The 61,828-nt window shown below is 45.1% G+C and overlaps 2 protein-coding genes and 1 pseudogene across 2 annotated transcripts; all 3 read left to right on the plus strand.

Annotated features, from left to right (window-relative positions):
- Positions 1 to 22,058: 22,058 nt before the first annotated feature.
- LOC123346717 (olfactory receptor 14A16-like) lies at positions 22,059 to 23,018 on the plus strand. The gene has a single exon (XM_044984191.1). It carries the CDS (start codon positions 22,059 to 22,061, stop codon positions 23,016 to 23,018), a length of 960 nt encoding a protein of 319 aa, XP_044840126.1.
- An 18,089-nt stretch (positions 23,019 to 41,107) lies between these two features.
- On the plus strand, positions 41,108 to 42,063 carry LOC123346718 (annotated as a pseudogene).
- Positions 42,064 to 53,023: 10,960 nt separating this feature from the next.
- LOC123346720 (olfactory receptor 14A16-like) lies at positions 53,024 to 53,980 on the plus strand. Its single transcript, XM_044984192.1, has one exon. It carries the CDS (start codon positions 53,024 to 53,026, stop codon positions 53,978 to 53,980), a length of 957 nt encoding a protein of 318 aa, XP_044840127.1.
- Positions 53,981 to 61,828: the final 7,848 nt, after the last annotated feature.

Below are 61,828 nucleotides of genomic sequence, written 5' to 3' on the forward strand. Positions count from 1 at the left end.
ATTCTTAACATTTTGCCTCTGGGCCTCTGCCTCTGAGCTGTTTAGGCCCCACGGAGTGAGTCCCTACAAGCCCTTAGAAAATAGACATGGACAGACAGCCTTCTACCGCGTCAGCCCTCTAGTATCACGGAAGCTCAAAGTCAGCTACCCACAGCTCATCTAAAGAGAGCAACAGGTTTCAGTCTAGTTCTGTCAATTCATTCTCAGAGTGAGGGATGAAAGGGCTCTTACACAGCTGTGTCTTTGGCTTCTAGATACTACAGCGGTAAGGAAGTGGAGATAGAAAAATAATGATCAAAGAATCCTGGTGCCGGAGGATCAAATGCATCACAAGCTGGGGAAAAATCCACAGTGACCAGCACAGTAAATGCACTTTTTCAATTGAATATAGTTGTGGATTAATATACAGAGCAAATGTAAGATCCTAAACATAAATTATTGTTTGAACCCTTTAAGGCTTTAGCTGTCAATTAAGTGAGAGGAGGAGCCAGTCAGAAGAAAAATCAGTGCAAAACTTTGCCTTTGCATCAGATACCCAAAATCAGAAAAACAATCAGGATTTGGAAACCAACCATGTGTTTGTTTTCAGAAAAATACTAGTGTTAAGTGAAAAGGTTATGTTGCAAAAAAAAAAAAAGGTTTTTCAGTTAAATTTTTTTTTCAAGTATAGCAGAAACTTTCTCTGGACATTTTTGTTTAGTTTTAAATCTCATTTTGAGACAAAAATGGGCAGAAAATCTCCAACCGCCCCTAATTGGAAATTGAGCTTTAAACAAAGTTGGGAAATATTATTCTTATATTTAATAATACAGCCATTTCAAACCTGTTTGTTCTATTGCAACCATGTTTATTTCTTTCTCAAAGAAATACTTATGGGAAGGTAAAAGAAAAACAGGATAGCAGCAAAGCCTGCAGATTGTGTTTTATACACACTGACACCTGTAAACTCAGAGTCAACGTTGCACCAGCCACTTGAAGCCTGTCTATCTCAACCCTGCCCAAGGACACAGAGGAAATGAAGAGAAACAGAATCAAGACCTCCTGCTCTAGCCCCATATCCTCTCTCTCACACTGCTGCCAGCTGAACACCAAAGCTGTAAACAGGTGCACAGAACATACACACAGTAAAACACAGCCCCTCCCTAACCGAGATCACGGTCCTAGTAGACAAGGCAGAGAAAGTGGGGAAGAGGAAACAGAGGCACAGAAAGGGGAAGCAACTTGCCCAAGGTTATAAAGAAGGTGAGTGACAGAGACAAGAACATATCTCAGGTCTCTTGATTGCCATTGACCTGCACAGCGCAGACATGAAGGTAGAGAAGGAAACGATAAACCATAGCAGTAACAGAGGGATGCTCCTAGCTCATCATTACACAGAGACAGGTATCGGGGGCCATGAATCAATCCGTAAGCAGGTAGCAGGACATCTCTTCACAGAACTCAGTGTGGAATCATCATAGATGAGCTGGTGTTTGGGTCACTGGGTATGTCCTTGTTGTGTTTCCCTGGTAAGAGGGGATCAGGCTGTGCTGCTGATTTAGAAGTTTAGTTTCCTGTCCAAGTTGTTAGCCTGCTGTTTGTCAGAAGAAGAAGTGATTGGAAGGGACCTGGGTCATTGGGTCCAATCCCCTACTCTGACTGGCAACCCAGTCATAAAATCCCCATCCTACACCTACACAGCTTCATGTTAACATCAGTTAGGTTGTTTGCCCTCAACTGTTCCTATAGGGAGGCTGTTCTAGATCGTCCCTCCTCTGATGGGGACAAACTTTCTTCTCATTTCCAAGGTAAATTTACTCATGGACAATGTATCCCCATTCCTTCTTCTCCCGACATTGTCCTTTAGCGTCAATAGATCTTCTCCCTCCCTGGTGTTTACCCCCTCGTATTTATAGAGAGTGATCATAACCCCTCTCAGGCAGCATTTTGCTATGTTAAATTAGCCAAACTCTTTTAGGATACATCCACTGAGCAAGCTAGGGCTGTGATTCACAGCTTGCAAGGATGTACTCATGTGCTAGCTTGGTGTCCATAAATAGCAGTGTACCTGCGGTAGCCATGCTTAGTATAAACCCACCTGAACCCTGGGGCTGTGTATTCAGCCAGTTTCACCTTCTGTCATGGCTACACAACTTTTCAGACTTGTGCTAGCCATCCCCGAGGTATTGTAAGTAGTGTATGTGATCTGGGAATCACTCCCCTAGCTCGTAGTTTAGATGTAGCCTTCTTCTTCTTTCCTAAACTAGCTCTCCATTGTCGCAATAGGATAACCATCATTCCTAAAAAAAACAGTAGTACTTGTGGCACCTTAAAGACTAACAAATTTATTTTAGCATGAGCTTTCGTGCAGCTCACGAAAGCTCATGCTAAAATAAATTTGTTAGTCTTTAAGGTGCCGCAAGTACTCCTGTTCTTTTTGCGGATACAGACTAACACGGCTGCTACTCTGAAACCCATCATTCCTAAGATTGTTGGGTTTGGGTTGTAACTTGTTCCATATTTAAACTGCATTTTACCAAGCCTCATATGTGACAATGCTCTTCACTAGTGCTGTGATTGTCAGAGGTGAGGAGTGGAGAGGACTCTAGGCTGACTACTGCCCTTCCACAGGCAGCCCATGATATACTGAGAAAGAAAATGTCCAACCAAACCACTGTGACCGAGTTCCTTCTCCTGGGATTCTCTGAGGTTTGGGAGCTGCAGAGTTTACACTCTGTAGTGTTTCTAGGGATTTACCTGGCAGCCCTGGTGGGAAATCTCCTTGTTATCATCCTTGTAGTGGTTGAACACCATCTTCACATCCCCATGTACTTCTTCCTGATGAATTTGTCCATACTAGACCTCGGCTCCATCTCTGTCACAGTCCCCAAGTCCATGGCCAACTCTCTATTGAACACCAGGTCGATTTCTTATTCTGGGTGCATTGCCCAAGCCTTTCTCTTCATTTTCTTTGCTGCGGTTAACTTTGCTTTTCTCACCATCATGGCATATGACTGATACATCGCCATCTGCCAACCACTGCACTATGAGACTATAATGAACAGGGGAGCTTGTGTCCAAATGGCAGCCAGTGCCTGGATCAGTGGAATTCCCGTTTCTACTATGCAGACTGGGAACATATTTACATTACCTTTTTGTGGCAGCAACAAGGTGGATCTGTTCTTCTGTGAAATCTCTCAGCTGATCAAGATCACTTGCAATGACTTGTACCTCAGTGAAGTTGTTACTTCTTTTCTCTTATTCTTAGGCTTAAGCTGCTTTACTTTTATAATTGTGTCATATGTTCAGATCTTCAAAACAGTGCTGAGACTCCCCTCTGAGCAGGGCTGGAATAAAGCCTTCTCCACTTGCCTCCCCCACCTCACTGTGGTCTCCTTGTTCTTTTGCACTGCCGCCATTGCCTACTTGAAACCCACCTCAAGCTCACATCAGGTCTGTATGTCATGGTGGCTGTTCTTTATTCTGTGATGCCTCCAGTGATGAATCCAGCCATCTACAGCATGAGGAACAAGGAGATCAAGGGTGCCTTGAGGAAACTGACTGAGGGGAAGTTATTCAAAAAGAATAAAATTTCCAGATTTTCCCCATGACCATGTTTTCATTCTGTGCTTCTTTACAGATATAATCAACTGATGACATTATTGTCTACATGCGAATGTGATGTTCAGGCTCTTTATGCAAAAATGTAGTGTTCACAGTAGTAATAATCCAGACTAAATTCACTGAAGAGAGTGGAGTTACTCTAATGTGAATTAGATAAGAATCTCTCTCTCTAAATTATGAAGGCATTTAATTCAATTCTGCATTTCCTTGTTAGAAGCATGAATTTAGCTGAACTTGACCTTCTGGACAGGCACGAGCTGTCAATGGGAAACTTTAACACTGTGTTAATTAAATTTTATGCCATTTTATTTCCTAGTTTTTCAACAGAAAGGAAGCTTTTTGGTCGGATTTAGTGGGCATTGTGGCAGTTGTAGGTGGCCATGGCTATGGATGATGAGTGAAGTAAAAGGCTCTTTTAAGATTCCTCACATTTTTCTGGAAAGGAGCTGTATTCTGTGCACTGCTTGGCCAATCTGGGTTCCCCTCACATTAACCCCTCACCCGCAAATCTCTCAATAAGTGCAGCACAAAGCTGGACACAGCCATCTTCAGCAATACAGGCTCAGAGAGATGTGAAATGGCCTGTTCATCTCAATGAGCTATTCTCTGCGGAGTTAGAAGCACCTCCAGGAGATGGTACAGCCTGAAACAATTGCCCGGAGAGGTGTGAACTGCTCCACTCATATCAGTCACTCAGGTGCCAGCAGGCTGTTCTGTGTGTTGTGGGTTCATGTTCCCCTTTGCCTCCTCTCAGCTTCACACCCTGAGTGGCGGCACTTCCCCAGACCCTGGCACACATTGGGAGGGGTGATCAGGGAGATGGTCTCAGTCCCCTGTCCTGCCAAAAACCAAGGAGAAAGACCCCAAGATCATAAAAGAGGGAGGGGTATCCGACACCCATAGATGCATTGAGAGCCCCCTGATATTGGCACACACAAGGGAGGTGAATGTGGGGCTGTCCGGCGCCTTGCTCCTTGTTCTAGGTCTGGATCCAGCAGGGAAGGATATAGACACACAGGTGCAGAGTGCACTGATGGAAACACAGTTCAGTGCTTTGCTCTCTTTATTGTTCCTACTGCAAAACTGAAGCTAACAGGAAAGTGAGGCTTTGCATTGGGGAAGGAGGAGAGCATAGAGCCCTCTGAAGATAGAAAGAGATAGGACATCACACCCCTCTATTTTCTCAGTCCCCCGTCACTCACCCTCATGTCCTTTCTTCCCAGTCTCCCACCCCTCCTCATCTTCTAACCCCCAACTCATCTCCTACCCACCCAGGGCCTCCCAGAGGATTCAGGTGGCCTGGGGCAGAGCAATTTCAGGGGCACCTTCCATGAACAAAAGTTGCAATACTATAGAATACTATATTCTCGTGGAGACCCCTATGAGGCCTGGTGCAAATTGCCCCTCTTGACTCCCCACTTCTCCCTCCCCCCCGGGCGGTCCTGGGAAAAATAAACATTTGAAAACCTTCTGCATCTCGGCACAAACCCAATTTTGAGAAAACTTCTTTTCAAGCTAGTGCTAAAAGTCACTATAGGTCATTAATAGGGTTGGACTAATATTTTCGATCAAAACTGTTTTTGCATTGAAAACTAGGGGGTTTTAATAAGCAGAAAAAATCACGGACAATGTCTGCTTTCCTTCAAACTTTGTTGTGGTTTTTTTAATTGAAAAGCTGAAATTAGTCTGCCAAAACCTGAACATGGTTTGGGGTTTCAGAAGTGTGTGGCCAAATATTAGCTGCTTACTGCGGTTGATTATTTAAAGAAACAATAAAAAAATTCTGCTTTAAAAAATCCAAAAAGCAGTGCCCCCAATTTTTTTACAGCGTTCCCCCCCTAGCGCGCGGTCGCTGCTCCACTTCTCCTGCCTCCCAGGCTTGCAGTGCCAATCAGCTGTTTGGTGCCGCAAGCGTGGGAAGAGAATTAGAGTGGGGATGGTGTGCTTGGAGAGGAGGCAGAGCAGAGATGAGCTGGGGTGGGGAGGTGCCACATGGCTCCCCAGGCCGAGGGGTGGGGAGCTAACACGGGGGTGTCTGAGGGAGGGGGAGAGGGGAGCTGCAAGACTGGGAGGGGAGGAGAATTAGAGCGGGGGCGGCGTGCTCAGGGAGGAGGCGGAGCTGAGGTGAGCTGGGATGGGGAGGTGCAACATGGCTCCCTGGGGGAGGAGCTGCCACAGGAGGAGCACCTCAGGGCGGGGTGGGGGGAATGTGCAAAGTGAAAGTTTTGCCTAGGGCGCGAAACTTTCTTGCACCGGCCCTGCATCCAGCCCAGTATCCTGTCTGCCGACAGTGGCCAATGCCAAGTGCCCCACAGGGAGTGAACCCAACAGGTAATGATCAAGTGATCTCTCTCCTGCCATCCATCTCCATCCTCTGACAAACGAAGGCTAAGAACACCATTCCTTACCCATCTTGGCTAATAGAACATAAGAACATAAGAACATAAGAAAGCACGTAGCGGGTCAGACCAAAGGTCCATCTAGCCCAGTATCTGTCTACAGACAGTGGCCAATGCCAGGTGCCCCATAGGGAGTGAATCTAACAGGTAATGATCAAGTGATCTCTCTCCTGCCATCCATCTCCATCCTCTGACGAACAGAGGCTAGGGACACCATTCCTTACCCATCCTGGCTAATAACCATTTATGGACTTAGCCACCATGAATTTATCCAGTTCTTTTTTAAACGCTGTTATAGTCCTAGGCTTCACAACCTCCTCAGGTAAGGAGTTCCACAAGTTGACTGTGCACTGCGTGAAAAAGAACTTTCTTTTATTTGTTTTAAACCTGCTACCTATTAATTTTATTTAATGTTCCCTAGTTCTTGTATTATGGGAATAAGTAAATAACTTTTCCTTATCCACTTTCTCCACATCACTCATGATTTTATATACCTCTATCATATCCCACCTTAGTCTCCTCTTTTCCAAGCTGAAGCGTCCTAGCTTCTTTAATCTTTCCTCATATGGGACCCTCTCCAAACCCCTCATAATTTTAGTTGCCCTTCTCTGAACCTTTTCTAGTGCCAGTATATCTTTTTTGAGGTGAGGAGTCCACATCTGTACACAGTGTTCGAGATGTGGACGTACCATGGATTTATATAAGGGCAATAATATATTCTCCACCTTATTCTCCATCCCCTTTTTAATGATTCCGAACATCCTGTTCGCTTTTTTGCTGCTGCACACTGCGTGGACATCTTCAGAGAACTATCCATGATTAGTCCAAGATCTTTTTCCTGATTCGTTGTAGCTAAATTAGCCCCCATCATATTGTATGTATAGTTGGGGTTATTTTTTCCAATGTGCATTACTTTACATTTATCCACATTAAATTCCATTTGCCATTTTGTTGCCCAATCACTTAGTTTTGTGAGATCTTTTTGAAGTTCTTCACAGTCTGCTTTGGTCTTAACAATATTGAGCAGTTTAGTATCATCCGCAAACTTTGCCACCTCACACCTCACTGTTTACCCCTTTCTCCAGATCATTTATGAATAAATTGAATAGGATTGGTCCTAGGACTGACCCTTGGGGAACACCACTAGTTACCCCACTCCATTCTGAGAATTTACCATTAATTCCTACCCTTTGTTCCCTGTCTTTTAACCAGTTATCAATCCATGAAAGGACCTTCTCTTTTATCCCATGACAGCTTAATTTACGTAAGAGCCTTTGGTGAGGGACCTTGTCAAAGGCTTTCTGGAAATCTAAGTATACTATGTCCGCTGGATCCCCCTTGTACACATGTTTGTTGACCCCTTCAAAGAACTCTAATAGATAGATAAGACACGATTTCCCTTTACAGAAATCATGTTGACTATTGCTCAACAATTTATGTTTTTCTATGGCCTGGTCTACACTACCCGTTTAAACCGAATTTAGCAGCATTAAACCTATTTAACCCTGCACCCGTCCACACAACGAGGCCCTTTATATCGATATAAAGGGCTCTTTAAACCGGTTTCTGTACTCTTCCCCGACGAGAGGAGTAGTGCTGAAATCGGTATTGCCATGTCGGATTAGAGTTAGTGTGGCCGCAAATCGATGGTATTGGCATCCGGGCACTATCCCACAATGCACCATTGTGACCGCTCTGGAAAGCAATCTGAACTCGGATGCACTGGCCAGGTAGACAGAAAAAGCCCCGCAAACTTTTGGATTTCATTTCCTGTTTGTCCAGTGTGGAGTGCTGATCAGCATGGGTGGCGATGCAGTCCCAAATCCAAAAAGAACTCCAGCATGGATCGTACGGGAGATACTGGATCTGATCGCTGTATGGGGAGACAAATCTGTTCTATCAGAGCTCCGTTACAGAAGACTAAATGACAAAGCATTTGAAAAAATCTCCAGGCTATGATAGACAGAGGCGAAAGCACAGTGCTGTGTGACAAGCATAATGGAAAGCCAAAGAATCAAATGGACGCTCATGGAAGGAGGGAGGGGGGACTGAGGACTCCAGCTATCCCACAGTCCCTGCAGTCTCCGAAAAGCATTTGCATTCTTGGCTGAGCTCCCAATGCCTGAAGGGTCAAAAACATTTTCCCGGTTGTTTCAGGGTATATGTCGTCAATTTACACCCTACTCCCCCCACCGAAAGAAAAGGGGAAAAAATGTTTCTCGCCTTTTTTCAATGTCACCCTATGTCTACTGCATGCTGCTGGTAGACGGGGTGCTGCAGCGCTGAACACCAGCATCCCCTTCCCAGTGGATAGCAGTCATATTGTACTGTCTGCTATTGTCATCATCAGCCCATGAGTGCTCCTGGCTGGCCTCGGTGAGGTTGGCTGGGGGTGCCTGGGTAAAAATGGGAATGACTCCCGGTCATTCCCGGCAGATGGTACAGAATGGCTGGTAACCGTCCTCATCATAGCAACTGAGAGGCTGAGCTCTATTAGCACCCACCCTTTCATGTCTAAAGAAAAGATTCTGTACTGCCTGGACTATCATAGCAGCTGGAGGCTGCCTCCCACTCATTTTATCTCACTAAAAAGTCAGTGTTTCCTATTCCTGCATTCTTTATTACTTCATCACACAAATGGGGGGACACTGCCTGGGTAGCCCAGGAGGGTTGGGGGAGGAGGGAAGCAATGGGTGGGGTTGTTGCAGGGATACCCCCTAGAATGGCATGCAGCTCATCATTTCTGCGGGATCTCTGGGGCTCTGACCCGGAGCGGCTGTGCTCTCTGGTTCTTTAGTACACTTGCCCCATATTCTAGGCAGGACTGACTCTATTTTTAGACAAAACATAAAGAAGGGAATGACCCGGGGAATCATTCCCATTCTTGTCCATGTGCCCCTGTCCGACCTCAGCGAGGCCAGCCAGGAGCATCCATGACAGCAGCAGATGTTACAGAACAACTGACAACTGTCATCTCATCGCCAATTTACAATGGCAGACGGTGCAATAGGGATGGTAACCGTCTGCTACTTTGCAAAGACAAACGAATGCTGCTGTGTAGCACTGCAATACCGCGTCTGTCAGCAGCATCCAGTACACATATGGTGACAGTGACAAAAGGCAAAACGGGCTCCATGGTTGCCATGCTATGGCATCTGCCAGGGCAATCCAGGGAAAAAGGGCGCAAAATGATTGTCTGCCGTTGCTTTCACAGAGGAAGGATTGAGTGACGACATTTACCCAGAATCACCTGTGACACTGTTTTTGCATTGGGATCTCAACCTAGAATTCCAATGGGTGGGGGAGAATGCGGGAACCATGGGATAGCTACGGGATAGCTACTCACAGTGCAACACTCCGGAAATCGACGCTAGCCTCGGTACATGGACGCACACTGCTGAATTAATGTGCTTAGTGTGGCCGTGTGCACTCAACTTTATACAATCTATTTTACAAAACCGGTTTATGTAAAATCGGAATAATCCCGTAGTGGAGGCATACCCTAAGTGTCTGACAATTTTATTCTCAACTATTGTTTCGACTAATTTTCCCAGTACTGACGTTAGACTTACCGGTCTGTAATTGCTGGGATCACCTCTAGAACCCTTTTTAAATATTGGCGTTACATTAGCTAACTTCCAGTCATTGGGTACCAAAGCCGATTTAAAGGACAGGTTACAAATCTTAGTTAAGAGTTCCGCAACTTCACATTTGAGTTCTTTCAGAACTTTTGGGTGAATGCCATCTGGTCCCGATGACTTGTTAATGTTGAGTTTATCAATTAATTCCAAAACCTCCTCTAGTGACACTTCAATCTGTGACAGTTCCTCAGATTTGTCACCTACAAAAGCCGGCTCAGGTTTGGGAATCTCCCTAACATCCTCAGCTGTGAAGACCGAAGCAAAGAATCCATTTAGTTTCTCCACAATGATAGCCATTAATGGACTTAACCTCCATGAACTTATCTGTTTCCTAGAGACTGGCTCCATGGGGTCTCTCACAAACTGGAGACAATTACTATGGGTTTGTCTTTAATATAGCTTATGTACATACTCCACGAACTGAGCATTTGAGCTTGTTACAGAATCTGGGCTGAGCCTATGTTGTGAAAAGTGAAATGCTCCAAATAGCACATGCATGTGAATGGACACAAGGTGCTAATATAAATTAATCCAGGGGGTCTCAAACTGGGGATCAGGAACCCTCAGGGGGTCACAAGGTTATTACAGGGGGGTCACGAGCTGTCAGCCTCCACCTCAAACCCTGCTTTGCCTCCAGCATTTATAATAGTGTTAAATATATAAAAAAGTGTTTTTAATTTATAAGGGGGGGCGGGGGTCACATTCAGAGGTTTGCTATGTGAAAGGGGTCACTAGTACAAAAGTTTGAGAACTACTGAATTAACCCCTCTAGAGCCTTGGGGAATGCAGGGGAGGGGGTAGGGTGTCACCCTTGGTAGGGTTGGGAAGGAGGTAGGTGGTGTAGGATATTGCTCTTCTCATGTGATTCCCCCCCTCCCCCTCATGGCTCTCTTATTTCTATCACTGCTAAACTAAAGTGCCTAATTTTAAATGAAGCTACCCTCCCCTGACATGAATCTCCCTATGGAACTGAAATTAAATGTAGACTATAATTTGGCATTTGAGAAGTGAAAGGAATGGTAGACCTAAGGAAAAAGATAACAGCTTGGCTCTTTGTGTTAAATAGCTGTCTGCAAGCCTGAATGAGCTTTAGGGTAGGGAAGGCTGCGCCTCTCCAAACAGCCTGGCCCTGCCCCCATCTGACCCCCACCCACTTCCTGCCCTCGACTGCCCCCCTCAGAATCCCCAACCCATTCTGACCCTTGTCCCCTGACTGCCCCCCCGAGACCCTCCAAACCCCCTGGACCTCACCCCCCACGAACTCCCCGATCCCTGTCCCCTGATTGCCCCGAACCCTATCCATTCCCCCACCGAGTATTGACAGATCTCCAGAATGCCCATGATCCAACCCCCATTCCCCGTCCCCTGATCGCCCCCCTGAACCTCTGCCCCCTCCCTGTCCCCTGAATGTCCCCGGGACTCCCTGCCCCTTATGCAACCCCTCCACCCCCAGCCCTAGCCCCGGCCCCATCACCATGCTGCTTACTCCTGCCTCCCACCTCTCCTGGACCCTCAGCATGCTGCGTCCAAGAGTAGCCCTGGACAGTGCTGCAGGGGCATGGCTCCAGCAGGACCTGAGCTCCCGCTGCTCGGACGCAGCTTGCAGCCTTGCCCCCTTATCATGTGTCTCTGAGTGTGAGGAGCTCAGAAACCGCTGGAGCCATGCCGCTTTTTCTCTGTCCAAGGCCGCTCCTGGACGAGGCACGCTGAGGCGCCAGGGGTTGGGGGAAGGCGGAGGTGGGGGGGAGTCTCCGACATTGTCATGGGGGCCCCTGTGGGGCCTGTGGCAAATTGCCTCACTTGTCCCCCCCTGAGTGTCCCTGTACCTACCCACCCTATTCATCCCCTTCCTCATTAACCCCCGCCCCTTGCTGATCCCCAAACCCCACTCCCGCAATTTCCACCAGCTCTTCCACACTCATCATCCTCCCCTCCCAGCAGGTAACTGCATTTCAAAATTTGTTTAGTCACCTTCTAAATATCCTGTGGTGCCCAGGTGACATTTCCCCACAATTTGAAACCCTCAGACAGAGGCAGGTGCTTCCTTATTCTTAGATTCAGATTTCAGCTCAGGGTTAGAACTGAACTCAAAGTGCCCAGATGGCATGCGGGTTTGTCAGCCACTACCGGACATTCCCGCTTCAAGGACTCACAGCCTGTGAGCCAGAGGTAATTTCAACCAGCTCATCCTCTCTCCGTGCACGTGCTCAGCACTTCGAAGGCTGACGGGCCTAACTGAGAGCAAAACCCTTTGGCTAATTACACTGTCACTTTATTTCCTTCAAAGAGCTGGTGAATGGCCCTTGGGCACTGGAAACACTCCCTGCTGTGAGGATCTGAGCCCTGGTTTGATCTCTGTCTGTGTACAAGAAATCAGCACCAAAACACACCTATGTTAAGAAAAGTTAGAAGTAACTCCTTTGGAGTCAATGGGGCTGATTTCCTCTCACTCACCCTGGTGTAATCATTGGACTCAGTGGGGCTGATTTCCCCTTCACTCATCCCAGGGTAAATCCATGGTATTACAATGGGGGTATGTCTGGTCTAAGGAAGAGGCGATTCAGATCCTTTGACTCCAGCCCCTGCTGAGGTGTGGCCCTTCTCTGTGTGGTCCTGAGCCCTTCTGTAGTAGTAGGATTTTATGTTTGTATTAATATAATTTAGAATGAAAGATAAAGAATAATAATGTAGCAGGTATTAAATGTATTAGTGTATGATTTGATCCTATCTTGCCAGCCACCCTTTTTGAATAATAGAAAGGAATGGCCTAAAGGGCCATTGGTAGAGAAACATGAGCCAGAATCTGTCTGGACTGATTTCAAGGTAATGACAGATCTTTGAAGGCCACTAATTTGTTGTAGGTTTAGCATTTTAAAATAAGTAGAAAAACACGATTGCTCTTTCTTTTGTGTTGCAATTTGATCATAGAATATTGTAGTAAGAAGAGGCCCTGAAATATAAATGTTGGTATCAAAGGCCCGGTATGAGGCCTGAGGTAATGGTCAAGACTTTGCTAACAGGAAGCATATTTAAGCTGTGAGGCAGGCCCTGCTCACAGAAGCTGGCACGAAAAGGGCTGATGTTGCATAAACATATATCCATATAGTGTATTGAAGTATAAACACAGTACCAGAACACTCTAATACTGGAACATTCCACAGACAACAAGGAACAGGCTGACCCATCCCAATGATGGGGGCAAAAGGGTAATATGATGGACAGAGTTGTTTTCTTCGAACCAACATGTACCAGGTGAGAGGCAGGACCTTACTATGTAGACTGGTTGTACCTTGCTACGTAGAGATGTTGAACCTCATATGTCAGGAGTGATGTGTAACTTGTTTGTACCTGTGTATAAGAATGCATCCCTGGGGCGGTGTCTTTGTCCAGCCTAGGGGGCAGTGGAAAGTCCCGCCACTGACTGAGCTGAGTCCATTGCCATGGAGCACATAAGTACTGGCTAGCTGCACCTTGGACTATGTTTGCCAGGGAGCTGGAGACTGTGTTTCTCTTCTACAATAAATCTGGCCAACGTGCTTTCGTACCTTACTAGAGTCTGTGGTCATTGGGGGTTCTCTCAGGGTCTGCTGTGTCAGCGATCTGCGCAGAGCTGGGACAGCACGCAGAGGGAACACATGCACGCAGCTGAGTGATATCAACATTGAAGAGAGCAGAGCACCACACCGGTAGCATCTGACAACAAATATCACAGCTGGAAGGGACCTCAGGAGGTCATCTAGTCCAACCTCTTGCTTAAGGCAAAACTAATCCCCAGACAGATTTTTACCCCAATTCCCTAAATGGCTATCCCTCCACCTGTTCCAAATTTTCTGTGTAAATTAATTCTGTTTTGTGTATGAATGAGGACTGTACATGTGAAGGCCATCACTGAACCAGATGTATGAGGGAGGAACCAGAGACAGATGCAAGGGCGCTAGGAGGCTGCAACACACTCCTACTGAAATGTCAGAGGAGCGCATATTGCCGACTCTAAAGTTGAGACAGGCACCTATCAATGGGGATGAAATATCTGTGATAAAGAATGAGAAGGATAATTTAAGAAAACAAGCACTCATCAAACAACAATTGATTACAGCATGACGGAGCAAAACTCATTGGTCCCAATGAAGGAAAATCACTATATAAACAGGGTGCCTTGCCATGAAACTTTGGGTTTGTCCTGCCAAGACTTTTCCGGAGCATTGTGTTGTAACCAATGGAAACTGGCTCCTCCCTACCCATGATCAACCTAACTGGCCACGAGTTGATCCGGACTGGTAACTAGAACACCCACTGGTGGGACAGTGTGCATGGTGTGTGCATGTGTGACTGAAAAGCATATGCTAACTGCTGTATTCTCAATAAATGTGGTATGTTGCCTTCTCCCCTAAAAAAGATCTTGTGTGCTTTGTACAAGCATAACTCTTCAATCCCAAATCCCCTTGGGGCACAGCCCTTCTCTATGAGGTGTTGGGAACTTCAAACCCAGAATCCCCTAGGGCATTGCCCTTCTCTATGGGGTGCTCTGCCCCCTTGTCCCCTACTGACCATAGCATCTCCTACCCCATTTTGCTATTCTTCTGCCCCCTCCCCCGCAAACCCCACATCTGGCAATGTTAAAAGAAAACCCCCTGATATCAGAGTGCCTGCGGTACCACATCAAGGATGGCCTGACGAAGCACCAGGAATGGGGTATGCTGGGGTTCTTTGGGAGGGGGTGTCCAGTGCCCTAGGTCTGACTGGGGTCAGCAACAGATGCTGCATTAACCAGAGCCTGGAACAATAGGGGTGGGATGGGGAGATTTGCCCCCACTGCTGCAGCTGCAACATAAGAACATAAGAATGGCTGTGCTGGCTCAGATCAAAGGTTCATCTAGCCCAATATCCTGTCTTCTGAGAGTGGCCAGGACCAGGTGCCCCAGAGGGAATGAACAGAACAGGTAATCATCAAGTGATCCATCCCCTGTCACACATTCCCAGCTTCGGGCAAACAGAGAGCCAACATTCCTGCCCATCTTGGCTAATAACCATTGATGGACCTATCTTCCATTAATTTATCAACTTCTTTTTTGAACCCTGTTATGGTCTCAGACTTCACAACATCCTCCAGCAAGGAGTTCCACAGGTTGACTGTGTACTGTATGAAGAAATACTTCCTTTTATTTGTTTTAAACCTGCTGCCGATTAATTTCATTTGGTGACCCCTATTTCTTGTTTTATGAGAAGTAGTAAACAACACTTCCTTATCTTCTTTCTCTACACCAGTCATGATTTTATAGACCACAATCATATTTCCTCTTAGTCATCTCTTTTGCAAGCTGAAAAGTCCCAGTCTTATTAATCTCTCCTAATATGGAAGCCGTTCCATACCTCTAATCATTTTTGTTGCCCTTTTTGGAACTTTTTCCAATATCAATATATCTTTTTTGAGATGAGGTGACCACATCTGCACACAGTATTCAAGATGTTGGTATACCATGCATTTATATAGAGGCAACATGATATTTTCTGTCCTATTATCTATCTCTTTCTTAATTATTCCCATCATTCTGTTCATTATTTTGACTGCCGTTGCACACTGAGTGTATGTTTTCAGAGAACTATCCACAATGACTCCAAGATCTCTCTTGAGTGATAACAGCTAATTTACACCATATCATTTTATATGTATAGTTGGAATTATGCTTTCCAACATGCATCGCTTTGTATTTATCAACATTAAATTTCATCTGCCATTTTGTCGCCCAGTCACTCAGTTTTGAGAGAACCTTTTGTAGCTCTTCGCAGTCTGCCTGGGTAATAACTATCTTTATTAATTATTTATCATCTGCAAATTTTGCCACCTCACTGTTTATCTCTTTTTCCAGTTCATTTATGAATATATGTTGAATAGGACAGGTTCCAGAACAGACTGCTGGGGGACACCACTATTTACCTTTCTCCATTCAGTTTTCTATCTTTTAACCAGTTTCCTATCTTTTACCCAGTTACCAACCGATGAGAGGTTTCAGAGTGGTAGCTGTGCTAGTCTGTATCAGCAAAAAGAATGAGGAGTACTTGTGGCACCTTAGCGACTAACAAATTTATTTGGGCATAAGCTTTTGTGGACTAAAACACACTTCCTTAATTGATTAGTCTCGTTATAGTTGGTATGGCAACACCCATTTTTTCATGTCCTCTGTCTGTATAAATCTTCCTATTGTATTTTCCACTGCATGCATCCAATGAAGTGGGTTTTAGCCCACGAAAGCTTATGACCAAATAAATTTGTTAGTCTCTAAGGTGCCACAAGTACTCCTCGTTCTTTTTTTTAATCAATGAGAGCACCTTGCCTCTTATCCCGTGACATTACTTTGCCTAAGAGCTTTTGGTGAGGGACCTTGTCAAAGACTTTCTAGAAAATCGAAGTATACTATATCCACTGGATCCCCTGGTCTACATGCTTGTTGATGCCCTCAAAGAATTCTAGTAGATTGGTGAAGCATGATTTCCCTTTACTAAAACCACCTTCACTCTTCCTCAATAAATTATGTTCATTTATATGTCTGACAATATTGTTCTTTATTATAGTTTCAACCAGTTTGCCCAGTACTGAAGTCAGGCTTACTGTCCTGTAATTGCTGGAATCACCTCTGGAGCCCTTTTAAAAATTGGCATCACATTAGCTATCCTCCAGTCATCTGGTACAGAAGCTGATTTAAATGATAGGTTTATAGACTACAGTTAGTAGTTCTTCAGTTTCACATTTGAGTTCCTTCAAAACTCTTGGGTGAATACCATCTGGTCCTGGTGACTTATTGCTGTTTAATTTATCAATTTGTTCCAAAACCTCCTGTAATGAAACCTCAATTTGGGACAGTTCCTCAGATCTGTCACCTAAAAAGAATGGCTCAGGTTTGGGAATCTCCTTCATATCCTCAGCTGGACTGATGCTGTCATAAATATAAGGGGAAAGGTGACAACCTTTATGTATGCAGTAACATAAAATCCCTCCTGGCCAGAGGTACAGAATCACGTATGTGTAAGGGCTTAATCAGTTCAATTAACCTAGTTGGCACCTGACCAGAAGGACCAATGGGGAAAGAAGATACTCTCAAATCTGAGGGGATGGATGGGGGGAGGAAAGGTTTTGTTTGTGCTCTCTTTGTTTGTTCTATCTTGGGACAGAGAGAGAGACCAAGCAGGTAAATCAGCTCCTAAAAAGATACCTGAAATTATATATATTATATAATATTTCAGAAATTGTAAGTAAAGGCAAGGAAATGCATTAGATTATCTTTTGTTTTAGCTTGTGAATTTTCCCTATGCTAAGAGGTAGTTTTATTGCTGTTTTTTGTAACTGTGCAGTTGAGTCCAGAGGGTAGTCCTCTGTGTTTTAAATCTATTATTACCCTGTAAAGTTACCTTCTATTGTGATTCTTTTACATTTTACTTTATAATAAAGTTATTCTTTTAAGAACCTGATTGATTTTTAGTGTCTGAAAAACCAAAAGGTTTGGTCTGTGCTCAATTTGTTAACCTATTGGTTAGTATATTATTCTCAAGCCTCCCCAGGAAAGGGGGAGAAGGGGCTTGTCATAACAGATACTTAAGGGTTAATGCCTCTTTTACCTGTAAAGAGTTAAGAAGTTCACCTAGCCTAGCTGACACCTGACCAGAGGAACCAGTGGGGGGACAGGATGTTTCAAAAGGAAGGAGGGAAGTTCCCTTTGTCTTGGTCAGTTTCAGTTTTGGCCAGAGTGAAAAAAGATCAAGGAATCAGCCTCTTAACAGAGTAGTGAATATTAAGGAAATAAATAAATAGGTTTATGTTTATTTTCTTTTTGTAACTTGTCTTGGCATTAGGGGGATAATCAAATTGGGTATTCTTGTGGGTACTAAGGTTTTTGCCTAGGGGAATATCCTGTGTTTTGAATCTGTTGTCTGTGAGATCAGCTTGTATGCTATCTCACAGAGGTTTTTTTCTTTTACCTTTCTTTTATTTAATTAAAAACCTTCTTTTTAAGAACCTGATTGATTTATCCTTGTTTTTACATCCAAGCAGATTGGATCTGGACTCACCAGGGATTGGTGAGGGAAAAAAAAGGGGGGGGGGAATTGAATAATTCTTCCTTGTTTTAAGATCCAAGGGGTTTGGATCGGTGTTCACCAGGGAATTGGTGGAGGAGTCTGTCAAGGCTACCCATGGAGTGGAAGGTTTTGGGAGGGAAGACAGAGTTTTCCAAATGACACAAATATTTGTATGGTGGCAGCATACTGATCTAAGCTGGTAATTAAGCTTAGGGGTTCACATGCAGGTCCCCTCCTCTACACTCTAAGGTTCAGAGTGGAATGGAACCTATGACAGGGCTTCAGGGGATATTTTGGGAAAATAGGAACTCCAAGTGATCCTTTTCCTGAATCTCTGTCTAAATCACTTGGTGGTGGAAGCAATACCATCCAAGGACAAGGAAAGGATTTGTGCCTTGAATGATCTTTCATTCAGGTCCTCACATCTGTACCCCAGAGTTCAGAGTGGGCAGGGAACCCTAACAAATGTAAAGAATTCATTAGTTTCTCCACAATGGCCTTAACTTCCTTGAGTGCTCCTTTATTTTCTGCTCAAGTCTGAACAGAGCCTGAAACAAAGGTTCTGGGAGCAGGGCTTGAACTCCTGGCCCCATTGCTCTAGGGGACCCCACCAACCCCACCCCAGTAGGCTGCTCTCTGTGCAGGGTGCAGAGAAGAGCACAGCAGCCCCAACCCCATCACCCGAGCAGACACACCCTGGCTGGGGAAGTAAGGACTGGGGGTGGGGGCATGACTGCCACTTGCCTTTCTGTGGGCACCTACCTAATCCCAGGTGGTTGGGAGAGAGTCACCTCCTCTTCTCCTGGGACACAGCAGAGGTCCCATGCCATTGTCCCAGCCTCTCTTTGAAGCCTCTCAACCCCATGCATGGCCCTGGAGTGTCTGAATCCAGCCCTGAGAGTCAGCAGAGCTTTATGGGACTAAATGTGCCTCTTACCATAGGCTCCTGGGAACAGCTCAGCTCAGAGCTGTGACTCCTGGAGGGACCAGCGCTAGCTGCTGAAGAGGGAAGGACAGGGACCCCCCCAGTGGACAATTCTTCACTGACCTCCATGTCAGGGAGATTCCCTGTGAGTTAATGGCTGGCTGGAGACCTGCACCATAGTGGTTTAATTCATTCTCTCATCTAATGTAACCACAAAGGCTCTCATGATCCATGCCAATGTCTCACCCCGCTGGTAATTTTGTCTTAGCAAAACCTTGTGGAAGTGAGTTCCCCAGGTTAGCTGTGTACTGGTTGGCAGTGGGCAGAGGCCACCCTGGAAATACTGTTCAGAAAAGGGGCTGGGCCAGGCAGAGGAAGGAGAGTGGGGAAAGAAGGAAGTGGTGGCCAGGGCTTGCCTATGGGGAGGAGGAGAAGACAATGGGCAAGTTTTGGAGCCAGGGGTTGGGGGCTTTTCCCTGGGGCTGGGGCCATATCAGGCAAGTGGGGCTGAGCAGAGGAGAGGACTGGTGGTCAGAAGAGGTTATTGGTGGCCAGAGGGGCTAAGCAGGGATTTCTGAGTCAGGAACTCTGGGTGAAGGAATTGACTCTCGGACATGGGAGATGGGAATCTCAAAGAACAGAGGCTGACAGGGTCTGTGTGGTGGGGATTGTGAGAGGGGTGGGAGAAAATTATGGGCTGTGAGTGTTTGCTTGGGAGTCTGGGCTAGTTGAGGGAGAGGTAGGGAAATATTCAGAGTCTAGGACAATAGTCCTCAACACGGTGCCTGCAAGAGGCCTGGTGACCACCGGGGCATCTATATGCACCCGTGTACTATCCAGCAGACAAGCATCTGCCAAAATGTCGCTGAGAAGCAGCATCATCCAGAGGCATCGCTGCAGAAATGCCACTAATTTTCAGTGGCATTTTGGTGGCGACGCCTCTGGATGACACTGCTTGTCATTGGCATTTCGGCAGCGACGCCTATTGACTTTGCCGCTTCTCAGTGGCATTTAGGCGGATGCTTGTCCGCCAGCCACAGTCCTCGGTGGCTTGTCGTCCAGCACCTGCCAGACAAAAAAGGCTGGGGACCACTGGTCTAGGGTAAGATGGGTTTAGTGGGTGAATCATGGATCATCTCTAAATAAATGTTTCTTTATAAAATTTTCATCCATTCTCAATTATTATCCCCCAGATTTTGGTAAAGTGAGGCATAGAGAGTTGAGGTAACATAACTGCATAGCTGGGCTTCGATCACAGGAGTTCTTAGCATCTTGATCTCCTTTCTCTAGATGCCTGGCTGTCCTAGTTATCATTACAGGTTGGGATTCTCAAGGGCATCTAAGTGAGTTAGGAGCCCAAAATGTACCACGCCGTATTGCCATAAGCTCCTTTGCAAATATCAGGCACCGTTTTCTGCAATTCAGAAGCCCAGGCCTTGGAAGTTAATGAGAGACACAGGGCCAGGATTGTAAAGTGGTTTAGGCACTTAAAAAAGGAGATAGCTGCCTATTGGGATTTACAATAGCATGTAAGCTCCTCACTCCCACTGAATGACCATGGGACTTAGACACCTAGCTCATTTAGGAGCATTGATCCCCGTAGGTGCCTGTCTCCATCTTTGTAATCCTGGCTCACAGATAACACAGAAGCTGGGCTGGAATCAGGGAACTTTGGGGGAGATCGTGGGCCCTGTCTTATGTGGGGTTCAGACATGAGGGACAGAATGGCTCTTTTGCTTTATCACCTAGGCATCTATGCACTTGCCTGTGGGCCTCTGATGCTGAGCTGTGCAGGCTCCAGGGAGTGAGTCCCACTAGCCTTTACGAAATAGACATGAATAAATCACCCTCCTGCAGCATCAGTCCTTTAATGCCAGAGATGCTCAATGCCAGCTACAGACAGCTCATCTGCAGAGAGCAATAGGTTTGAGACTAGTTCTGGCTGTGCAGTCTTAAAATGAAGAGAGGGAGGGGAAGGATTCTCAGATGCATGTGCCTTTAGCATTTAGCTTCTGGTAAGTAGATAGATATTGACAAAAGAACCCTGGTGCTGGACCAACTGGATCATATGTTGGGAAAAAATCCACAAAGATCAGCACAGTAAGTTTGCTCTTTCAATTAAATATGTTTGGGGCTCAACATACAGGGGAAAATTAAGATGAGAGATATGAATTACGGTATGAACTCATTAAGACTTTTACTCTCAATTTAATAGGATACCTACTGCTGATTGGAACATTTCCACCATTCAGGAAAATTTTGACTTTTCACTGAAAACCAAAAATCCATCCCCTCCACCCCCCAATATTTGTCACAGGAAAACTTTCGGCTGAAAATTGTTTTTCTTTAATCACAAAACCAAAAAATTTGGGTTTTGAGTTTCAATTACTTTAGAAACCAATCACAAAATATTTGGAGAAAAGCAGGAGCTCACTGGGAGTAGAACTGAGAGCTCCTCTCCTAGCTCCACACTGCTGCCAGCTGAGTGTAAATGGTGGTGCAGAACTTACACAGAGTAAGGCATGGGACCATGTTTCCAAAGGTATTTAGGTGCCTAGTGGGATTTTCAGAAGCACCTACGAGTTCACAACTCATTGATTTCAAGGGGTGTTGAGGGTCCTGATGCTTTGGGAATCCCACTAGGTACCTCAATACCGTTAAAAATCTGCCCCACAGCCCCTCTCAGAAAGCCCTTACAGTCCTAGTAGACAGAGCACAGAAAAGGAGGGAGGGGAAACAGAGGCAGAAAGAGGGGAAATGTCTCTGCCAGTGACTTGCTGTGTGACCTCAGGCCAATCAAGAGTAGAGCCAAAGTGTCCTGACAACCCCTCCACCACGCAGCGCAGAATAAACGATACAACATAGAGTGACAGAGGGATGCTGCTAGTCCATTGTTACATGCAGGCTTAAATGCAGCTGGGAGTTGGTGCCGTAAATCAGTTTGGAACAGGCAACATGCTGTCTAGGCACAGAGCTTAGGGTAGAAAAATCGCAGATGAGCTGCTACTTATAATGCTGGGTGAATCTACATTATATTGCCCTGCCAAGTGGGAATCAGGCTGTGTTGGCATTTTCGTCTATCCATTTCATAATCAAGCTCTGAGCTTGGTGATGGTCGCAACACAGGGACCTTATTTGTAAAAATTGTTGGGTTTGGATTGTACTTTCTTCCATCCTCCATAGTGCATTTTCTCAAGCCACATATTGGGCCAAATCCTCAGATGGGGTAAAGTAACGAAGCTCTATTGAATTTAAAGGAGTTGACCCAATTTACACTAGTGTGATAACATAATGGACTGATTGTCATAATGGGACTGACTGATTGTCAGAGGTGAGGAGCATTCCCTCTGTTGCTCTAATTCTGACCATTGTCTTTCTCATTCCCATTACAGCCAGCACACCTGTGTGGTGAGGAAGAAAATGTCCAACCGAACTGTGGTGACTGAATTCCTTCTCCTGGGATTCTCTGATGTTCGGGAGCTGCAGATTTTACACTTTGTGGTGTTTCTAGTGCTTTACCTGGCATCCCTGCTGGGGAACCTTCTCATCCTCACAGCCATAGCCCTCGACCACCATCTTCACACCCCTATGTACTTCTTCCTGATTAACCTGTCCATCCTAGACCTTGGCTTCATCTCTGTCACCATCCCCAAATCGATGGCCAACTCCCTCATGAACACCAGATCGATTTCTTATTCTGGATGTGTCGCCCAAGTCTTTCTCATCTTCTTCTTTGCTTCAGCAGATTTTGCCATACTGACCATTATGGCATATGACCGATACGTTGCCATCTGCCAACCACTGCATTATGAGACAGTGATGAACAGCAAAGCTTGTGTCCAAATGGCAGTCAGTGCCTGGATCAGTGTTATTCTCTACTCTGTAGTGCACACTGGAAACACATTTGCAACATCCTTCTGTGGAGGCAACGAGGTGGATCAGTTCTTCTGTGAAATCCCCCAGCTCCTCAAGCTTGCCTGCTCTGACTCAGACCTCAATGAAGTTGGGTTTCTCATCTTTAGTTTATTCTTAGGCTTAAGCTGCTTTGTTTTCATAATTGTTTCATATGTTCAGATCTTCACAACAGTGTTGGGAATCCCCTCTGAGCAAGGCCGACATAAAGCTTTCTCCACCTGCCTCCCTCACCTCATTGTGGTCTCCTTGTTTATTTGCACTGGGATTTTTGCCTACTTGAAACCCACCTCCAGCTCTCCATCAGTTCTAAAACTCTTAGTGGCTGTTCTCTATTCTGTGTTGCCACCAATGATAAATCCCCTCATCTACAGCATGAGAAACAAGGAGCTCAAAGGTGCACTGAGTAAACTTATAGGTTGGAGGTTATTCTCTAAGAATAAAGTGTCCTTATTTCTCCTTCAGTAACAATTTCATTCTGTGTTTCTTTATAAATATAATCAGCTGACAACATTATTGCCTCCATGAGAAAATACTATGCAATCTGTTTATGCAGAATTGGGTATTTACACTAGGAAAAATCCAGACAAACATGGCTCAAGAAAAAAGGAGTTACCATAGGTTTGCACCAATGTAAATAAGATTGGAATCTATCTATCATATTCTGCTACCCATCACCATACTATCTGAACCCCTTGCCCATAAAATCAGTAGCCATAGCAAAGTCCCTTGTGAGGTCTCTGGCTCTTCTTATTTTTTTGAGATAAAAACTCGGATTGAGGTATCAGTGTATTTTGCTTAACTGGTTGGTTTGTTTCTTTGTTGCAGGAGGTTGTGGAGGTGGGAAGGCATGGGGAGATGGTGAGGATTTGGTTAGACAGGATTTTCAATGTTTGTCCATCTTGGAAGTGCCAATAGTGTCATCTCTCTGATGGAGTTTTCTGAGTGAGCTGTAGGTTTGCTCCCCGTCAGTGATAAAAGGGTACAAAAGAGGTTTCTGCATGGCTGAGTTCCTCCAGAAATAGTTATGTGTATACTGTTGAGATATGATTGTATTATTAATGATATGTTAGAAAAATAACCATCTTGGTTAGAAGAGGAGTACTTGTGGCACATTAGAGACTAACAAATTTATTTGAGAATAAGCTTTCGTTGGCTACAGCCCACTTCATCGGATGCATAGCCTGTAACACACAGCAAGGAGATATTTATACATACAGAGAACATGATAAGGGGGAAGTAGGCATAGCAACTGTAAGAGACCAATCAATTGAGATGAGCTATCATCAGCAGGAGAAAAAAAGGTTGATGGTGGGATGGAAATTGTTAAAATCATGCTGGAATTCTTCGAGGGACAATCTCTATGCAAAAGAATAAATGGAAACAAATCTGACATCAGGAATCATAACATTCAAAAACCAGTGGGAGAACACTTCAACATCTCTAACCACTCAGTGACAGACTTGAAGGTGGCAATTTTACAACAAAAAACCTTCAAAAAACAGACTCCAAAGAGAGACTGTTGAACTTGAATTAATATGCAAATTAGATACAATTAACTTAGGTTTGAACAGAGACTGGGAATGCTTGGGCCATTACACTAATTGAATCTATTTCCCCTATGGGTCATCTCGATTATCACTTTAAAAGATTTTTTTCTCTAAGGGGCCACAAGTACTCCTTTTTGCAGATACAGACTAACACAGCTGCTACTCTGAAATCTCAGTTAGGTATCTTTTCTATTGTTTTTACGTAAACAAATATGTAAAAACTGTCATTCTTGCTATGGTGGAAAGGATATTTTGAAGAGAAACTTTCCCCTGAGTTTCCTAAAGAAAATCTGACTCGGAATAATGAGGTCAAATTTGTATTCAATGGAAGCCATTAGAGTTTAGCCCATCACTTCAAGGAGATCAGGATTTGGCCAGTAGCATCTATACACAAGGATTCAGATTTGGCTGACAGCACCCTGGAGAAAGTGAGTGTGACAGAGAGGTAAGGGTCAGATTTCCCAAATCAGCTAGACCAGCACCAATGCAGAGTAGACCTAATAACATTACAAGTTTACTACTAATAAGGTTCTGGCCCAAAGTCACTGGGCAGCACTCAGTAGGGACATGTTTCTTGTTTGGTGTCGTTTTGTTCTAACCTTGGTGTAAGTGGAAAAGTGTCATCCTTGCACTGATCTGGTGTTCCATAAACCAGCCCATGTAGATCTATTCACATCCAAACTGAGGAAGGATCTCTGAAATGGCCTGCTATTAGTATTAGAATATCATCTTTGTGCATGGTTGTGTACACTACATATATGAGAGACAAAAGGAGAGTATGTGATTAGATAGAGAGACAGACAAACAGGGCTATTCCTCGTCCTACCACACAACTTCATTTAATCATAATGATAGATTTCTATTTAATTGTGAATTATGTTAGCTAGCTATCTAGGTAGATCATGAAATTATTGTGCAAATTATTGTGTTTCTTTTCCTGTTAATGATTGTCTATGTCCAGATCATGATTTTCTTATAAGTACTCCTTATTAACTTTATTTAACAAAGATTTTATGGCTATGTCTTACTCTGTCATTTACAAACAGTTCATCCTAAAATACTCGGTGTTTGAATTTTGAGCTGTTTTGACTGGATACATTTTTAACATGCTCTCTTTTGCTTCTCTGAACAAATGGAAGTATCACACTTGGGATCCTGAAAAATGGGGAACAATCTCCCAGTCAGTGAAAAGGGAAGTCTAGTTTGGTTAAGGTGAATTGTATGGATTGTGAATAGGGAATAAGGAGGAGGGAAGGTCTGTAATTGTTGTCAAGTGCAGAAGACTATGGGTGGTGAAGGGCAAAGAGGTCTATGGCTGGTTCTGCTGGAGAATGTTTTGGAAGGTGACTGGAGGATAATCTTATCATTAGTAGAGGGCAGAGGAGTCTACGGGTGGTGAAGGACAGTTTTGTCTGGTTAGTGGAGGGCAGAGGAGTCTATGGGTGGTTGAAGGAGGAGAATGTTCTAGTTGACTGATAGGGAAAACATTGCCATTGGTTAATGTTGAAAAATTACAAATGGTTAATGGGAGAGTTTAATGCTGAAGGAAGGAGAATGTTACCCAGGATGAATGGGTGAAGATTTGGTGGACCAAGTCAGTGTATTTTGCATATATTTTTACAATACTGGGCAGAGGTCTAGCGTTTGGACTTTCTTACCAGTCCAAATGAACAAATAACAGAAATATTGCTGTCCCTTGATTTTATAGCATTTCACATCTGAAAACTTGCAAGGATTCTCCAGACTTGGAGTTGTGGGTCTTGCAAGGAACAACACAATTCAGCTCTTATGTAATCTGTCAGGGCAATGTAACCTACATTAAAGCTGTGCCCTCTGATACCAGGGGTGAATTTGGCTCACTGAGTGTTACAGCACCAGTAGTATCCTGTTTAAATAGAGGGGGGAGTCATTCTTCCACTCTTGCTGGCTTCTTTCAATAATTAGGATTCTAGGACCTGATGTGTCAGTGACTTTAGACACCACACTTATGAATGGAGTAGAAAGAGAGATCATCATTGACAAGGACTTGCATAGAGAAAGGATCCAGTGCCCTGTCCATGTCATCAGTGTTAGGAGTATTCTGATGTGAGGGTCCCACAATCACTCCATTGGAAGCTGTTCCACTCTGGATAAATAATTGTTAGTTTTTTCTGATTTCTTTATGGTGGCCTGTATGAAATGCTCTGGGTATCTTTGTCCAGTTCGCAGAAGATGTCTCCCCATCACACTAATGGCCATAATTTGCACCCTTGTGGTCCATTACTAAGGAAGCATGCAGGGATATGGAGAAGAGAATCTCTTTTCATGTACAGAAAGGATTCTTCCAGGGCAGGATAGAGGCACATTTCCAGAGACTGTTGAGTGGGGGAAGATTGCACAACTGCCATTTGGGCTTCTGTGTGCTCTGTTTTGTTCAACAACCAGAGGAGTGTTAATGGGACACTTCATCTTGAATGGTCCCTTGGAATATGTGCTAACTACTTATGCTAAACTATCTGTTCTACTTCATATTTATCTGCGACACTCTGGCCTTGTCTACATTACACATTTTTGTCGAGAAAAGGCAGCTTCTGTCAACAAAACAGTGATGATGTACACACTACAATTCTCAGCCCACTCTCCTACTACACCAGCATAATAGAATCACCTCGGTGAAAGGCGTAGAGTTTTTTGTGACATAGATAGAGTGACATTCCTTACATCACCATAACTGGCCTTCAGGAGGTACCCCACAATGCCCACCGTGACTGGTCTGGTCACCATTTTGAACCCTGCTGCCCTGCATCCAGCTACACTGGCACACAGCCCTTCCCTTTCAAAGCCCCAGGAAGTTTTGAAATTGCTCTTCCTGTTTGCTTGGTGTGGAGAGCTCACTTAGCTACTGCCCAGTTGAGCATGCTGGCTCCCTGCAGCAAACACACTCCTGCTTGGACTGCATGGGAGGGGGTGGATCTCCTGGGTTTGTGGGGAGAGGAGGCTGTGGGTCTGTGGCTGGGTCTGTGGGGAGAAATCACTGTAGGGAGGCAGTGGGAGATAATCACATGGACTTCCCTACACTCCCCCTGCCATTGTTTTCCCCAGGAATTGAAATGGGGGGGGTTTGGAATATTCAGGGGGGTGAAGGCAAACAAAGGTTGAGACTGTGAGTGCAAAGGTGGGCTGTATGCCAACATATTTGTAACCCTTCTGCCTCTCTGAGTTGGCAGCAACAAGGGCCGGGTTCAGTATCCAGGGGTTCCGTTTCAATAGCGCAATGCAAAACCGGCTCAAGCCCCCACCCAGTGACCTGGGAGAATTACATACTACCCCCCGGGCGCCTCTAGGAGGCAATAATTCCCCTTTTGCAAGCACGGAGTCTGAATGTAGCAAAATCCTTTTAATAAAGGAGGGAAACAATGCGGCATTACGTTGGTGAAACACCATAAACAGGTTACATTCCTGTTTGTCCCTGGTCAGTGCCGCCCCAGAGTTCAAAAGTTCATCTGCAGAGTTTTACCCCGCCAGCCTGGGTGGAATGGGGGGGCACACAGGGTGTCAAGGGGCACCTTACGTGGGCCAAGGCCGACTGCCCCACCTCTCCACGGCGGTCTGCTGCAGCCGTCACTACAAACGGCTCTGCTCCACCAGCCGCTCCGCTCCGCTCCTCCAGCCGTCCCCGCAAACTGCTCCGCTCCGCTCCACTTGCTGTTCCGTGGGCCGCTCCAACCATCCCACAAGCTGCTCAGCTCCGCCAGCTGCTCTGCTCCACCGGCTGTCCCCACAAACTGCTCTGCTCCACTCCAACCATCCTGCAAACTGCTCTGCTCACCACTTAGCAATATATCTTCAGGCTCCCCCACTAGATAACACAGTGATCTCAGCTCAGTAATTTTAGCTCTTTTAGTGGTTGCACTATTGGCCCAAAGTGAATTCAGCTCAGCAGGCTCTAGCTAGACTCCTAGTGGAATCAAAATTAGCTCTGCTATTCAATAATGGAGAGGGAGAGGAATATGGGAACTAGTGTGCCAGGCCCTCAAAAGGGGTCCATACCTGTCCCCAGCCTCTCTCAATTCACTGGGTTTTGGAACCCATGTCCCTTGTCTAGCGAGTGATACTTAGTTGATGCTGAGACCCTCTGTCATAAAACAGTCCCATAGTCCTTCATTCACATAATCATGGTAAGAACACTTTATTCCTTCTACCCCAATAATCAATAACTTGGGGATCCCACAGCCGTGAAAGTGACCATTTTGGGCTGCCGTGGGCTCATGCTAGGTGGAGTGGGTGTGCCTATGCAAACAAGATCAGCCCCCTAAGTTATTTTCCACACTCGCCATAATTAACCACCAGATGTCAGGGTAGATCTCATCCTGACTCTGCTTATATATTAAAAACTGAAAAATGTTTCATGACCATTTTATTAGATTTAACTCATATTTTAAAAGCATCATAACAATTAAAGTTGGCTACTCAAGTCTACTAGGAAGCACAACATCTACATCCATCTTGGCTTCTTGCACTCTTTGGTGTCTTCTTGTGTGTCTGTTACTTCCAGTCCTTCATGACATGCTGATGATCAGGCAGAAGGCAACTTCTTTTAGAAAACAAAATTCTGTTTAATGAGGACTGTAGCTGTTGTGACTGGGAGTAGTAAGAGATGAATTCCTACATCTTTGATCCCAGGGAACATAGTACAAAAATTGGGTCGAGCCACTAGTGACGATAAAGAAGTCGAAGTTAAATCTTCATTCATTCGTCATATGATATTGGACTTTGTGTTCAAATTCTCTATTCTGTCCTGATCACATGGCAACCCCATTGCTGGTAGTGCCTCACTCCACTCAACTATTGGTGTTCTATAAGACAGGCCTCTCTAAAAATGATATGGAGGTTGATAGAATCCAGAAATCACTATTGTAGATTTGTAAGACTCAAGTCTGTGGTTTTTTTCAGCTGGTTTAACAAACACATCTTGTCCTCTTCACTTAGGGAGTCAATATAAGTACCTTAATTAGTCAATTTCTGAACTGAAGTCTTTGCTTCTTCCAGTACATTTTCAGTGGATCTCTCTGACTGATCCAAGGGTAGCTTCTATTGCTGGACAAAGATCTTCTACTGTTGCAGCGGATGCCTGGATGGCATTGTATAATGACCCAAGTGGTTTTAACAGGAGACTTACAAGAGAGAGAATGGCAATAGTCTTCTCTGACCGTAGCAGCAAAAGGAATCCACCAGCCTCACTACTTAGATCTGTCCTATCTTGGTAGATACTTTCCAAAGCCAGTAATAACAGTTGCAGTAATTTTAAGACAACAGCCAAGGATCGTTCATGAGAAAGCCAGCGGGTTTTCCCAGGTTGGACTAATTTGAACTTCAATCCCAGTGTATCTTCTAGTTGTTTCCAAGAGGTTCAGTCCTTTTGGACCCTTGCTGAAAAAAACGAGTATAAAAATCCATTATATTTATGGCTTTCTAATGACTTTTGAAGATTCTGCAGCTCGTACTAGTGCTAGTTGGAGTAGATGGCCTCTGCAGTATGTATAGGAGAGATTAGGGTTACACTTTTCTCTGAGCAAAGCTTGTACTCCACTATGTCTTCCAGAGATGTTTGTAGCTCCATCAAATGCGCAAGCAGCCATCTGTTTGGGGTTCAGTTTACATGCATTTAACTCTTCTAAGGTGTCACAGATGCCCCTGATGTGTCTTCTATAACATGAGCATCTAGAATGCATCTACTGGCCCACCACAGAAATCAATGACATATGCAATGACTTAATACTTGATACTTAATACCTGATGCCTATTTGCACTGGTGCATTCATCAGCCATGTATGCACATATTTTGAATATGGTGAGAGAGTTCTTCACTTTTTCAACTGCAGAGTCTTTCACTGTTGCACCACATGCTTCTAGAAAGTCAGCTGAGTTTTTTCAGAAAGACAGTGAGCATTTGCCAGTCTTGTTTGAAACCAGTGTCCAAATTCAGGATTAACAAGTGACAATGCACTTAACATTGGCCTATGGCTTGTAGTGTGTGGTATGATGCAACAGCCATGTTGGTTCATGTAAACTGAGTTGTGTCTCCAGCTTTCTCAACAGCCTCAGTAAGTTCTTATAAAATTGGATTTGACAGTGGCTGCCTTATAAGGCTTTCTGCATGTTGATGCAATCCAGAGGCATGGTGCTTTGTAGCCTTTTCATACACCTCAGAACCAAGAAAGCTCACATCCACTCCCCTTTTCTCACCTATGCTTATCTTTCTTAGGCTACTTTCTGCCCAGCATATGCAGTTGGTCCATTGTCCATTCCCCTGAGGGGTTAAGAGCAGAGAGTGCAGGAACCCCTGTGCTCAGGGTCACAAACTGAGCCCAACCGAAGGCATTGAAGCAAACGCAAATTGTGCTTCAGCTTCCTACCTCAGAATCACAAGAGTAACACAAAGAGAACTCAAGAGGAACAAGCCTCCGCTGCTTCATTTACCCCAGCACCACCCTCTCAGCAGCCTACCTGCACCCTCTTCAGGGAAGGACACACAGCTTGTAGGAGCTCTGGCATAGAGACTAAGGGAGGGGTGTTGCTCCCACTTGCTGTGAGCTGATATCATTCTGATTCCATGTAATGGGGCTCTGAGCTTTGCCATGTTCTGAGTTCTGTGTCCTCAGGAAGCAGCCAAAGTGCTGAACCCTCCCCCCCCGTACCACTTGCCACTTCTCTTGGGCCCCTGGGAACATGGTGTTTGCACAGCAGCTGCTGTTGTGTATTTGGTTGTCATGGGTTTTGTTACTATGGCAACTGAGTTTGACTATTAAGGGATAGCTCAGCCGGTTTCAACCGGCTGAGTGAGCTCTCTGTGTCTGTAAATAAAATGGAGGTTTTGGTTAGCTGTCTGCTTTCTGGCCTCAAGTGATTGTTTCCTACACCGGCTGCCCCTAGGACATAACACTGGCGACGAGGATGGGATCCTGGTGCTGCTCCAGTAACAGAAGGAAGTAGAAGTCAACGTAAAGACCAAACAAAGAAAAAAAAGCTGCTTGTTTGCACTGACTGTGAAAGTGAAACTAAAAATCATGGCTACTCTGACCAGGCCCCTGGAGCCTTTTGATGAGAATACAGAGCAGTGGCATGTGTATACTGAGCGTTTTGAGCTTTTTGGTATTGCAAATGACGTTACAGAAGCGAAGAAGGTGCCAATATTCTTAACTGTTGTAGGGGCTAAAACCTACTCTCTGCTACGCAGCTTACTACACCCTGTTAAGCCTGAGACTAAATCTTACAGTGACATTGTGGAAATCCTGGGGTCTCATTTCTCCCCAAAACCACTGGTAATTGCTGAAAGATATAGGTTCCACAAAAGAGACCAAAAGGAAGATGAAACAGTTGTACAATTTGTAGCCATTTTAAAAAAGCTAGCAGAACACTGTGAATTTAAAGAGATGTTAAATGATGCCCTGCGTGACAGGCTAGTGTGTGGCCTCTGCAGTGAAGCTATACGGAAGCGCCTACTGACAGAGGCTCAGCTTACATTACAGAAGGCTGTTGATATTGCTGTCTCCATGGAACTGGCTACAAGGGAGGCACAATACATCGGTGCACCCCCTAGGGTGCAAAAAGTGTCACAAGAACCGACCCACAAAACTGTGCAGAGTCAAGAATGTTACCGCTGTGGTAAGCCAGGACACCAGGCATCAGAATGGTGGTGTAAGGACCTGGTATGTCGACACTGTGGCAAAAAGGGACACATTGAGTGTGCCTGTAAACAAAAGAAAAAGAGGCCTGTGGTCTGGCCGACAAAAAGAGGAACCTTGCATACCCTAGAGCAGACCCAGGATGATCAAGGTGACACCGCCTCACAAGAGGAAGTGCCACTGCATGTTTTGTTTTTGGCAGCGGGCTCACATGAATACTGGGTAACCCCCTTATTGGAGGGCAAACCTATACGCATGGAACTAGACACCGGTGCAGCTGTCTCGCTGGTTCCTGAGACTGTGTATAAGGAAAAGCTACAGCATCTTCCGCTTAAGGCAACAAAAACTGTTCTGAAGACGTATACAGGTGAAGCTGTGCCCATGTTGGGCACTATTGATGTTAAGGTGGAGATCAATGGACGGGCGGCTAAATTGCCACTGTTTGTGGTGAGAGGTAACTACCCAGCCTTAATGGGTAGGTCTTGGCTTGGGAAGATTCAGCTGAACTGGGCAGAAGTGCACCGGATGAATAAAGAAGAAACCAGTCTAACCCCTATACTAAGGAAACATGCTGCTGTTTTTGGAGATGATTTGGGAAGTATGAAGGGAATCACTGTGACATTGAACATTAAACCTGGGAGTCCACCAAAATATCTGAAAGCCCGAACTGTGCCATATGCCATCAGGCCAAAAGTTGAAGCAGACCTGGAGCGCCTGGTCACCAATGGAGTCCTAATTCCAGTTACCCATAGCTCATGGGCCACTCCTATCGTTCCAATAGTGAAGAAAGATGGCTCTCTCCGGATTTGCGGTGATTTTAAAGTCACTGTCAACCCAGTGTTGTGTGCAGAGCAATACCCGCTTCCCCGCATCGATGACCTCTTCGCAGGCCTGGCTGGGGGACAAAAGTTCAGTAAGATTGATCTGAGTCAAGCATATTTACAGATGCACGTTGATGAAAAGTCCCAAGAGCTGTTGACTATTGTGACTCATAAGGGGCTTTATCGATACTGTCGCCTACCCTTCGGAATCACATCGGCTCCCGTCCTGTTCCAGAGGGCTATGGACCAGATCTTGTGTGGCTTGTCAGGAGTTCAGTGCTATCTGGATGATATCCTGGTCACTGGAAGAAATGAAGAGGATCACTTAAAGAATTTAGAGGCTACCCTACAAAGACTGGAAGAGTATGGCCTACGAGTTCGCAAAGACAAGTGTGAATTCTTCAAGCCCTCTGTTGAATATTTTGGACACATCATCGATTCTGCAGGTCTTCATAAGGCCCCTGAAAAAGTTAAAGCTATTGTGGAGGCTCCCCCACCTCGAAATGTAAGCCAGCTGCGCTCATTTCTAGGACTACTGAACTATTATGGAAAGTTCATCTCACAGTTAGCCACACTGCTAAAACCACTTCATGAGCTCCTTGGGCAGAACAAGGCCTGGAAGTGGACTGAAGCCTGTGATGTTGCATTTAACAAAGCTAAGGATGCATTGTTAAATTCTGAAGTTCTAACGCACTTTGATCCATCCTTACCCCTGCAATTGGCCTGCGATGCTTCCCCTTATGGAGTGGGAGCGTTCGTGTCACACACTATGCCTTCGGGAGAAGAAAGACCTATTGCTTTTGCTTCACGCACTCTAAGCAAAGCAGAAACTAACTACGCCCAAATCGAACGTGAGGCATTAGGAATTGTTTTTGGAATTAGGAAGTTTCATCAGTACCTGTTTGGGCGAAAGTTTACTCTTCTTACAGACCATCGACCTCTGACATCAATTTTTGGACCCTACACAGGCATTCCCCCATTAGCTGCTAGTCGTATGCAACGTTGGGCATTGATACTTTCTGCACACACATATGAAATCAAATATCGGAAATCCACTCTGCACGGCAATGCAGATGGCCTCTCAAGGTTGCCTTTACCGGTCAAACATCAAGATAGTGCCCAAAAGGAAATCTTCTACTTTGAACAGGTAGATAATACACCCATCACTGCTACTCAGATAAAGAAGGCAACCCGCGTTGGCCCAGTATTATCCCAAGTTATGGACCTGGTGATGCATGGAAAATCTCGACAAACCTCTCCGGTCTCACCCGACCTTGTTCCCTACATGTCCAGGCGGACGGAGTTATCGGTCCAATCTGATTGTTTGTTGTGGGGGAGGCGTGTCATTATTCCACCACCCCTGAGATCACAGATGTTAGAACAGCTACATTCCGGTCACTGTGGAATAGTGCGCATAAAGGAAATTGCACGAAGCTATTTTTGGTGGCCTAGATTGGACAGTGCTATTGAAGAGAAGGCAAAAGCTTGTATGTCATGTCCGGGTGTAAGAAATGCACCCCATTTGGCACCCCTACACCCATGGGACTGGCCTGAAAACCCGTGGCAACGTATTCACGTTGACTTTGCTGGCCCCCTTGAAGGAAGCATGTTCTTGGTGGCAGTAGATGCCCATTCTAAATGGCCAGAAGTCTCTATAATACAGTCCACTTCTGCAGAGAGTACTATCCAAAACCTATGAGGACTCTTTAGTCGTTTTGGTCTGCCAGAACAACTTGTGAGCGACAACGGACAGCAGTTCGTCTCTCAGGAGTTTCAAAATTTTATGAAGGCAAATGGGATACACCACATCACGTCAGCACCATATCATTCGTCCACCAACGGATTAGCTGAAAGATTTGTGCAGACAATGAAAAACGCTTTTAAATCAGCAAAGGGACAACACTCCATTAAAAAGCATCTGGATACCTTCTTACTTTCCTATAGAAACACACCTCATGCTACGACCCAGGCTTCCCCAGCCTTTCTAATGATGGGACGACAGCTGCGCACTTGCTTTGATCTGCTGAAACCTTCGGAACCCAGACAAACTGTGCAACATCAGCAGCAATATCAAGTAATCAGACGGGCACCCAGAGCAAAAGACCGAACCTTTAGCCCAGGACAGCCAGTTTTGGCTCGGAATTATACTTCCAGAGCTAAATGGGTCCCGGCCACAGTCATCACTCAAACAGGACCTGTTTCCTATACAGTCCGGACTGCAGTGAATCTTACTTGGCGGCGACATGTAGATCAGCTGTTGCCAGGTCATGCCAGTCTTCAGGACGCATCTGCAGTTGAGGGGTCTGACTTCACCCCTCCTGGTGAGACACTGAATCATGAGTCACCTGTTCCTGACTGTTCTCCTCCATTACCGCCGGCAGCTGAGATACCCCTTTGCCCAGCACGAGCTGATACCACCTCCTCACCTATTCGTGCTGCGGACCCTGAGCCCCTAGTACTTTCGGGTGCAACAACACCAGAAGTTCGCCGTAATCCACCTAGAGACAGAAGGCCTCCTCATCGGCTGGATCTTTAGTTAGGGCGAACCCACGGTTATGGGGCAAAATAATCCCCAAGGTTTAGCCGGGAATGGAGGCAGTCTACCCTCCTTCTCTAGTTTAGTGTGTGTTTTATTTTGGGGATGTTCTTATTAGGGGTGGAGGAATATGTTGTGTATTTGGTTGTCATGGGTTTTGTTACTATGGCAACTGAGTTAGACTATTAAGGGATAGCTCAGCCGGTTTCAACCGGCTGAGTGAGCTCTCTGTGTCTGTAAATAAAATGGAGGTTTTGGTTAGCTGTCTGCTCTCTGGCCTCAAGTGATTGCTTCCTACACCGGCTGCCCCTAGGACATAACAGCTGCAAGCCCTTCTTTCCTGTCTTTGTCTTCCTCGGCTACCCGGGCCCCTTCCCAAAAATGGTTTCATCAGATACTGGAGGGGCCTAAGGACCTGCAGGTTTCCCTCAGCCACCTCCTAAGGCAAACAGTCATTCCCTTCTCTGACATTCCTGGAGCTGGGCATCTTTCGAGAAGTTTTATCAGGGAGATCTGATTCTTTGCGAAAACATGTGTCTGGCGGCCGGTGGGGGACTGTCTTGTCTGCCCCCTGTTTGGGCGCTGAGAAGCTTTTTCTGAGAAACAGCACCTCCTCCTGGTGGGAGAATCTTCAATTCCACTCTCCCGCACAGGTTTCTCTGAGCAGCTGCTAGATGAACCCCACTTCTCTGGTCTAGACACCAGCATCTAACTAGCCTTGTAACAGGCCCTGTTTGCTAGTTGGAGAGCGAAGGAACAAGGAAAGAAGGGAAATGTCTGAAAACTAATCTCAGTGCGCAAAGAAACGTCCTTAGGGCGCCTTCTCCACCATCTGTGTCTTTGAAAAAACTTCAGGGAGAGCCCAACCAGCTCAGTTTGTAGTGCGTTAGTTTCTTATTCTCAAGGTTGTAGGTTCAAGTCCCATGATAAACATTTCATCTTGCAGCCTTCAGGTATGTCTACATTACAAAATATAATAGAAGTCCATCTTTAGAAAATGATTTTATACCATCCGTCAGGTATGTCCCCACTAAAGACAGTAGGCAGAGGTGAAAGTAAGCCGGTACAGTCCCGTACCATGTACCGGCAAGTGCGAGTACGCCATACCGGATTGGACCTGCTTCTGTGGTGGTGATTTAAAGGGCCTTTTAAAGTGCTGCCGGAACTCCGGCAGCCGGGCTCCCGCGGTGATTTAAAGGGCCCAGAACTCCACAGTGACCGGAGTCCTGGACCCTTTAATTCATTCCTGAGCCCCAGGGCTCCCAGCCACCTCTTCAGCTGGTAGATCCTGGGTGATTTAAAGGCTCTGGGGCTCCCAGCCACAGCCGGAGCCCCAGGGCCTTCAAATCTTGAAGGGTACCACCTCTTCCGGTTGAGGACACACCTCTTCCAGTTGAGGCCACGCCCCCCTCAGGACTCTGGCATACCGGTAAGTCCTTTAAATTACTTTCATCCCTGGCAGTAGGTCTGTGGAGTGTGTCCTCAATACCGTGGCTAACATCAACTCATGGAGTGGTGCACTGTGGGTAGCTATCCAACAGTCCCCACTGCCCATTGGAATTCTGGGTTAAGCTCCCAATGCCTGATGGAGCAAAAACATTGTTGTGGGTGTTTTGGGGTACATGTCGTCAGTCTCTCCTCTCTCCTTGAAAGTACTGGCAAAGAATCATTTCAGACATTTTTCCTGGGTTATCTGTGAAGACATCATAGCACGGCAAGCATGGAGCCCGCTCAGCTGCGCACTGCTTTTGTGAGCATTGTAAACACCTCGCGCATTATCCTGCAGTATGTGCAGAGCCTCGCTAGGAGCTGCCAGCACGCAGACAATTCTGAGGAACACATGGACACAGACATTTCTGATAGCATGGGATGTTGCAATGGGGACATCATGGTGGCAGTGGGGCAGGTTGATACTGTGGAACGCCCATTCTGGACCCAGCAAACAAGCACAGACTGGTGGGACCGAAAAGTGTTGCAGTTATGGGATGATTCCCAGTGGCTGCAAAACTTTTGCATGCGTAAGGCCACTTTCTTTGAACTTTGTGAGTTGCTTTTCCCCACCCTAAAGTGCAGGAATACCAAGATGAGACCTGCCCTGGCAGTTGAGAAGTGAGTGGCAATAGGCCTGTGGAAGCTTGCAACGCCAGACAGCTACTGGTCAGTCGGGAATCAGTTTGGAGCGGGCAAATCTACAGTGGGGGTTGCTGTGATCCAAGTAGTCAAAGCAATCAGTAACCTTCTTCTAACAAGGGAAGTGACTTTGGGAAATGTGCAGGTCATAATAGTGGCTTTGCTACAATGGGGTTCCCTAAGTGGGCTGGGGCAATAGACAGAACACATATCCCTATGTTGGCACTCGAGCACCTTCCTTATAAAATTGACCTAATGCAGCTAAATTCAACCTAGCCTCATAGTGTAGGCCAGCCCCTAGTCCCATAAAGCTCTGCGGACTCTCAGGGCTGGGCTCAGGCACTCCAGGGTCATGCATGGGGCTTGACCTCCTTGACCCTGTGCCCATGTGCAATGTCAGTGGTGGGTGGGATGGTGGCGTGGGACCCCTGCTCTTTCCCAGAAGAGGCAGTGGGTGATTCTCCCCCACCCCTTGGGATCAGCAAGGTGCCCACAGACAGGCAGGGGGCAATCGTGGTTCCCCCAGTCCTTACCTTCCCAGCCAGGGTGTATCTGCTTGGGTGATGAGGTCAGGACTGCTGTGCTCTTCCCCTCCCCCTGCACAATGAGCTCTGCAATGGGGCAGGGTTGTTGGGGTACTCAGAGAAGTGGGGCTGGGAATTCAAACCCCATGGAGATGTGTGGGGCGGTTTCGCTCTCCCAGAGCCATTGTCTCAGGCTCTCTGAAGACTCAGGCAGACAATGCTGCAGCTGCTACACTGGGGGGGAGATCTCCTCTCTACCCAAACCTTTACTCCAGACTGTGGGTGGTGCATGATCTGGGGCTGGCCCCAGTCAGACCCAGGGCACTGGTCTCTGGCAATTCCTATGTTCCTGAGGAAAACAAGGAAAATCTGCTTGAAAAAAATAACTTGACAAATATTTCACCCAGATCTGTGAAAATTCATTAAAAGCTTAAACAAAACTGAATCATGGATCAGCTCTAAATACATGATTCTTTATGTATTGTTCTTCCCATCTCAGTTAACATTCCTCAGATTAATTGTTTTGGTAAACTGAGGCACAGAGTGTTGAGGTAATATAGTGCATAGTCAGGCTTAGATCACATGAGCTCCCGGCGTCTTGACCTCCTTTCTCTAGCCACTGGTGACTGCTCTACATGCTATCATGTGAGGTTGTGCTTCTTACAGGAGTATTAGGGAGTTAGAAGCCCAAGATGCACATGCCTAATTCTCTTAGGCTCCTTTACAAATCCCTGCCGTCATTTTCTGGAATTGCAGACAAGCTCAGGCCTCAGAAGTCAACAAAATAGATGCAGAACCAGGATTACAAAGGGGTTTAGGCACCTAAAGAAGCTGATAGGTGTCTACTAGGATTTACAATAGCACCAACCTCCCATTGAATGCCCATGGGATTTAGCCACTTAGCTAACATAGGAGCATTGATAAATACCAGTCAGTGCCTGTCTCCATCTACTTAGATGTGTAAATCCATTTGTAATCCTGGCCTATAGATAACACAGACACTTGGCAGGAATCAGAGAACCTGGGTAGATCGTAGGCCCTGTGCTAGGACACTTTTGGCTTTATCACCTAGGCATCTATGCACTTGCCTCTGGGCCTTTGCTGCTGAGCTGTGCGGGGCTCCTGGGAGTGAGTCCCACTAGCCCTTAGGAAATAGAAGTGGATAAATCACCTTCCTGCAGCATCAGTCCTTTAATGGCAGTGATGCTCAACGCCAGCTACAAACAGCTCATCTGCAGAGATCAACAGGTTTGAATTTAGTTCAGTCACAGAGTGAAGGGTGAAATGATGTTCAGATACCTGGGCCTTTAGCTGGTGCTGGATGACTGAATGCATCATCTGTTGGAAAAATAAAATCAACAAAGATCAACACAGTAAGTCTATTTCAATTAACAATATACAGGGGAAATCATACAGTGGGAAATTCAGATTATAAATATGAATCACAATATGAACTCGTTAAGACTTTACTCTCCATTTAATCAATTATCTACTGCTGATAGGAATTTTTCTACCTCTCAGGAAAAGGTTGACTTTTCACTGAAAACGCAAAATCAATTTTTTTTTAAATTTGTGGCAAATGAAAACTTTCTACTGAAAACTAGATTTTTTTTATCGGAAAACCAAAAATGTTTGTTTTTTGAGTTTTCAGATTCTTTACACAATACGTTTGAGAAAAGCAGACAGATTCTGAAATTTGTTGTTTAGCTAAAAAACCAACGTCCATTATAAATTTCCAACCTGCCTTAAACTTTAAATAAATTGGGGAACATTAATATTCTCTGACAAAGCATTAATTTCAAGTCCATTTATTCTATTGCATCTGTGTGATTTCTCTTTCAAAGGGATCGTTGTAAGACGGTAACAGTTAAATAACTAGTAAAGTTGATAGCACCCAGACTGTGTTTTATAGAAACTAGCCCCTTTTAACCCTGGGTTAGAGTTAAACCCCGTTCAAGGACATATGGGAGATCACTGGGAGTAGAACTCAGAGCTCCTGGCCTAGCTCCACACTGCTGCTGGCTGAGTATATATGGTGTAAATGGCTGTGCAGAACTTACACATAACAAGACACGTGTCATGTTTCCAAAGGTATTTTGGCACCTAGTGGGATTTTCAGAGACACCTAGGAGCTTATAACTCATTAATTTCAAGGCATGTTGGGACCCTAGATGTTTTGAGAACCCCACTAGGTGCCTCAATACCTTCAAAAATCTGCTCTCTGGCCCCTCTCCAAAAGCCCTTACAGTCCTAGTTAACATGGTAGAGAAAGGCAGAGAGGGGAAACAGAGTCAGAAATGTTTCAGAATAGCAGCCGTGTTAGTCTGTATCCGCAAAAAGAACAGGAGTACTTGTGGCACCTTAGAGACTAACAAATTTATTTGAGCATAAGCTTTCATGGGCTATAGCCCACTTCATCGGATGTATGCAGTGGAAAATACAGTAGGAAGATATATATACACAGGGAACATGAAACAATGGGTGTTACCATACACTCTCTAAAGAGAGTGATCAGTTAAGGTGAGCTATTACCAGCAGGAGGGAAAAAGAACTGTTTGTAGTGGTAATCAAAATGGTCCCTTTGCGGTAGTTGACAAGAAGGTGTCAGGAACAGTGTGGGGGGAAATAAACATGGGGAAATAGTTTTACTTTGTGTAATGACCCATCCACTCCCAGTCTTTATTCAAGCCTAATTTAATGGTGCCCATTTTTCAAATTAATTCCAATTCAGCAGTCTCTCTTTAGAAAGCGGGGAAATGACTGTCCGAAAGTCACACAGCAGGTCACTGGCAGAGACAAGAATAGAGCCCAAGTGTCCTGACAACCCCTGCATGGCACAGCACAGAATAAACGATTCAACATAGCGGTGATGGAGGGATGCTGCTAGTCCATTGTTACACACATTTAAAATGTGTTTACTTTTAGTCTATCCATTTCATAGCCAAGCTGTGAGCTTGGTGATGGTCGCAACAGGGCGATGTCCTTTGGAAGAATTTTTGGGTTTGGATTGTACTCTGTTCCATTCTTCATAATGCATTTTAACAAGCCATATCTTGGGCCAAATCATCAGATGGGGTAAAGTAACGAAGCTCCATTGACTTTAAAGGAGCTGACTCAATTACAGTATTTGATAACAGGACTGATTGATTGTCAGATGCGAGAGCACTAAGGACACCTAAACATTATAAGTGACGAGTGCTGTGCACCTTTGACATTCATATAATGAGATATTAGAGAAGGGGTAATCAGGGCTATTCCCTGTGTCACTCTAATCCTTACCATTGTCCTTCTCATTCTTTCCACAGACATCACACTGTCTACCGAGGAAGAAAATGTCCAACCAAACCAACGTGACCAAATTCCTTCTCCTGGGATTCTCTGATGTTCGGGAGCTGCAGATTTTACACTTTGTGGTGTTTCTTGTTCTTTACCTTTTATTGCTGGTGGGGAATCTTCTCATCTTCACAGCCATAGCCCTTGACCACCACCTTCACAAACCCATGTATTTCTTCCTGATGAATCTGTCCATCCTAGACCTCGGCTCCATCTCAGTCACTATCCCCAAATCCATGGTGAACTCCCTCATGAACACCAGATGGATTTCTTATTCTGGATGTGTTGCCCAAGTCTTTCTCTTTGCCTTCTTTGGTTCAGCAGATTATGCCATACTGACCGTCATGGCATATGATCGATACGTCGCCATCTGCCAACCATTGTACTATGAGACTGTGATGAATAGGAGAGCTTGTGTACAAATTGCAGCCAGTGCCTGGATCAGTGTTATTCTCTACTCTGCAGTGCACACTGGAAACATGATGCAATATCCTTCTGTGGAGCCAACATGGTGGATCAGTTCTTCTGTGAAATCCCCCAGCTCCTCAAACTCGCCTGCTCTGGTTCAGACCTCAGTGAAGTTGGGTTTCTCATCTTTAGTTTATTCTTATGCTTAAGCTGCTTTGTTTTCATAATTGTGTCATATGTTCAAATCTTCACCACAGTGATGAGAATCCCCTCTGAGCAGGGCCGACATAAAGCCTTCTCCACCTGCCTTCCTCACCTCATTGTAGTTTCCTTGTTACTTTTCACTACCACTTTTGCATATCTGAAACCCATCTCCAGCCCTCCATCAGTTCTGAATCTCTTGGTGGCCGTTCTCTATTCTGTGTTGCCACCAATGATGAATCCGATCATCTACAGCATAAGGAACAAGGAGCTCAAAGGTGCACTGAGTAAACTGATAGGTTGGAGGTTATTAATTAAGAATGAAAAGTCCATATTTATCCATTGAGCATTATTTCATTCTGTGTTTCTTTAGAAATATAATTATCTGATGATATTATTGTCTCCATGAGAACATACCATGCTGTCTGTTTATGCAGAATTGGGTATTTACACTAGTAAAAATCCAGACAAACTTGACTGAAGCAAAAAAAAAGAGTTATTATAAGAATATAAGAACATAAGAATATGGCCATTCTTATGTTCTTATAAGAATGGCCATACTGGATCAGATGAAAGGTCCACCCAGCCCAGTATCCTGTCTATCAATAGTGGCCAATGCCAGGTGCCCCAGAGGGCATGAAGCTAACAGGTAGTGATCAAGTGATTTCTCTCCTGCTATTCATCTCCACCCTCTGACAAACAGAGGCTAGGGACACCATTCCTTACCCTTCCTGGCTAATAGCCATTAATGGACTTAACCTCCATGAATTTATCCAGTTATTTTTAAAAACCCTGTTATAGTGGGTTTTTTACCCATGAAAGCTTATGCCCAAATAAATCTGTTAATCTTTAAGGTGCCCCATTATAAATAAGGTTTACACCAATATAAATAAGATCAAAATCTATCTATCTATCTAGTAATTATATAGCATTACCCATCACCATGCTATATGAGCACCTTGCACATAATATCAGTAGCCATAGCCAAAGTTCCTAGTGGGGTCTCTGGCTCTTCTTATTTTGGGTGATGATAAATCTGATTGAGGTATCAATGCATTTGTTGCTTGTTTCTCTGTTTTTTAATTTATTTTTGTTTAGCTGGTTGGTTGGTGATTTGATTTGTTTCTTTGTTCCAGGTGGTTTTGGAGGTGGAAAGGCCCGGAGAGATGGTGAGTATTTGTTTTGACAGGGTTTTCAATGTTTGTTCTCTCTCAGGAGTGCCCATATGTCATCTGTTTGACGTGGTTTTTCTGAGCGCACTGAAGGTTTACTCCCCACAATGATAAAAGGGTGTAAAAGAAGTTTCTGCATGGTTGAATTCCTGCTGAAATGATTATGTATATACTGTTGGGGTATTATTATATTATTAATGATGTGTTGGGGAACAAAGAGTCTCAGGGAGGCATCTTTTTATTATTTTAACTTAAATGATTATGTAAAAGCTGTGTCATTGGTGCTGTGGTGGAAAGGCTGTTCTGAAGAGAAACTTTTTCCAGGGTTTCCTAAAGAAAATCTGACTCGGAATAATGAGGCCAAAACTGGATCCCATTGAAGTCACTGGGGTCTAGCCCCTCACTTCTAAGAGATCACGATTTGGCCAATGGCCAGTGCACGCACGGATCCAGATTTGGGTGTCAGCACCCTGGAAAAAGTGAGGGTGAAGGAGATGTAAGGGTCATATTTTCCAACTCAGTGCGGGTCTATAAACTAAACAGATTTAGTTTATAGACCAGCACTAGTGCAGAGTAGATTCACTGACTGAACCAGTATAATACTGATGATGTTCTGGCCCAAAGTCTCTGGGTTACCCTGGGTGCCTGGGACCCCTGCAACGAGCGTGTGCTGTGAACTAGTGGGATCGGTTGACGCTACGCACGGCTCATGCGGTGCCTCATGGTCTCAGACACCATCCGATGGTCCAGCGACATCTACATCGAGCACATCAGCGGCCACCAACAGTACCAGGAGGCATGAGCCAGACTGACATTGTTCTTCGACTATGAGAAAGGCACCAAGAGACTTTCTCTGTTGGATCATATGAACTGGAACCGCAAACTCCCTGAACATTACATCTCACGAAATGAGGGTCAATCCATCCTCATCATCCTATCCACTCATCATACTCCACACCCGAACGTAGCCACTTTATGAACTTCATACCCTCATATCTCAATGTCTGTACTTTGACCCATCAACCTTTTACCTCCAATCGGGGATATTGCAGATTATGTATTCCTTATGCCACCTGATCTTAAATCAAACTTTGCACCCTCAATCCGTATGTTATTCCCTGATAACCAGAAACTTCTGTGCTTAAACTCTGCACCGTTCACTTTTTCTTTACATCATCTTAATAAAATTTTTAAACACTGATGTAAGTTACTTGTCTGAGGTCCTTTTGTTCTAACCTTGGTGTATTTCACTAGGAGGGTGGTGAAGCATTGGAATGGGTTACCTAGGGAAGTGGACAAAGCCTTGGCTGGGATGATTTATTCTTCTACATAAAAGAATAAATGGACACAAATTGGATATCAGCAATGGTAACATATAAAAGCTAGTAGGAGAACACTTCAATCTTCCTGAACATTCTATAACAGATTTAAAAGTAACCATACTTGAACAAAGAGAAACTGCATAACTAAAATTCATTTGCAAATTTAACACTATTAATTTGGGCTTGAATAGGGACTGGGAGTTGCTGGCTCACGACAAAAGCAGATTTGCCTCTCCTGGAATTGACACCTCCTCATCAATTATTGGGAGTGGACTACATCCACCCTGATTGAATTAGCCCTATCAACACTGGTTCTCCACTTGTGAGGTAACTCCCTTCTCTTCATGTGACAGTATAATAATGCCTGCATCTAAAATTTTCACTCCATGCATCTGAAGAAGTGGTTTTTTTACGCATGAAAGCTTATGTCCAAATAAATCTGTTGGTCTTTAAGGTGCCACCAGACTCCTTGTTGTTTTTGAGGATGCAGACTAACATGGCTTCCCCTGAAAATTGACACTATAGCCACTGGATGTCCTTTGTTCGCATGCTTGTTGACCCCCTCAAAGAATTCTAGTAGATTGGTGAGGCATGATTTCCCTTTACAAAAACCATGTTGACTATTTCCCAACAAATTATGTTCATCTATGTGTTTGACAATTTTGTTCTTTATGATAGTTTCAACCAATTTGCCTGGTACTGAAGTGAGGCTTACTTGCTTGTAGTTGCCAGAGTCACCTCTGGAGACCTTTTTAAAAATTGGGGTTACATTAGCTATTCTGCAGTCATTTGGTACAGAAGCTGATTTAAATGATAGGTTACAAATGACAGTTATGGACACAAATCAGATATTAGGAATGGCAATATACAAAAACCTGTAGGAGAACACTTCAACCTCCCTGGCCACACAATAGCAGATCTTAAGGTGGCCATCCTGCAGCAAAAAAACTTCAGGACCAGACTTCAAAGAGAAACTGCTGAGCTCCAGTTCATCTGCAAATTTGACACCATCAGCTCAGGATTAAACAAAGACTGTGAATGGCTTGCCAACTACAGAACCAGTTTCACCTCCCTTGGTTTTCACTCAATTGCTAGAACAGGGCCTCATCCTCCCTGATTGAACTAACCTCGTTATCTCCAGCTTGCTTCTTGCTTGCATATATAAACCTGCCCCTGGAAATTTCCCCTACTTGCATCCGAAGAAGTGGGTATTCACCCACGAAAGCTCATGCTGCAAAACGTCTGCTAGTCTATAAGGTGCCACAGGATTCTTTGCTGCTTCAAATGACAGTTAGTAGTCCTGCAATTTCACATTTGAGTTCCTTCAGAACTCTTGGGTGAATACCATCAGGTCCTGGAGACTTATTACTGTTTAGTTTATCAATTTGTTCTAAAACCTCCTCTAATGACACCGCAGTCTGGGACAGTTCCTCAGATCTATCACCCAAAAAGAATGGTTCTGGTTTGGGAATCTCCCTCACATCCTCAACAGTGAAGACCAATGAAAAGAATTTATTTAGTTTCTCTGCAATGGCCTTATCATCTCTGAGTGCTCCTTTAGCATCTCGATCATTTAGTTGCCTCAGTGGTTGTTTAGCAGGCTTTCTGCTTCTGATGTATTTGAACGGTTTTTTTGCTATTGCTTTTGGAGTCTTTGGCTAGCTGTTCTTGAAATTCTTTTTTGGTCTTTCTAAATATTTTTTTAAACTTCATTTGCCAGAGTTTATGCTCTTTTCTATTTTCCTCATAAGGATTTATCTTCCACTTTTTAAAGGATGCCTTTTTGCCTCTCACTGTTTCTTTTAATTTGTTGTTTAACCACGGTGGCTCTTTTTCAGTTCTCCTACTATATTTTTTAAATTGGGGTATACATTTAAGTTGAACCTCTATTATGGTGTCTTTAAAAAGTTTCCACGCAGCTTGCAGGGATTTTACTTTTGATACTGTATCTTTTAATTTCTGTTTCACTAACCTCCTCATTTTTGTGTAGCTTCCCTTTCTGAAATTAACAGCTACAGTGTAGTCTGTCACACTGACCCCTTAGGCCAGATTTTTCAGAAGAACTCAGTTCCCATTCAGACACCAGACTAAATGGTGCCCAGGAAGAATTTCATCTGATAATAAAAAAAGCCTCATGATTCCCTCTAAGTGAGGGAACCAACATAACTCAACGCTAAAGATGACCAGGAAACAAAAAGCCCCATTATTCACCATTCAATCTATCTAGAGTGTGTCTACCTGCCTGCCATGACTGCAGTATCTGAGCCAGAAGTGTTCAAAAATGTTCCATCAAAACCTTTTCCAATAGAAAATTGCAGGGTTCACTGAAAAAAAAATTCAAAAAAGTCTCTACTGTGCTTGCAATTTTTCAGTTTTTCTTTAAAAAAAATGAAATCTGGAAAAAGAAACATTTTGGCTGAAAATTGAATTTTTAAATTTAATTTAATAGTTTCTGGCAATTTTCAGACAAAAATGTCCAGCTTTAGAATTGTTTTGAGAAAAAGTCAAAATTTTCAGAAATTACAAATATGTCCAACTACCTCTGTTTTAACCCCTACCTCTTTACAGTATTTATCCTCACCCCATCCCCATAAGGCAGGGCCGTGTTATTATACCCATGTTACAGATGGGAACTGAGGCCCAGAGAGAGTGATTGCCCAAGATCACACAGGAAATCTGTGGCAAAGCAGGGATCTCAGCTGAGTCTTCCAGCTTAGAATAATAGAATATCAGGATTGGAAGGGACCTCAGGAGGTCATCTAGTCCAACCCCCTGCTCAAAGCTGGACCACTCCCCAACTAAATTATCCCAACCAAAGCTTTGTCAAGCCTGACCTTAAAAACCTCTAAGGAAGGAGATTCCATCACCTCCCTAGGTAACCCACTCCAGTGCTTCACAACCCTCCTAGTGAAAAAGTTTTTCCTAGTATCCAACCTAAACCTTCCCCACTGCAACTTAAGATCATCACTCCTTGTTCTGCCATCTGCTACCACTGAGAACAGTCCAGATCCATCCTCTTTGGAACGCCCTTTCTAGTAGTTGAAAGCAGCTATCAAATCCCTCCTCATTCTTCTCTTTGGCAGACTAAACAATCCCAGTTCCCTCAACCTCGCCTCATAAATCATGTGCTCCAGCCCCCTAGTCATTTTTGTTGCCTTCTGCGGGACTCTTTCCAATTTTTCCACATCCTTCTTGTAGTGTGGAGCCCAAAACTGGACATAATACTCCAGATGAGGCCTCACCAATGTTGAATAGAGGGGAATGATCACATCTCTTGATCTGCTGGCAATGCTCCTGCTTCTACAGCCCAAAATGCTGTTAGCCTTCTTGGAAACAAGGGCATACTGTTGACGCATATACAGCTTCTCGTCCACTGTAACCCCTAGGTCCTTTTCTGCAAAACTGCTGCCTAGCCATTCAGTCCCTAATGTGCAGCAGTGCATGGGATTTGAATGACTGGCATATCCTTCCTCAGTCATTGCAACATGAGTAAGGGACTGGGACTCAGTACACTTGAGTTCTGTTCCTCTGAGCAGCTGTGTGACCTCAGGCCACTCATTTCCCCTCTCTGTGCAATCTGGAAAATGTAGTTGATGATACCACCCTGCTTGATAAATCACTTTGAGATCGACTGCTAAATTTTATTGTTGTCTACATGTACATGGTGACCAGATAGAGAGCACAGAAGAATACTTGAAGATTAAAGTTGGGTGGAAAATAGGTATCCTGTCCTGCAAGACTTGTCAAGATTTTGAGAGAGACAAGGTAGGTGAGGTAACATCTTTTATTGGAGCAACTTCTGCTGGTGGAAACCACAAGCTTTTATACTTCTCAGAGCTCTTCCTTGGGTCTGGAGAAGAGAACCAGAGTGTCCAAGCTAAATACAAGAGGGGACATATTGTTACACTAAGGAGAGCACACATGTTGTAAGAGACCACTTAAAATGAAGTGGATAATTAACATGAAGTAGGTGATTAACTATCCGCAGAGTAGGCATTATGGACGCAGACTCCAAAGGAGCTACAGCCAATTTACACATGCTGGACAACTAATATGAATTACAGGTTTTCAAAATGTCATGCAGCATTGCATGTGCAGCCCAATGAGCCTTTTAGTTTAGTGCTGTCTGCAGTAAGAGGAAAAACAATGTAAATGCTGAGAAAGAAAGAAAGAGATTCTGGGCCATTCATCCCAACAGAAGCTGAAGATCAGATACAGAAAATCTTAGCAACACTGAATTCCTCCAAAGTTCTATCCTGCATAGAAATGAATCTCTCCATCGCTATTAAAAGTTTCACTTGTAATTAATCCCAAGGGGCAAAGAGCTAAGAAAGTGCAGACAGGTTAGGAACTTTGGAATCAGTTTCAGATCAGGTTCACATGCAAAGAATATAGATTTGAAACTCTGTGGTGGGCCAGATCCCCAGCTGGTGTAAACCACCATATCTCCATTCAAATCACAGGACCAGATTCCCAGTTAGAGTAAATAGTCCCAACTACTCTGAAGTCAATGGAACTGTATAATTTTCCACTGGCTTTGTACCTGGCCCTTAGTTATTAGTCTTTACCTCTGGGTACCTCCTAGTGATCTGCTTGAAGCAACCAGGTCAGCCCGAGAAGCAGTTACCTCTGGTGGCTGCATCCCAGGAGATGCTGGTGCAATGCAAGAGACAAAAATATCTCTGTTCTCCCAGAGGTAATTATGTGGGATTAATGAAGGAAGAGGGTATTTTGGGCCAACTGAGGCTCTGGTGCCACTGGGCTCTTAGCTATTGCAAGTTACATCTCTGTGCTATATATTTTATTTCTGCAAACACCTTGAGGGTACCCTTTCAGACTCTGCCCTGCCTTGTTTTTAGCGAAGGGTTCTTCCAGGGTTGCTGCCATCATGAGAGATCCAGGGTGGATGCTGTTCCACCTCTGTGGGGTTAGGATCAACTAGGTTAGGTTGTCAGGATGGTTTGTTCCTGTGGTGAGCTCAGAGCTGGGCTCACAGACCTGGAGACCGGATTCAGCTGTTTAACCCCAGAGCAGGGACATCCTGGGCTGTGACCATGTCTGAAGCCTGCACAAGCTGGGATCATCTCTAGAGCTGGAAGGAGGTTCCAGTCCCTGATTCCATTTAGTCCATCACCTCTCACCCAAGCCTGCCCCTAGGAGGGCAGCAGGGAGTGCCCATCTGTGGACTAGATCCAGGTCTGCTAGGAATTGCAGAGAGAGCCAGCAACTCAGGACATACAGCAAGGGGACAGGAAAGGGCTGCTGGATAGATAGATATACAGATAGATAGATAGATAGATAATGTCCAAACAATTCTGATGCCTGAGAATTGACCGTATCACAAGCTGAGACAAGTTCCAGAAAGACCAGCACAGTAAGTTTGCTATTTCAATTACATATTTTGGGCTATTAATATTTAAGAACATAAATGTAAAATTACAATCTGAACTGGTTTTGGGCTGGTCTACACTACCATGCTAAGTCGATCCAAGATACACTACTTATGTTACATGCATCCGACGAAGTTGGTATTCATCCAAGAAAGCTCATTCTCCAATACATTTGTTAGTGTATAAGGTGCCACAGGACTCTTTGCTGTTTTTACTTATGTTACGTAAACAACATAACTGAAGCCAACGTAGGTTAGATCTGCTTACTACGGTGTCCGCACTATACTGTGTTGAAGGGAGACACTCTCCTGTCGAGATAGTTTCTGCCTCTCGTGGAGGTGGATTACCGACCTCGATGGGAAAGCGTTCTCCCATTGATTTAGTGCGTCTTCACCAGACCTGCTAAACTGATGCCACTGCGTCACGTAGTACCTTTGATAAATCCTACTTGGTCCCTGTCTTCATCTTTTGTTGCTTAAATCCCTTTGTAATCCTGGCCCACAGAAATAACAGAAGCTGGGCTTTAGTCAGGGTACCCTGCGGGAAATCCTAAACCCTGTGCTATGCCAATATCAGACTAGAGCAGTGGTCCCCAACGTGGTGCCCGCGGGTGCGATGGCGCCCGCCGGGGAATCTATGTGCGCCCGCGTACTGGCCAGCGGATAAGCATCTGCTGAAATGCCACCGAGAAGCAGTGTCATCCAGAGGCATCGCTGCCGAAACACCGATGATTTTTGGTGGTATTTCAGTGGTGACGTCTATTGACATTGCTGCTTCTCGGTGGCATTTCGGTTGATGCTGTCCACTGGCCCGGGTCCTCGGTGGCTCATCGTCTGGCTTCCGCCAGACGAAAAAGTTTGGGGACCACTGTACTAGAGGATCATACTGGCTCCTTTTTGGCTTGAAAATCCATGAATTCTTAACATTTTGCCTCTGGGCCTCTGCCTCTGAGCTGTTTAGGCCCCAGGGAGTGAGTCCCTACAAGCCCTTAGAAAATAGACATGGACAGACAGCCTTCTACAGCATCAGCCCTCTAGTGTCAGGGAAGCTCAACGTCAGCTACACACAGCTCATCTAAAGAGAGCAACAGGTTTCAGTCTAGTTCTGTCAATTCATTCTCAGAGTGAGGGGTGAAAGGGCTCTTACATAGCTGTGTCTTTGGCTTCTACATACTACTGTGGTAGGGAAATGGAGATAGAAAAATAATGATCAAAGAATCCTGGTGCCGGAGGATCAAATGCATCACAAGGAAGAGCGAGTCAGAAGAAAAATCAGTGCAAAACTTTGCCTTTGCATCAGATACCCAAAATCAGAAAAAAATTCAGGATTTGGCAACCAAACATGTATTTGTTTTTAGCAAAATACTAGTGTTAAATGAAAATGTTACGTTACCAAAAAAAAAGAAGGTTTTCAGTTAATTATTTTTTTCAAGTATAGCAGAAACTTTCTCTGGACATTTTTGTTTAGTTTTAAATCCCATTTTAAAATGAAAATGGGCAGAAAATCTCTGAGTACCCCTAATTGGAAATTGAGCTTTAAACAAAGGTGGGAAACATTATTCTTATATTTAATAATACAGCCATTTCAAACCTGTTTCTTCTATTGCAACCATGTCTCAAAGAAATACTTATGGGAAGGTAAAAAAACAGGATAGCAACAAAGCCTGCAGGCTGTGTTTTATACACACTGACACCTGTAAACTCAGAGTCAGCGTTGCACCAGCCATCTGAAGCCTGTCTATCTCAACCCTGCCCAAGGACACAGAGGAAATGAAGTATCAGAGGGATAGCCGTGTTAGTCTGGATCTGTAAAAGCAGCAAAGAATCCTGTGGCACCTTATAGACTAACAGACGTTTTGCAGCATGAGCTTTCGTGGGTGAATACCCACTTCTTCAGATGCAAGAGGAAATGAAGAGGAACATAATCAAGACCTCCTGCTCTAGCCCCATATCCTGTCTCCCACACTGCTGCCAGCTGAACACCAAAGCTGTAAACAGGTGCAGAAAACATACACATAGTAAAACACAGCCCCTCCCTAACTGAGATCACGGTCCTAGTAGACAAGGCAGAGAAAGTCGGGGAGAGGAAACAGAGACACAGAAAGGGGAAGCAACTTGCCCAAGATTATAAAGAAGGACAGTGACAGAGACAAGAACCTAACCCAGGTCTCCTGATTGCCACTGACCTGCACAGCGCAAACATGAAGGTAGAGAAGGAAACGATAAACCATAGCAGTAACAGAGGGATGCTCCTAGCTCATCATTACATAGAGACAGGTATCAGGGGCCATGAATCAATCTGTAAGCAGGTAGCAGGACGTCTCTGCACAGAACTCAGTGTGGAATCATAACAGATGAGCTGGTGCTTGGGCCACTGGTTATGTCCTTGTGTTTCCCTGGGAACAGGGGATCAGGCTGTGCTGCTGGTTTAGAAGTTTAGTTTCCTGTCCAAGTTGTTAGCCTGCTGTTTGTCAGAAGAAGAAATGATTGGAAGGGACCTGGGTCACCGAGTCCAATCCCCTGCTCTGACTGGCAACCCAGTCATATAATCCCCATCCTAAACCTACACAGCTACATGTTAACACCAGTTAGGTTGTTTGCCCCCAACTGTTCCTATTGGGAGGCTGTTCTAGATCATCCCTCCTCTGATGGGGACAAACTTTCTTCTCATTTCCAAGGTAAATTTACTCATGGACAATGTATCCCCATTTCTTCTTCTCCCGACATTGTCCTTTAGCATCAATAGATCTTCTCCCTCCCTGGTGTTTACCTCCTCGTATTTATAGAGAGTGATCATAACCCCTCTCAGGCAGCATTTTGCTAGGTTAAATTAGCCGAACACTTTTAGGACACATCCACTCACGAAGCTAGGGCTGTGATTCACAGCTTGCAAGGATGTACTCATGTGCTAGCTTGCTGAGCATAAATAGCAGTGTACCTGCGGTAGCCATGCTGACTCACCTGAACCCTGGGGCTATGTATTCAGCACAGTTTCCCCTTCTGCTATGGCTATACAACTTTTCAGACTTGTGCTAGCCACCCTCGAGCTATTGCAAGTAGTGTATGTGATCTGGGAATCACTCCCCTAGCTCGTAGTTTAGATGTAGCCTTCTTCTTCTTTCCTAAACTAGCTCTCCATTGTAGCAATAGGATGACCATCATTCCTAAGATTGTAGGGTTTGGGTTGTAACTTGTTCCATATTTACACTGCATTTTATCAAGCCTCATCTTGGACCAGATCCTCAGATGGAGGAAACAGACACCATCCGTTGACTGTAAGGGAACTGTGGCAATTTACACTGGTGTGACAATGCTCCTCACTAGCGGTGTGATTGTCAGAGGTGAGGAGCGGGGAGGACTCTAGGCTGACCACTGCCCTTGCCCTTCCTTCCACAGGCAGCCCATGATGTACTGAGAAAGAAAATGTCCAACCGAACCACCGTGACCGAGTTTCTTCTCCTGGGATTCTCTGAGGTTCGGGAGCTGCAGATTTTACACTCTGTGGTGTTTCTCGGAATTTACCTGACAGCCCTGGTGGGAAATCTCCTTGTTATCATCCTTGTAGTGGTCGACCACCACCTTCACACCCCCATGTACTTCTTCTTGATGAATTTGTCCATACTAGACCTCGGCTCCATCTCCGTCACAGTCCCCAAGTCCATGGCCAACTCCCTATTGAACACCAAGTCGATTTCTTATTCTGGGTGCGTTGCCCAAGTCTTTCTCTTCATTTTCTTTACTGTGGCTGACTTTGCTTTTCTCACCATCATGGCATATGACCGGTACGTCGCCATCTGCCAACCACTGCACTATGAGACTATAATGAACAGGGGAGCTTGTGTCCAAATGGCAGCCAGTGCCTGGATCAGTGGAATTCCCGTTTCTACTATGCAGACTGGGAACATATTTGCATTATCTTTTTGTGGCAGCAACAAGGTGGATCTGTTCTTCTGTGAAATCCCTCAGCTGCTCAAGATCGCCTGCTTTGATTCGTACCTCAGTGAAGTTGTTGTTACTTCTTTTCTCTTATTCTTAGGCTTAAGCTGCTTTACCTTTATAATTGTGTCGTATGTTCAGATCTTCAAAACAGTGCTGAGAATCCCCACTGAGCAAGGCCGGAATAAAGCCTTCTCCACTTGCCTCCCACACCTCACTGTGGTCTCCTTGTTCTTTTGCACTGCCACCTTTGCCTACGTGAAACCCACCTCCAGTTCAACATCAGGTCTGGATGTCATGGTGGCTGTTCTTTATTCTGTGATGCCTCCAGTGATGAATCCAGCCATCTACAGCATGAGGAACAAGGAGATCAAGGGTGCCTTGAGGAAACTGACTGAGGGGAAGTTATTCAAAAAGAATAAAATTTCCAGATTTCTCCCATGACCATGTTTTCATTCTGTGCTTCTTTACAGATATAATCCACTGATGACATTATTGTCTCCATGGGAATGTAATGTGCAGGCTTTTTATGCAAAAATGTTGTGTTCACAGTAGTAATCATCCAGACTAAGTTCACTGAAGTCAGTGGAGTTCCTCTACTGTGAATTAGATAAGAATCTCTCTTTCTCTCTCTTTCTAAATTATGAGGGCATTTAATTCAATTCTGCATTTCCTTGTTAGAAGCATGAATTTATCTGAACTTGACCTTCTGGACAGGCATGAGCTGTCAATGGGAAACCTTAACACCTTCTTAATTATGTTTTTTGAATTTTATTTCCTAGTTTTTCAACAGAAAGGAAGCTTGTTGGTCGGAGTTAGTGGACATTGTGGCAGCTGTAGGTGGCCATGCATATGGATGATCAATGAAGTAAAAGACTCTTTTAAGAATCCTCACATTTTTCTGGAAAGGAGCTGTATTCTGTGCACTGCTTGGCCAATCTGGGTTCCCCTCACATTAACCCCTCACCCCCAAATCTCTCAGTAAGTGCAGCACAAATATGGACACAGCCATCTTCAGCAATACAGGCTTAGAGAGATGTGAAATGGCCTGTTCATCTCAATGAGCTATTCTCAGCAGAGTGAGAAACACCTGCAGGAGACAGTACAGCCTGAAACAATCCATCGGAGAGATGTGAACTGCTCCACTCATATCAGTCACTCAGGTGCCAGCAGGCTGTTCTGTGTGTTGTAGGTTCATGTCCCCCTTTGCCTCTTCTCAGCTTCACACCCTGAGTGGCGGCGCTTCCCCAGACCCTGGCACACATTGGGAGGGGTGATCAGGGAGATGGTCTCAGTCCCCTGTCCTGCCAAAAACCAAGGAGAAAGACCCCAAGATCACAAGAGAGGGAAGGGTATCCGACACCCATAGATGCATTGAGAGCCCCCTGATATTGGCACACACAAGGGAGGTGAATGTGGGGCTGTCAGGCACACCTGCAGGAGGTCCACCGAAGCCGCGGAACCAGCAGACCCTCTGCAGGCAAGCCACCAAAGGCAGCCTGCCTGCCGTGCTTGGGGTGGCAAAATGCCTAGAGCCACTGCTGGCTTTCTTGACTCATATCTGTCTCCATAACTTTGGGTTCATTTAGGTTAGAACATAAGAACGGCCATACTGGGTCAGACCAAAGGTCCATCCAGCCCAGTATCCTATCTACTGACAGTGGCCAAGTGCCCCAGAGGGAGTGAACCCAACAGGTAATGGTCAAGTGATCTCTCTCCTGCTATTCATCTCCACCCTCTGACAAACAGAGGCTATGGACACCATTCCTTACCCATCCTGGCTAATAGTCATTAATGGACTTAACCTCCATGAATTTATCTGTTTCCTAGAGACTGGCTCCATGGGGTCCCTCACAAACAGGAGACGGTTACTTTGGGTTTGTCTTTAATATAGCTTATGTACATACTCCACAAACTGAGCATTTGAGCTTGTTCCAGAATCTGGGCTGAGCCTATGTTGTGAAAAGTGAAATGGTCCAAATAGCACATGCATGTGAATGGAGACAGGGTGCTAATATTAAATTAACCCAGGGGGTCTCAAACTGGGGGTCAGGACCCCTCAGGGGGTCACAAGGTTATTACTGGGGGGTCACAAGCTGTCAGCCTCCACCTCAAACCCTGCTTTGCCTCCAGCATTTATAATAGTGTTAATTATATAAAAAGTGTTTTTAATTTATAACGGGGGGGGGTCACTAACCCAGCCTGGCCCTGCCCCCAACTGACCCCCACCCACTTCCTGCCCCCGACTGCCCCCCTCAGAATCCCCAACCCATCCTGACCCTTGTCCCCTGACCACCCCCCATCCCAACCCCCACAAACCCCCCGATCCTTGTCCCCTGATTGCCCCGAACCCTATCCATCCCCCCGCCGAGTACAGACAGACCCCCAGAATGCCCACGATCCAACCCCCCATTCCCCGTCCCCTGATTGTCCCCCCGAACCTCTGCCACCTCCCTGTCCGCTGACTGTCCCCAGGACTCCCTGCCCCTTATCCAACCCCCCCAACCCCAGCCCTAGCCCCGGCCCCATCACCATGCTGCTTACTCCTGCCTCCCACTTCTCCCGGAGCCTCAGCACGCTGCGTCCAGGAGTAGCCCCGGACAGCGCTGCAGTAGCGTGGCTCCAGCGGGACCTGAGCTCCCGCTTCTACCGGCCGCAGCTTTCAGCCTTACTCCCTTACCATGTGTCTCTGAGCGGGAGGAGCTCAGGACCCGCTGGAGCCATGCTGCTTTAGCTCTGTCCAGGGCTGCTCCTGAATGCGGCACATTGAGGCGCCAGGGGATGGGGGAAGGCGGAGGTGGGGGGGAGTCTCCGACATTGTCGTGGGGGCCCCTGCGGGGCCTGGGGCAAATTGCCTCACTTGCCCCCCCGGGCATCCCTGTACCCACCTACCCTATTTGTCCCCTTCCCCATAACCCCCCTCCCCTTGCTGACCCCCAAACCTCACTCCCGCAATTTCCACCAGCTCTTCCACCCTCATCATCCTCCCCTCCCAGCAGGTAAGTGCATTTCAAAATTTGTTTAGTCACCTTCTAAATATCCTGTGGTGCCCAGGTGACATTTCCCCACAATTCAAAACTCTCAGACAGAGCGAGGTGCCTCCTTATTCTGAGGGCTTGGCTATACTTGAAAGTTGCAGCGCTCGGACTTACAGCGCTGTTCGTGCAGCTGTGCAGGAACAGCGCTGGTGTGTGGCCACACTCACAGCTACCAGCGCTGGTGTGTGGCCACATTTGCAGCATTTGCAGCGCTGTTGGGAGTGATGCATTATGGGCAGCTATCCCAGCGTTCAAGTGGCAGCAACGTGCTTTTCAAAAGAGGGGGGTGGAGTGGGGTCTAGTGTGACAGGGAGCGGGGGGAGAGAGAGAGAGTGGATTTTTGGAGCCAACACTGTGTGTTAGCTTCCTGCCTTGAAAAATCAGAAAATGTTTCCAACCCCTTCGTCTTAACTCTTAATTGCAAACAGCCTGCATCCAACACGACTCCCCACTGTTTCACTCACTCCCTGCCTGCCTCTCATTTGATTGTTTACAGCCAGGTACAGATTGATCACAGGAAACAGGAGCTCTGTTTGTTTTTTAGATTAGCAGCACCGGCAATAGAGCTCCACGCGGAGCTCCGAGTTCACAACAAAACAAAGAGAGGCTGCATAACAAAACAAAGAGAGTAATTTAGTTAAAAGCATTCTGGGATATCTCCTAATACCCTGGAGGCCAATTAAACCGCTGGTGTGTGGCCACACTTGACAAGCAGTGCTGGATCACCAGCGCTGCACTCGTTATACCCCAACCAGACCAGGTGTACAGCCAGCGCTGCAGCCAGGGAGTTGCAGCGCTGGATGTGCCTTGCAGGTGTGGACAGTTACTAATTGCAGCGCTGGAAAGCCTCCACCAGCGCTGCAACTTTCAAGTGTAGCCAAGCCCTTAGGTTCAGATTTCAGCTCAGGGTTAGAACTGAACTTGAAGTGCCCAGATGTCATGTGGGTTTGACAGCCACTACTGGACATTCCCCCTTCAAGGACTCACAGCCTATGAGCCAGAGGTAGCTTTAAACAGCTCATCCTCTCTCCATGCACGTGCTCAGCACTTCAAAGGCTGACTGGCCTAACTGAGAGCTAAACCCTTTGGCTAATAACACTGTCACTTTATTTCCTCCAAAGAGCTGGTGAATGGCCCTTGAGCACCGGAAACGCTCCCTGCTGTGAGGATCTGAGCCCTGGTTTGATCTCTGTCTGTGCACAATAAATCAGCACCAAAACACACCAACGTTAAGAAAAGTTAGAAGTAACTCCTTTGGAGTCAATGGGGCTGCTTCCCTATCACTCACCCTGGTGTAATCTTGGACTCAGGGTAAGTCCACGGTATTATAATGGAGTATGTCTGGTCTAAGGAAGAGGAGCTTCAGATCCTTTGACTCCAGCCCCTGCTGAGGTATGGCCCTTCTCTCTGTGGTCCTGAGCCCTTCTGTAGTAGTAGGATTTTATGTTTGTATTAATATAATTTAGAATGAAGGATAAAGAATAATAATCTAGCAGATATTAAATGTATTGGTGTATGATTTGATCATACCCTGCAGCCACTCTTTTTGAATAATAGAAAGGAATGGCCTAAAGGGCCATTGGTAGAGAAACATGAGCCAGAATCTGTCTGGACTGATTTCAGGGTAGTGACATACCTTTGAAGGTCACTAATTTGTTGTAGGTTTAGCATTTTAAAATAAGTAAAATAATGCAATGTTTGCTCTTTCTTTTGTGTTGCAATTTGATCATAGAATATCACAGCTGGAAAGGACCTCAGAAGGTTATTTAATCCAACCCCTTGCTTAAGGCAGGACTAATCCCAAAACAGATTTTTATCCCAATTCCCCACTCAAGGAGGGAACTCACAGGGGTGGATTTAGCAGGCAAATGCTCAAAACACTGAGCAATCCCTCCACCTGTTCCAAATTTTCTATGTAAATTAATTCTGTTTTGTGTGTGAATGAGGCCTGTATGTTTGAAGGCCATCACTGAACCAGATGTATGAGGGAGGAACAAGAGACAGATGCAAGAGCGCTAGGAGGCTGCAACACACTCCTATTGAAATGTCAGAGGAGCGCATATTGCTGACTCTAAAGTTGAGACAGGCACCTATTAATGGGGATGAAATAGCTGTGATAAAGAATGAGAAGGACAATTTAAGAGAACAAGCACTCATCAAACAACAATTGATTACAGCATGACGGAGCAAAACTCATTGGTCCCAGTGAAGGAAAATCACTATATAAACAGGGTGCCTTGCCATGAAACTTTGGTTTTGTCATGCCAAGACTTTCCCGGATCATTGTGTCGTGACCGACGGAAACTGGCTCCTCCATATCCGTGATCAACCTAGCTGGCCACGAGGTTGATCCGGACTGATAACTAGAACACCCACTGGTGGGACAGTGTGTATGGTGTGTGCATGTGTGACTGAAAAGCATATGCTAACTGCTGTATTCTCAATAAATGCAGTATGTTGCCTTTTCCCCTAAAAAGATCTTGTGTGCTTTGTACAAGCATAACACTTCAATCTCAAATCCCCTTGCGGCACAACCCTTCTCTATGAGGTGTTGGGAACCTCAAACCCAGAATCCCCCGGGGCATTGTCCTTCTCTATGGGGTGCTCTGCACTAGTTCCCCTAGTGTCCATAGCATCTCCTACCCCATTTTTCTATCCTTCTGCCCCCCTCCTCCTCCGCAAACCCCACATCTGGCAATGTTAAAAGAAACCCCCCTGATATCAGAGTGCCTGGGGTACCACATCAAGGATGGCATGACGAAGCACCAGGAGTGGTTCTATGGGTGGGGGTGTCCAGTGCCCTGTGTTTGACTGGGGTCAGCAACAGATGCTGCATTACCCAGAGCCTGGAACAATAGGGGTGGGATGGGGAGATTTGCCCCCACTTCCACAGCTGCAGCATAAGAACATAAGAATGGCTGTACTGGCTCAGATCATCTAGCCCAATATACTGTCTTCTGAGAGTGGCCAGTGCCAGGTGCCCCAGAGGGAATGAACAAAACAGGTAATCATCAAGTGATCCATACCCTGTCACGCATTCCCAGCTTCGGCCAAACAGAGGCTAGGGATACCCTGCCCATCCTGGCTAATAGCCATTGATGGACCTATCCTCCATTAATTTATCTACTTCTTTTTTGAACCCTGTTATGGTCTCAGACTTCACAACATCCTCCAGCATGGAGTTCCACAGACTGACTGTTCACTGTATGAAGAAATACTTCCTTTTATTTGTTTTAAACCTGCTGCTAAATAATTTCATTTGGTGACCCCTAGTTCTTGTGTTATGAGAAGTAGTAAACAACACTTCCTTATCTACTTTTTCTACACCAGTCAGGATTTTATAGACCTCAATCATATTTCCTCTTAGTCATCTCTTTTCCAAGATGAAAAGTCCCAATCTTATTAATCTCTCCTAATATGGAAGCCGTTCCATACCTCTAATCATTTTTGTTGCCCTTTTGGAACCTTTTCCAATTTCAATATATCTTTTTTGAGATGAGGTGACCACTTCTGCACACAGTATTCAAGATGTTGGTGTACCGTGGATTTATATAGAGGCAACATGATATTTTCTGTCCTATTATCTATCTCTTTCCTAATTATTCCCATCATTCTGTTCATTTTTTTGACTGCCGCTGCACATTGAGTGTATGTTTTCAGAGAACTATCCACAATGACTCCAAGATCTCCTTCCTGAATGATAACAGCTAATTTAGACCCCATCGTTTTATATGTGTAGTTGGAATTATGCTTTCCAACATGCATCACTTTGTATTTATCAACATTAAATTTCATCTGCCATTTTGTTGCCCAGTCACCCAGTTTTGAGAGAACCTTTTGTAGCTCTTCGCAGTCTGCCTGGGTATTAACTATCTTTAGTAATTATGTATCATCTGCAAATTTTGCCACCTCACTGTTTATCCCTTTTTCCAGCTCGTTTATGAATATGTTGAATAGGACAGGTCCCAGAACAGACCGCTGGGGAACCTTACCTTACCTTTACCTTTCTCCATTCAGTTTTCTATCTTTTACCCAGTTACCAACCGATGAGAGGTTTCAGAGTGGTAGCTGCACTAGTCTGTATCAGCAAAAAGAATGAGGAGTTCTTGTGGCACCTTAGAGACTAACAAATTTATTTGGGCATAAGCTTTTGTGGACTAAAACACACTTCGTTAATTGATTAGTCTCGTTATAGTTGGTAAGGCAACACCCATTTTTTCATGTTCTCTGTCTGTATATATCTTCCTATTGTATTTTTCACTGCATGCATCCAATGAAGTGGGTTCCAGTCAAGGAAAACTTATGCCCAAAAAAATTTGTTAGTCTCTAAGGTGCCACAAGTACTTCTCGTTCTTTTTTTTAATCACTGAGAGCACCTTGCCTCTTATCCTGTGACAGATTACTTTGCCTAAGAGCCTTTGGTGAGGGACCTTGTCAAAGGCTTTCTAGAAATCAAAGTATACTATATCCACTGGATCCCCTGGTCTACATGCGTGTTGATACCCTCAAAGAATACTCGTAGATTGATGAGGCATGATTTCCTTTTATTAAAACCACTTTCACTCTTCCTCAACAAATTATGTTCATCTATACGTCTGACAATATTGTTCTTTATTATAGTTTCAACCAGTTTGCCCAGTACTGAAGTCATACTTATTGTCCTATAATTGCAGGAATCACGTCTGGAGCCATTTTAAAAATTGGCATCACATTAGCTATCCTCCAGCCATCTGGTACAGAAGCTGATTTAAATGATAGGTTTATAGACTACAGTTAGTAGTTCTTCAGTTTCACATTTGAGTCCTTTCAGAACTCTTGGGTGAATACCATCTGGTCCTGGTGACTTATTGCTGTTTAATTTATCAATTTGTTCCAAAACCTCCTCTAATGAAACCTCAATTTGGGACAGTTCCTCAGATCTGTCACCTAAAAAGAATGGCTCAAGTTTAGGAATCTCCTTCATATCCTCAGCTGGACCGATGCTGTCATAAATATAAGGGGAAAGGTGACAACCTTTATATATGCAGTAACATAAAATCCCTCCTGGCCAGAGGTACAGAATCACTTATGTGTAAGGAGTTAATCAGTTCAATGAACCTAGTTGGCACCTGACCAGAAGGACCAATGGAGAAAGAAGATACTTTCAAATCTGAGGGGATTCGGGGGCGGGGGGGAGGAAAGGTTTTGCTTGTGCTCTCTTTGTTTATTCTCTCTTGGGACAGAGAGAGAGACCAAACAGGTAAATCAGCTGCTA

The sequence above is a fragment of the Mauremys mutica genome, chromosome 12 (genome assembly GCF_020497125.1).
Source record: "Mauremys mutica isolate MM-2020 ecotype Southern chromosome 12, ASM2049712v1, whole genome shotgun sequence".
Taxonomy (NCBI): Eukaryota; Metazoa; Chordata; order Testudines; family Geoemydidae; genus Mauremys; species Mauremys mutica.

Coding starts and splice junctions, on each gene's coding strand:
- LOC123346717 (XM_044984191.1), top strand. CDS start 22,059: ATGTCCAACCGAACTGTGGTGACTGAATTCCTTCTCCTGGGATTCTCT.
- LOC123346720 (XM_044984192.1), top strand. CDS start 53,024: ATGTCCAACCGAACCACCGTGACCGAGTTTCTTCTCCTGGGATTCTCT.